The sequence below is a fragment of the Cherax quadricarinatus genome, chromosome 75 (assembly GCF_038502225.1).
Source record: "Cherax quadricarinatus isolate ZL_2023a chromosome 75, ASM3850222v1, whole genome shotgun sequence".
NCBI classification, from domain to species: domain Eukaryota; kingdom Metazoa; phylum Arthropoda; class Malacostraca; order Decapoda; family Parastacidae; genus Cherax; species Cherax quadricarinatus.
Window position 1 is genome coordinate 17,505,842 of NC_091366.1, and position 63,393 is coordinate 17,569,234.

At 41.3% G+C, this 63,393-nt stretch overlaps 1 protein-coding gene across 1 annotated transcript; it reads right to left on the minus strand.

Moving 5' to 3' along the window:
* Positions 1-32,225: 32,225 nt before the first annotated feature.
* LOC128691800 (coiled-coil domain-containing protein 174) lies at positions 32,226-56,256 on the minus strand (the record flags this gene model as incomplete). Its single annotated transcript, XM_070101073.1, is given in 4 exon segments — positions 32,226-33,161; positions 40,354-40,566; positions 42,100-42,232; positions 56,154-56,256. Coding segments are annotated over 4 exon segments (1,030 nt in total), but the record flags the coding sequence as incomplete, so codon positions are not given.
* Positions 56,257-63,393: the final 7,137 nt, after the last annotated feature.

Below are 63,393 nucleotides of genomic sequence, written 5' to 3' on the forward strand. Positions count from 1 at the left end.
AAATAGCAGGAGGCCAAGACAAGAGTATGATGAGAATAACAGAGCAATAGATGATACACTAGCTGAGGTTCCCAGAGAGGCCAACAAGGGCAGGGCAAAGTGACTAGTTGTGGGTGATTTCAATCACAAGGAGACTGGGAAAACCAGGAACCACACAGGGGACCAGAAACATGGGTAGCTAAGATGCTGGAAGTGGTGCTAGTAATCCTCATACATCAGTATGTTAGGTATACTACCAGAGAGAGAGAGGAGAGGATGAATCACTAAACTGAATCTTATATTCACCTTGAGTAGTTCAGGCATTAGGGACATAACATATGAAAGGCCCCTCGGAGCTAGTGATCACGTGGTCCTGAACTCCAAATACATTGTAGAACAAAAAGTGGAGAGAAAAGCAGCACGAATAGGATAGGAGAAGCTAAACTATAAAAGAGGGAATTACACAGGTATGAGGAATTTCCTACATGAGGTACAGTGAAAGAGATCTGGTGGGAAAAAGAGTAAATGAAATGATGGAATATGTGACCAAAAAATGCATGGAGTAGTTCACTTAGCAGCCTTCTCTGTTGTGTGTAGTGTATCCAGGACTTGTTGCTGTACCCTCAAAATTCTGGTTTGCTGGATTCTTTTCTGTCTTCATTGAAAATACTTCCTTAAATCTCGTGTTAAGCTCTTTCCATACTTCTTAGTCATTTCTTGTGCTCTCCCCTCCCTCCTTCCTTCCTCAGCCTGACTGTAAGATAAGATAAGATAAGATAAGATTTTGTTCGGATTTTTAAACCCGGAGGGTTAGCCACCCAGGATAACCCAAGAAAGTCAGTGCGTCATCGAGGACTGTCTAACTTATTTCCATTGGGGTCCTTAATCTTGTCCCCCAGGATGCGACCCACACCAGTCGACTAACACCCAGGTACCTATTTGCTGCTAGGTGAACAGGACAACAGGTGTAAGGAAACGTGTCGAAATGTTTCCACCCGCCGGGAATCGAACCCAGGCCCTCCGTGTGTGAAGCGGGAACTTTAGCCACCAGGCCACCGGGCTAGAGACTGCAAACCTCACTCAAGAAAAAGGATCTTGGGGTGGATACAGTGCACAGCACATCTGAGGCGCACATCAACCAAATAAATAACGCAGCATAATGGCGCCTGGTAAACCTAAGAAAAGCATTTCGACACCTGAGTAAGGAATCATTAAAGGCTGTGTACATCATGTGCGTCAGACCCATATTGGAGTATGCAGCACCAGTGTGGAATGCACTGCGTGGGGTTAAACCCCAGGAGTCAGTTGTTGGACCAGGCTTCCAGCCTGTCGTGAGTGTGTGAGGGTGTTTGGAGGAGTGTGAAAGTGTACTCACCTATTTGTACTCACCTATTTGTGGTTGCAGGGGTCGAGTCTTAGCTCCTGGCCCAGCCTCTTCACCGGTTGCTACTGAGTGTGTGTGTGTGTGTGTGCGTGCGTGTGTGTGTGTGTGTGTGTGTGTGTGTGTGTGTGTGTGTGTGTGTGTGTGTGTGTGTGTGTGTGTGTGTGTGTGTGTGTGTGTGTGTGTGTGTGACTGTGTAAGAGTGTACTCACCTAATTGTAGTTGCAGGGGTCGAGACTCAGCTCCTGGCCCCGCCTCTTCACTGAACGGTGTGGTAGAGAATGTGAATGTGTGAGGGTGAGTGCGTGGTAAAGTGTGAGGGAGGGTTCGAGGGTGTGAGGGAGAGTGTGAGAAAGAGGGAGACGGTGAGAGTGAGGGAGAGTATGAGGGATAGTGTGAGGGGGAGTGTGAGGGAGAAAGTGAGGGAGAGTGTGAGAGAAAATGTGAAGAAGAAAGTGAGGGAGAGTGTGAGAGAGACAGTGAGGGAGTGTTAGGGAGGGTATGAGGGAGAGTATGAGGGAGACAGCGAACGAGAGTGTGAGGGAGACAGTGAGGGGGGAGTGTGAGAGTGTGAGGGAGAGTGTGAGGGAGGGTGTGAGAGAGTGTGAGGGAGAGTGTGAGGGAGAATGTGAGAGAGTGTGAGAGAGTGTGAGGAGTGTGAGGGAGAGAGTGAGGGAGAGAGTGTGAGGGAGAGTGTGAGAGTGTGAGGGAGAGAGTGTGAGGGAGAGAGTGTAGGGAGAGTGTGAGAGTGTGAGGGAGAGAGTGTAGGGAGAGTGTGAGGGAGAAAGAGTGTGAGAGAGAGTGTTAGGGAGCGAGTGTGAGGGAGAGAGCGTGAGGGAGAGTGTGAGGGAGAGAGCGTGAGGGAGAGAGCGTGAGAGAGTGTGAGGGAGAGAGCGTGAGGGAGAGTGTGAGGGAAAGAGTGTGAGGGAGAGAGTGTGAGGGAGAGAGTGTGAGGGAGAGAGCGTGAGGGAGAGTGTGAGGGAGAGTGTGAGGGAGTGTGAGGGAGAGAGTGTGAGGGAGAGAGTGTGAGGGAGAGAGTGTGAGGGAGAAAGAGTGAGGGACACAGTGTGAGACAGTGTGAGGGAGACAGTGTGAGGGAGAGCGTGAAGGAGAGAGAGGGAGAGAGTGTGAGGGAGAGAGTGTGAGGGAGAGAGTGTGAAGGAGAGAGTGTGAGGGAGAGTGTGAGGGAGTGTGAGGGAGAGAGTGTGAGGGGGAGTGTGAGGGAGAGAGTGTGAGGGAGAGAGTGTGAGGGAGAGAGTGTGAAGGAGAGAGTGTGAAGGAGAGAGTGTGAGGGAGAGTGTGAGGGAGTGTGAGGGAGAGAGTGTGAGGGGGAGTGTGAGGGAGAGAGTGTGAGGGAGAGAGTGTGAGGGAGAGTGTGAGGGAGAGAGTGTGAGGGAGAGAGTGTGAGGGAGAGTGTGAGGGAGTGTGAGGGAGAGAGTGTGAGGGAGAGAGTGTGAGGGAGAGTGTGAGGGAGTGTGAGGGAGAGAGGTCGTGGTGGTCAGTGTTTACAGTGACGGTGTCCAAGTCAACGGTTCCTGTGTGTGTGTACTCAGCTATTTTTACTAACGTAATTGTACTCACTTATTTGTGGTTGCAGGGGTTGAATCTGAGCTCCTGGACCCGCCTCTTCACTGATCGCTACTTGGTCCTCTCTCTCCCTGCTCAATGAGCTTTACCATACCTTGTCTTAAAACTATGTATGGTTCCTGCCTCCACTACCCAAATCTACAAAGGTTCTTATTTTAAGGAAGGAGATTGGTATTTCTGTTATCAGTGATAGGATTGTTGAGATTAACACTGTACTCGAGTGCAACTAATGTGACATTTTATTGTGGCAATGTTTCGCTCTCCAGGAGCTTTGTCAAGCTGTTACTAACAGTACATGGGCACAGAGGGTATATATAGGCTCAGAGTGAAGTGCAGTACTAGTGGTGGTAGTAGTAGTAGTAGTAGTGACAAAAGTAGTAGTAGTTATGGAAAATTTCTTAGGGGTGATTACTTGTACATACCTCAACATTACATACATACGAGTAATCTCCTTGGGAGACAACAACTATATTGTTTACCGTAGTCACCCCGTGTAGACATGTGAGAAAACTTAACCACCTCTGGTCACTGCAGGTGGCCCCTCAACCCTCACAATCTTATCCATATCTATCCAAGACCAGTATAAATTGGGTAGCACCCTCAAGTACGGCGCTACTAATTAATTGTGGACTGTATAGATTATATTAGTTTAAAGGAATGAAGGGGAGGGGGGTAGGTTACACATGGATATATCCATCAAGGAAAAACACTTGTACATAACTCATTACAATTGTGACCAGGTGTGGACGTATCAGTGGTTCATTACTTTGTAATTTGTTCATGACTGTAACCATGTATAGGAGTGAAGCTGATTCATTACCTCTGTAACTTGCCATGATTAGTGACCAGATCTACCTGGAGTTCATTACCTTTGTAACTAGTTCAGCTATCATAACTTTGGGGTCCAGTCACTGGACCCATTATGTACCTTTGTAATCTTTTGACTACCGCCCACAGGATGGGTATGGGGTGCATAAAGATATTAAACTAAAGTGTGTGTGTGTGTGTGTGTGTGTGTGTGTGTGTGTGTGTGTGTGTGTGTGTGTGTGTGTGTGTGTGTGTGTGTGTGTGGTGTGTGTGACTCAACAATCAATATTTGCACCAATAACTCATTACAGTTGTGACCGGGTGTGGAAGTGTGAATTGCTCATTACTCTATAATTTGTTCATGATTGTAGCCAAAGTATAAACGTAAGTAACCATTCTACAGAATTCATTACCTTTGTAACTTGTGAGCTCATTACCTTTGTACCTAGTTCAGCTATCAAAACTTTGGGGGCCCAGTCCCTGGACCCATTACATACCTCTGTAATCTGTAAATACCTTTGTAACTTGTCATGATTGTGACCAGACTTACCTGGAGTTCATTACCTTTGTAAATTGTGAGTTCATTACCTTTGTAAATTGTGAGTTCATTACCTTTGTAAATTGTGAGTTCATTACCTCTGTAACTTGCTCAGCTATCAAAACTTTGGAGTCCAGTCCCTGGACCAATTATGTACCTCTGTAATCTTTTGACTACCGCCCACAGGATGGGTATGGGGTGCATAATAAACATATTAAACTAACTAACATAATCCCACCACTTACCAGATATTCTCTGGTGGTCAATTGATGTGGATGGATCACCCATAACCTATCCAATTAAAACACACCTAACTGGCCAGTATCAGTCTGTTATAATTAGAAAGGTTACTTAACTGTGGGTGATTGATGCTCCTTATTTCCTCCATTCACCATCTCATTTCGATGTCCTGCTACACCGACACGGTTCTTATTCCAGCAGGACGAGGTATCCGTTGGTTTGTCCGGTTTAGAAGTCGTGACTCAATAAACTTCACTTTCCTTGGGACGGGAACAACGTGGTCTAGCGTGTTCACTCGGAGCAAGGCGACTTATTTCACTTCATGCATTCTCTTAATTAGCGTTAGCATCATTAATTACATTACAATTCACAAGACGATTTAATGTCTCATAATTATTATACACATTAGAGATCACTCCATTAAGATCTGAGACCAATGAGTGATGATTAAACCAAGGGTAATTTTCCCCGGGACACAGTCCATGGCGACGAGCCAGTCACCACCGGTCCTACCCTTATTCACTCATTTTACCACTCTATTACGGTGGTCCCGTAAATCACGTTCCCTCACTCTCCACCAGGGACAGTTACGACACTTCTTATTATGAAATGAGGCCTATATTAATCCTTAGGCCGCCGTGAACGCCAATTTCCTGGTTCCATGCTTTCCCAGCCTCCTCACTACATTCAAAACACTGCCGCCTCCTTGTGCCCCAGCTCGACCTATACCCGCGCACATATGCACAGGCGCAGCGGGAACCCAGTTGGTTCCATTCAAAATACAAATACATTTTGACCCAAATCAACACATTAAACACTTATTAGGCACTACAGCTTCGGAAATTAAATAATTTCCACACTGCGGCTGGGCGGAAGTCGTTGTTAGACGACTAAAATTGCGTCTTCCTCCAGGAGATGATTCCAGCCCTCTCTAGATTGTGCAGCTGTTTTCTTAGTGGGTCTTACTACAATTTCTTCTCGCATTACTCGGTCAGTGTCTTCAATATCACTCGTGTCACTTTCCCTTAGATTTCCATCTGCACTGGATTGAACACCATTTAATTCTAAGGGAATTAATTTATTGATGGTACACAAACTTTCCTGACCACGACACAACACTTTGACGTTTCTGACAACACCTTGTACATCTGGGTATAATGTAACTACCTTGCCCAGAGGCCACAATGTTCGATGTTGTTCAGTATCAATTAACACAATGTCACCTGGTTGAATGTTCTGTCGGTTTACTGCCTCTGGCGCACCATAAAAGTGTTCACGTAGTGTAAGAAGATATTCTTTACGCCACACATCGGACCAATGAGTAATTACCTTATTTAACATCTTGAACTTATCACTCAACGCGGTCACGTTATTGTAAGCCTCATCACTTCCCTCGGGATTATCTCTATAGATAGGTGCAGCTTCTAACCTTCGTCCACATATTAGGTGAGAGGGAGTCGGGATCTCCGCATCAGGAGTGTCGCTCATGTATGACAGAGGGCGATTGTTTACTCGATTCCCTGCCTCCACCAACACTGCACGGAATTCCTCCAAATTAATTCTCTTCCTGTGTAGCACCTTACGAAGACATCTTTTCACTGTACTTATCATTCTTTCGTACAGTCCTCCCTGCCAAGGGGCTCTGGGAGTAATAAATTTCCAGACACACCCTCGCTGGGTCAGCAAAGACTGTACATCATCACTCTTATTTAATTCCATCAAGTGTTGAGCACCCGCTACAAAATTGGTGGCATTATATGAGATCATCAATCTTGGACAGGATCTCCTAGCTGCAAATTTCCGGAACAGCTGTATGAACTGTTCTGCAGACAAGTCCTGAGCCACTTCTAGATGAACAGCCCTAGTAGCTGTACAAGTAAATAGACATACATACACCTTCAAGGGAACACCATCTGAAGTACCTGTTAAAATGATTGGCCCTCTATAGTCCACTCCGGTCACATCAAATGGTTTTACCAACTGCACGCGTTCCTTGGGCAATGGTGGAGGACCTGGGTACATGTAGGTTCTGGCATCCACCCGGCGACATATTACACACGACTTGATAACCCTTTTTACACTTTGCCGTCCTTGTGGAATCCAGAAGGTTTCCCGAATACAGTTTAAGGTATCCTGTACCCCACCATGCATCACGTTATTATGGGCATTAAAGACAATCAAGGTTGTCAGGTGATGAGTTTTGGGCAGCAAGATAGGGTGCTTAGCATATTCCCCCAATTCAGCATTTTGTAACCTGCCTCTGCACCAAATTACATCATCCTCTAAATACAGCCCCAGCTTTTCTATTATTGAGCCTTTCACAATTTTTCCGTCCATCATTAATTTAATCTCATCCCTGTAGGTTTCTTCTTGTACCTCTGTAGCCAGTATTTCAGGGGATGGGGAAAATTATATGAGATATTCATCTTACTTATAAATTTAAACACTAACCTTGTCACGCTAATCAGCTTGGGTAAGGAAGAATACCTATTCATGTCAATGGCTAAGGAGGGACTACTGACTGGAGCGGTGCTCACCGTAATTTCGACAGGAGCAATATGTGCCTTTTGCACCGGCCAGTTAATTTTGTCCACCAGCCGACTTGGCCCTTTAAACCACGATAAAGCACTCACATATTTTTCATAAGTCAAGCCTCATCACCAGGAATGTGATTAAAGGTTAACATATGCTGACCCAAATTGTTATATTTCTCCTGCATTTGATTGATTTCAGCGACTCTGTTTTGTACATACACAATCTTACTGTTACTATTACGAATCCATTGTAAGGATACCTCGTTATCAGACCAAATTACGGTGTCGCTGATATTTATCTCTCGCAATTTATTTCTTATATAATTGGCTAATTTGACACCTACTTAAATGGCCGTTAATTCCAACTGAGGTAAGGTACGTGATTTGATTGGAGCCACCTTAGCCTTAGACATAACAAGAGAAATGGCACTATTACATTGAAGGTAAGTGACTGCTCCATATGCTAATTTCAAAGCATCGCAAAAAATGTGGAGTACATTTTCTCCATCTTGGCTGGCCACATTACGTGGGAACTCCAACATTGGTAATTTTACATATTCACCTATTAGTTCTTCCCACCTTTCAACAAATTCCTCAGGTAGGGTTTCATCCCAAGCACACTTAAGCTTCTATGCTTCTTGCATCAACAATTTTCCTTTTATGGTAAGTGGGGACACTAAGCCTAGTGGATCGAAGCATTTTGAAACTTCCGCAAGTAAGACTCTCTTGGTTAATTTATTGGGCATGCTGTAGTTATTAGACTTTAACGATAACAAGTCTCTCTCTGTGTCCCAAGTCAGTCCCAGCACATTACTATATTTAGACACTTCAACTCCAGGGTTGTCTTTATTTATTTGAGCCCTTAAACTGGACGAATTACTGTTCCATTCCCTCAGGGGCATATATGCACCTTGCATTATTTCATTAGCCCCTTCATATATGCTCATTAGTTCCTCTTCAGTAGACATCACCCCCAGGAAATTGTTCACATAAAATTATTTACCCATTACTCCACTCAGTGGACCACCCGTATGCTTAAGGTGTGCATTTATCGTTGCCTGGAGTAGGAACAGACTGGAGGTAGCACAAACAAAACACTCCTGAAGCGAAAAGTCTTCAGGGGACTAAGTGGGTCACTAGGATTCTCGGGCCATAAGAACCTAGTGCAATCCCGGTCAGCCTCCTGCAGACCCACTCTCAGGAAAGCTTTACTATGTCTGCCGTAAAGGCATAATTCTTAACCCTGAAGTTTAATAATATGTCTCCCAGTTTTTCCGTCAACGACGGACCTGTCATCAAACAATCATTCAAACTAGGTACATTTTTGTTACTCCTGGCACTACAATTAAACACAATCCTCAGAGGAGTGGTCTTAGAATCCTTCTTCACTCTGTGATGTGCCAAATAGTGACCATAAATCTGGGCTTGCTCGGGAGGTACCTCCTCTATGAATTTATTATTTAACTGCTCATTAATTATTATATTATATCATTGTAAGCCTTTAATTGTCCATACGTCATCCGGTAATTAGTTGGTAGGTCTGGATGGTTCAGCTTCCACGGAAGTCTCACCCAGTATTGTCCAGATTCAAATTTAACATCCTTCTGGTATTGTTCTTGAGTAAAGGAATCATCTGGACTTTCTTCATTTACATTGATCCCTATAGTGTCCGATTCCCATAATTTATACACAGGTTCAACTTCATCCTCTATTGAAGTATATTTATACTGGGGTGATATTTCATGAGTAAGACACACCATAACTGTATTTATGGCTTCCTCCAGTCATTCATTATCAGTACGAGGAAGCCTGCCATACATCACGTGACCTCCTGCGGTCCTTAGAAGGGTGACTCCGCATTTCTTTGTCATACCCTTTACAAAGGTGGCATAATGGTCACTACCTATCAAATATCTATTGGCCCCACAGAATCATTATTTACACCAGAAGGTGCCAAATTTACCTTACTTGAAAGCCTTTCAGTAGCGTTACCAAGCCCTATTGTAGATATTTTCTCTGGGAGCCTATCCACAATTACGGCATTAATACGTTTTCTCTCATTGCGCATCCTGACAGTGGAGTCTTTGTACACAGAGGGCACAGCGCTCTTTGTCTGTGAATGTATGGATCGTGACACTATCCCTAGCACTCACCTCTCCGCTTTTATTACACTCATCACTATCATCACATGTATCACTTCCCTCATCATTATGACCAGTGATACATACACCATTATCAAAAACCGGGTCATCTCCACACTCAGTATCTATCAATACATTACACTCATCAATTTGACTATCATGATGGTCTTCACTGTTAGTTAGTTTAATATGTTTATTATGCACCCCATACCCATCCTGTGGGCGGTAGTCAAAAGATTACAGAGGTACATAATTGGTCCAGGGACTGGACTCCAAAGTTTTGATAGCTGAGCAAGTTACAGAGGTAATGAACTCACAATTTACAAAGGTAACGAACTCACAATTTACAAAGGTAATGAACTCACAATTTACAAAGGTAATGAACTCACAATTTACAAAGGTAATGAACTCCAGGTAAGTCTGGTCACAATCATGACAAGTTACAAAGGTATTTACAGATTACAGAGGTACGTAATGGGTCCAGGGACTGGGCCCCCAAAGTTTTGATAGCAGAACTAGGTACAAAGGTAATGAGCTCACAAGTTACAAAGGTAATGAATTCTGTAGAATGGTTACTTACGTTTATACATGGCTACAATCATGAACAAATTATAGAGTAATGAGCAATTCACACTTCCACACCCGGTCACAACTGTAGTGAGTTATTGGTGCAAATATTGATTGTTGAGTCACACACACACACACACACACACACACACACACACGCACACACACACACACACACACACACACACACACACACTATAGTTTAATATCTTTATTATGCACCCCATACCCATCCTGTGGTCTTCACTGCCCTTATCATCTTCACTGTGATTGTAAACACCACTATCAGATTCATCATTTTTGTAATTATTAACATCACTATAATCATCAGTTTGTTCATCATCACCACACTCATTTTCATAATGGCTGACTATCTGTGGGTTGATGTACTCATTTGCAACCTCTGTAAGTTTTTCCTTGTGGTGCTCAAGTTGTTGTTTCAAACACCATTGTTGCTTCTCCAGTACTGTTATGCGCAGTTGCATGTTGTGTACCACCCCAGCAAGACTAGCGTCATCAGGAGGTATGAAGTCCCGGTCAGCTGAGCCAGGTGGCTGACTGACAGCTGACTCAGCCAGACAGGTGGTGTCAACACCATCAGTAGTACTAGTGTTGATAGCAGACGTGATCGTGCTCTGTTGATGTACTCCCAGAGTGACTCGCTCAACCATATTGTCTGAAATCAGGCATGGGTCAGTATTCAGACATGAAGTATCTGGTAGGCCTACTGCCTCATCATGGGGGTGATGGGTGAGGCGGGAGCCCTGCGGCTGGCGATGTGAGCAGCTTTCGCTCTGCAGTCAGCATGAGCAGCTGTGACTCCTGGAGTATCACAATTGATACATTGTAATGCAACGGGCTGGTGTTTCTTGATCATATCATAGCACTGGTGAGAAGGATGGGCCTTGGCACACACTGCACACCAGTGTGACTTACTAAAGCATTTCCAAGCAATGTGACCCCAGCGCTGACACTTGTAGCATCTACGGTGAGGTGGTTTGTACAAAGCTATTTTGTAACTCCTATTAAGCGCTGCACGAGAGTAGATATATGATGGTGGAGTCCCTTGGCCAATCCACTCAGCCAATATCAGATCATTTGGAAGTCGACGAGGGTTTGCAACTTGATCTGACAACAGGAATTTAGGATCCAAGTACTTATTGACATTGTGGATAACAATAAGCACTGCAAGAAGCCCCTATCACGAGCCTTTTCCATCCTATGGAGAGGGAGCATGGACACGGGGGTCGTCCCTCAGTTACTGAAAACAACAGACATAGCCCCACTACACAAAGGGGGCAGTAAAGCAACAGCAAAGAACTACAGACCAATAGCACTAACATCCCATATCATAAAAATCTTTGAAAGGGTCCTAAGAAGCAAGATCACCACCCATCTAGAAACCCATCAGTTACACAACCCAGGGCAACATGGGTTTAGAACAGGTCGCTCCTGTCTGTCTCAACTACTGGATCACTACGACAAGGTCCTAAATGCACTAGAAGACAAAAAGAATGCAGATGTAATATATACAGACTTTGCAAAAGCCTTCGACAAGTGTGACCATGGCGTAATAGCGCACAAAATGCGCGCTAAAGGAATAACAGGAAAAGTCGGTCGATGGATCTATAATTTCCTCACTAACAGAACACAGAGAGTAGTCGTCAACAGAGTAAAGTCCGAGGCAGCTACGGTGAAAAGCTCTGTTCCACAAGGCACAGTACTAGCTCCCATCTTGTTCCTCATCCTCATATCCGACATAGACAAGGATGTCAGCCACAGCACCGTGTCTTCCTTTGCAGATGACACCCGAATCTGCATGACAGTGTCTTCCATTGCAGACACTGCAAGGCTCCAGGCGGACATCAACCAAATCTTTCAGTGGGCTGCAGAAAACAATATGAAGTTCAACGATGAGAAATTTCAATTACTCAGATATGGTAAACATGAGGAAATTAAATCTTCATCAGAGTACAAAACAAATTCTGGCCACAAAATAGAGCGAAACACCAACGTCAAAGACCTGGGAGTGATTATGTCGGAGGATCTCACCTTCAAGGACCATAACATTGTATCAATCGCATCTGCTAGAAAAATGACAGGATGGATAATGAGAACCTTCAAAACTAGGGAGGCCAAGCCCATGATGACACTCTTCAGGTCACTTGTTCTATCTAGGCTGGAATATTGCTGCACTCTAACAGCACCTTTCAAGGCAGGTGAAATTGCCGACCTAGAAAATGTACAGAGAACTTTCACGGCGCGCATAACGGAGATAAAACACCTCAATTACTGGGAGCGCTTGAGGTTTCTAAACCTGTATTCCCTGGAACGCAGGAGGGAGAGATACATGATTATATACACCTGGAAAATCCTAGAGGGACTAGTACCGAACTTGCACACGAAAATCACTCACTACGAAAGCAAAAGACTTGGCAGACGATGCACCATCCCCCCAATGAAAAGCAGGGGTGTCACTAGCACGTTAAGAGACCATACAATAAGTGTCAGGGGCCCGAGACTGTTCAACTGCCTCCCAGCACACATAAGGGGGATTACCAACAGACCCCTGGCAGTCTTCAAGCTGGCACTGGACAAGCACCTAAAGTCAGTTCCTGATCAGCCGGGCTGTGGCTTGTACGTTGGTTTGTGTGCAGCCAGCAGCAACAGCCTGGTTGATCAGGCGCTGATCCACCAGGAGGCCTGGTCACAGACCGGGCCGCGGGGGCGTTGACCCCCGAAACTCTCTCCAGGTAAACTCCAGGTCCAGGTTAGGTGATCTTGGTGGGGCAGCTTGGAGTTGGATGTTAGCATATTTATGAGTAAGAAGTTTTTCTATGAATGTTGGGTCGTTAGTAACAAAAACGTAATTATCCTCGTCATGACGAAAGCGAATCCGAAGGTTTTCCTCTGGGTTGTCTAATGAAGCTTCGTAAAACCATCTAAACTTGACCTCAATCTCACTGTTAGCAGGGAAATCAAGCCTAACCGTTCTGCGATGGTTGTTGTTGCTCTCGTTGTTTCTTGCAGCAAGCCTCCTTTGAAATCCTCTTTCTTTTTTCAAAGCTCCCTTACTTCTAAAACGTACGAGTTCGCCTTCACCATCATTTACTTCGTTCACATCCATAGATCACTTATAGTTCAGCTGCTTGAGGTGTAAGAGTTAGTCTGTTACTTTTGGGTCAGTGAAACCGCTTTTATTCCATAAGAGAGAAGGGACAAGGAAGGGATATTCACCTCGCTAGACACAGGCAATATGGGTGTAGTGGCCTGCGGGTCGCAGTGCGATTTTCAAGGTCATTCACTGGGCCCACAGTCGTCTCGAGAGTTACCAACACTGTACTACTTGTTAATTACTCCAAACCTGCAGCACTTAACACATCTAGCACACGTGTCTTGGAATGACAGACAAATTTTCACTACCTAAGAACTAATTCTCACAACACCGAAGGTACGGCCGGAACACTGTAGAATGTTCACAAAGGCATTCTGGGACTCAGAACAGATGTAGCTGCAGTGTAACTTGGCCTTCACTGGCTGGCTTTGAGTGCTGTTTAGCCTGGATCAGCTAAACTCGCCCTTATCCCATATGTAGATAATGGCGACTAGTTAAGGGATACCGGTGAATAGGAAAGTTGAGGAAGGGACATTCACCTCACTAGACACATGCAGTATGGGTGTAAGTGGCATGCGGGTCTTATAGTGCCATTTTCAAGGTCACCCAGCAGGCCAGACATTCCTCACTCATTTTAAGCCTACGTAGGTACTGATGGTAGCACAATGTCCTAAGTCAGTGTAATCCACTCGTGCAAATAGTTACAACAAATCTGCAGCACTTGCGGAACTCACATATTCGAGTACCAGCGGAGCAGCAAAATACACCTCTACACTGCACGTTGATAGAGGCGAACGGCTGAGTTTAAAGGCAGAGAGTTGGGGATACAGGAGAACAGCAGGGGTAACTGAGCACGCACATTCGCCTTTCTTCACATAGTCAATATGGGCGAAAGTCTCAGGCAGGTGATGCAGTGCCTCGCTCAAGGTCACTGACTGAGGCAGACTTCTCAAGAGTTACCAAACACTGCAATACTCGTACAAATAGTTACTCACTCCAAACTTGCAGAACTTCTAGCACACGTGTCTTGGAATGAAAGACGAATTTTCAGTGTGTGGACACCTGGGTTACCAACTCACGTAGGACTGTACACTCGTCGTTATTCCTCAGGTTGGTAAAGGGATGAGTTGTGAGCATTTTCAGAGGCACGAGTAGCAGTGGACTAGCAAAATTTGCCTCTACACTGTATGTTGATAGAGGCGAAAGGCTGAGGTCAAATGAAAGGCAGAGGGGAAGCAGAGGCCTGTGAGGGCCTTTTCAAAAGGAAAACTATTTCCAGTGTTTCACTAGGTATATCCCTAGTCACAATTCGCACATAAGAGTTCTCACAACACTGAAGCTGTCTTCCAACAGTAGGAGTTTTAATGATAACTTATCAGTCGGGAGAAATGGGTAGGCCTGCAAATTAGTAGGTCCAGATCCCCCCCAGCACACGTCTACTCCCCTCAACCACTCATCCGAGACTGTCCACCACACGACCAATTAAATTTGTGTACCCTATACCCACTTTCTTCAATCAGTCACTTAATTATTAAGTAATTAATTCAATTAATTTTTCACTGATTGCATCTGGTTCAGGAAGGACCAGCGGGCAGATATGGAAAATTTCTTAGGGGTGATTACTTGTACATACCTCAACATTGCATGCATACGAGTAATCTCCTTGGGAGACAACAACTATATTGTTTACCGTAGTCACCCGTGTAGACATGTGAGAAAACTTAACCACCTCTGGTCACTGAAGGTGGCCCCTCGACCCTCACCATCTTATCCATATCTATCCGAGACCAGTATAAATTGGGTAGCACCCTCAAGTACGGCGCTACTAATTAATTGTGGACTGTATTGATTACCTGGACCTGGAGAGAGTTTCGGGGGTCAACGCCCCCGCGGCCCGGTCTGTGACCAGGCCAGGGGGGGGGGTAGGTTACACATGGATATATCCATCAAGGAAAAACACTTGTACATAATCCCACCACTTACCAGATATTCTCAGGTGGTCACTTGATGTGGCTGGATCACCCATAACCTATCCAATTAAAACATACCTAACTGGCCAGTATCAGTCTGTTATAACTAGAAAGGTTACTTAACTGTGGGTGATTGATGCTCCTTATTTCCTCCATTCACCATCTCATTTCGATGTCCTGCTACACCGACACGGTTCTTATTCCAGCAGGACGAGGTATCCGTTGGTTTGTCCCGGTTTAGAAGTCGTGACTCAATAAACTTCACTTTCCTCGGGACGGGAACAACGTGGTCTAGCGTGTTCACTCGGAGCAAGGCGACTTATTTCACTTCACGCATTCTCTTAACTTAGCGTTAGTATCATTAATTACATTACAATTCACAAGACGATTTAATGTCTCATAATTATTATACACATTAGAGATCACTCCATTAAGATCTGAGACCGATGAGTGATGATTAAACCAAGGGTAATTTTCCCCGGGACACAGTCCATGGCGATGCACCAGTCACCACCGGTCCTACCCTTATTCACTCATTTTACCACTCTATTACAGTGGTCCCATAAATCACGTTCCCTCACTCTCCACCAGGGACAGTTACGACACTTCTTATTATGAAATGAGGCCTATATTAATCCTTAGGCCGCCGTGAACGCCAATTTCCTGGTTCAATGCTTTCCCAGCCTCCTCACTACATTCAAAACACTGCCGCCTCCTCGTGCCCCAGCTCGATCTATACCCCCGCACATCTGCGCAGGCGCAGCGGGAACCCAGTTGGTTCCATTCAAAAGTTAGTTTAGTTAGTTTAATATGTTTATTATGCACCCCATACCCATCCTGTGGGCGGTAGTCAAAAGATTACAGAGGTACATAATTGGTCCAGGGACTGGACTCCAAAGTTTTGATAGCTGAGCAAGTTACAGAGGTAATGAACTCACAATTTACAAAGGTAATGAACTCACAATTTACAAAGGTAATGAACTCACAATTTACAAAGGTAATGAACTCCAGGTAAGTCTGGTCACAATCATGACAAGTTACAAAGGTATTTACAGATTACAGAGGTACGTAATGGGTCCAGGGACTGGACCCAAAATACATTTTGACCCAAATCAACACATTAAACACTTATTAGGCACTACAGCTTCGGAAATTAAATAATTTCCAAAGTAGTAATAATAATACAATATGGTAGAACAATTAACTCGTACATGAGTAAAAGGATATAAATGCTATTACTTGGGTAACATAAAAATAGGTTGGACAAATATAGACTGGATAGAGGCAGGTTGTTTCAGTGTTCACTCTCTGTAATGTGTTTTGTGTAGTATAACAGGAGAGACTATGTGATGGCAGGGTTTACTGTTTTCAGGAGGATTCTTGCTAAGACTTCGGAGATGGTGAAGCTGCCGTTGTTTTGTTTAATTGTATTCGAAACAGCGATCAGTGCTGATTCGAGGCACTTGTGTCTGCGGTAATTAGTTTCTTTGATCACTAATTGGGAGTCCCTGAATTTCATGAGATGATTGGTGGAATTTCTGTGTTGTACACAGGCGTTGTTCAAGTTATCATTCCTACATGCGTAAATGTGTTCATTGAGGTGGGTGTCGAGGTTTCTTACTGTTTCACCTACATAAATCTTGTCGCAGCCTCAACAGGGTACAGTGTGAACTCCTGCGTTGACTGGTTCGTGGTGCTTGGATTTTATGTCCTTTTACTCATGTACGAATTAATTGCTCTACCATATTGTATTACTACTACTACTACCACTAGCATTACACCTCACTCTGAGCCTATATATACCCTCTGTATCCATGTACTGTTTGTAACGGCTTGACAAAGCTCCTGGAGAGCGAAACGTTGCCACAATAAAATGTCACATTAGTTGCACTTGTGTCCTTTTACTTTACAAATTGTCGGTAATTCTACCAACATTATTACAACACTGTATTCGGTATTAGAATGTTGAGAAATGAACCAGACACTGTCACAGTGAACCTTACTAAGTGGCCTGGTGGCCTGGAGGCTAAAGCTCCCGCTTCACACACGGAGGGCCCGGGTTCGATTCCCGGCGGGTGGAAACATTTCGACATGTTTCCTTACATCTGTTGTCCTGTTCACCCAGCAGCAAATAGTACCTGGGTGTTAGTCGACTGGTGTGGGTCGCATCCTGGGGGACCCCAATGGAAATAAGTTAGACAGTCCTCGATGACGCATTGACTTTCTTGGGTTATCCTGGGTGGCTAACCCTCCGGGGTTAAAAATCCGAACGAAATCTTATCTTATACACACAGATCTAAATGGATTGTGAAAACGTGCAATTGCATTAAGTTTTATAACCAGCATGAACTGTATCACTGTAGGCAACAAGAGCATTTCACCCCTCCATGGAAGATGTGTTCATTTAATATCACATACCTGCAAGTCCCTCCCAAGAAGCTCATTACTAGTAATCTCTTCCTTAAATCACTTGTTAAAGCAACTGCTCAAGGAGAAATTTCTCACCTAGCTGGTAGTAATAAGCTATCACAAGTTATATACACTGATGGATCTAAACAGGAGTCTTCTGACAGGGCTGCATCTGCTCTTGTTGCCACCTCCCTTGTTAAGAACCAAAGTAAACTTGTTGAACTAGGCATAAGAATTAACAACTGGGCGTCTACACTGCAAACTGAACTGTTTGCAATCCTAATGGCGCTAAAGCTAACTTATGACACTGAGCTTGACTCTATCATCATTACTGATTCTATGTCATCATTGAATGCTCTTGACTCATATAATGACTCCAATAACATGCTCATTGGAGAAGCCAGGTATAGATACTCAAAAATCAGGGACAAAGGAATTAATGTACAGTTGCTATGGATCCCATCACACATTGGATTACTCCTTCATAATAAAGTTGATATGTTAGCCAAGAAGAGCACCCAGAAGGAGAATGTAGAATATAGCTTTGGTATATCTGTGTCTAGCATTAGGAATAATATTAGGAGAGAAATAAATAATGAAAATGATTGTTATAGGAATGCAGTTAGAAGCCTGAATAGATCTATAACCCACTATGCTAACATGAACATAGATAAGTATGTTTATGGAGCAACTTGCAATGTGAACAGACTGACTGATGTTGTAGTGGCCAGGCTTAGGCTTGGTTACAAGTACTTCTGGCAGTTTGGCAGACACACAGATGATGATCAAACTAAATGTAAATTATGTGATCAGGCATATGGTCACTCTCTTGAACACTATGTGCTTAATTGTCCACTTATTGAGGAATACAGAGACAGACAGTATAATAACCTATGTGACATGTCAAGATATCTTATTAATGAAAATAAGATACCAGATATACTAAGCAAATTTCCTAAATTTGTTTGTAACAGATAAGTGAACTATAGATATGTAGATATAAATCCACATGTATTCCTGTTAACCCTTTGGGGCCTAGTTCCTGGGCCTTTTGTGTATCCATATGTTCTTGCGCTACCGTCCACAGGATGGATATGGGGTGCACAATAAACTTGCCACTTCGGTGGCAAAATCTAAAAATCTAATCCACTACATCACTCTCCAGACTGTTCCACTTCCTGACAACTCTATGACTAAAGAAATACTTCCTAACATCTTTTTGATTCATCTGAGTCTTCAACTTCCAATTGTGACCCTTGTTTCTGTGTCCCATCTCTGGAACACCCTTCTCTGTCCACCTTTTCAATTCCTCGTAGTATTTTATATGCCGTTATCATGTCCTCCCTAACCCTCCTGACCTCCAGTGTCGTCAGCCTGATTTCCCTTAAATTTCTTCGTATGACATTCCTTTTAGTTCTGGAACCAGCCTTGTTTGCAAACTTTCTCTAATTTCTTGACGTGCTTGACCAGGTGTGGGTTCCAAACTGGTGCTGCATACTCCAGTATGAGCCTGACGTACGTGGTGTACAGAATCTTGAACGCTTCCTTACAAACGCATCGGAACGCTGTTCTTAAGTTTGCCAGACGCCCATATGCTGCAGCAGTTACCTGGTTGATGGGCGCTTCAGATGTATTATACTTACCCCAAGATCTTTTTCCTTGAGTGAGGTTTGCAGTCTTTGGCCACCTAGACTATACTCTGTCTGCGGTCTTCTTTGCCCTTTCCCGATCTTCATGACTTTGTATTTCGCAAGGTTAAATTCGAGGAGCCAGTTGCTGGACCAGGGGTCCAGTCTGTCCAGGCCTGTAGCCTGTCCAGATCCCTTTGTAGTCCACCTGATACTCATTTGATTTAATTCTCCTCATTAACTTCACAGCATCTGCAAACACAGACACTTCTGAGTCTATCCCTTCCATCAGGTCATTCACATATACCAAAAATAGCACTGGTCCTAGGACTGACCCCTGTGGAACCCCACTCGTCACAAGCGCCCACTGTGATACCTCATCACGTACCATGACTCGTTGTTGCCTCCCTGTCAGGCATTCTCCGATCCACTGCAATGCCCTTCAAGTTATATGTGCCTGATCCTCTAGCTTTTGCACTAATCTCTTGTGAGGAACTGTGTCGAATGCCTTCTTGCAGTCCAAGAAAATACAATCTACCCACCCCTCTCTCGTGTCTTACTTCCGTTACCTTGTCATAAAACTCAAGTAGGTTTGTTCTCAGTAGTATCAGTTCCCAGTAGTACCAGTTACCAGTAACCAGTTACCAGTAGTATGACTCACTACCAACCGTCTGCGTGAATCACTGACTGTTATTCATGTTGCTGCTGACCATAGCATGTTTTTGAATGCCGCTCACCCCTAGGACCCAATTCGTGAGTCAGTCTTAGAGAGTGTTAGCAGAGAGGCAGGCCAGGCGTGGTGCTCCCCATATTTACCCTCCAATGTAAGTACTAGAACATCCAACGTGAGTGTTATTACCCAATCCACGTAATCAACCCCCCACCCCACACATGACATTGTGACCCAGGATTTGCCTTCCATGAATCCATGCTGGTTGTCGTTTATAACCTTGTTCCATTCTAGGTGCTCCGCCACTCATCCTGATAATCTCCATGACTTTGCATACTATACATGTCAGTGACACTGGTCTATAGTTTAGTTTCTGTCTCCTTTCTTAAAAATGGGGACTACATTTGCCATCTTCCATATCTCAAATAGTTGTCCAGTCTCAATGGATGTGTTGAAAATTGTGGTTAGTGGCACACACAGCATCTCTGCTCCCTCTCTAAGGACCCATGGAGAGATGTCCGGTCCCACTGGCTTTGAGGTATCAAGGTCACTTAGCAGCTTCTTCACCTTCTCCTCAGTTGTGTATTTCATCCATCACTTGTTGGCATTTGCCTTGTTGATGTACCCCTTTGTTCTGTCGTCCCAGAGTCCCTTCTGTCTCCACTGTAAATACCTTCTTGAATCTCATGTTGAACTACTCACATACTTCTTGGTCATTTTTGTGAGTTCCCCACCTTCTTTTCTCAGCCTGATTACCTAGTTCTTGACTGTTGTCTGCCTCCTGATGTGGCTATACAACAGCCTCGGGTCAAACTTGACTTTCGATGCTATGTTGTTTTTGTACTGTCGTCTGGCCTCCCTCCTTGTCTGTGCATTCTCATTTCTGGCTCTTCGACTAATCTCTTTATTTTCCTGGGCCTTTTGTCTTCTGTAATTTTTCCATTTTCTAGTGCCTGGAGTTTACCTGGAGAGAGTTCCGGGGGTCAACGCCCCCGCAGCCCGGTCTGTGACCAGGCCTCCTGGTGGATCAGAGCCTGATCAACCAGGCTGTTACTGCTGGCTGCACGCAAACCAACGTACGAGCCACAGCCCGGCTGGTCAGGTACCGACTTTAGGTGCTTGTCCAGTGCCAGCTTGAAGACTGCCAGGGGCCTATTGGTAATCCCCCTTATGTATGCTGGGAGGCAGTTGAACAGTCTCAGGCCCCTGACACTTATTGTATGGTCTCTTAACGTGCTAGTGACACCCCTGCTTTTCATTGGGGGGATGTTGCATCGTCTGCCAAGTCTTTTGCTTTCGTTGTGAGTGATTTTCGTGTGCAAGTTCGGTACTAGTCCCTCTAGGATTTTCCAGGTGTATATAATCATGTATCTCTCCCGCCTGCGTTCCAGGGAATACAGGTTCAGGAACTTCAAGCGCTCCCAGTAATTGAGGTGTTTTATCTGTTACGCGCACCGTGAAGGTTCTCTGTACATTTTCTAGGTCAGCAATTTCACCTGCCTTGAAAGGTGCTGTTAGTGTGCAGCAATATTCCAGCCTAGATAGAACATTGACCTGAAGAGTGTCATCATGGGCTTTGCCTCCCTAGTTTTGAAGGTTCTCATTATCCATCCTGTCATTTTTCTAGCAGCTGCGATTGATACAATGTTATGGTCTTTGAAGGTGAGATCCTCCGACATGATCACTCCCAGGTCTTTGACGTTGGTGTTTCGCTCTATTTTGTGGCCAGAATTAGTTTTGTACTCTGAAGTTTTAATTTACTCGTGTTTACCATATCTGAGTAATTGAAATTTCTCATCGTTGAACTTCATATTGTTTTCTGCAGCCCACTGAAAGATTTGGTTGATGTCTGCCTGGAGCCTTGCAGTGTCTGCAATGGAAGACACTGCCATGCAGATTCGGGTGTCATCTGCAAAGAAAGACACGGTGCTGTGGCTGACATCCTTGTCTATGTCAAATATGTGGATGAGAAACAAGATGGGAGCGAGTACTGTGCCCTGTGGAACAGAGCTTTTCACCGTAGCCGCCTCGGACTTTACTCTGTTGACTACTACTCTTTGTGTTCTGTTTGTGAGGAAATTATAGATCCATCTACCAACTTTTCCTGTTATTCCTTTAACACGCATTTTGTGCGCTATTACACCATGGTCACACTTGTCGAAGGCTTTTGCAAAGTCTGTATATATTAAATCTGCATTCTTTTTGTCTTCTAGTGCATCTAGGACCTTGTCGTAGTGATCCAATAGTTGAGACAGACAGGAGCGACCTGTTCTAAACCCATGTTGCCCTGGGTTGTGTAATTGATAGGTTTCTAGATGGGTGGCGATCTTGCTTCTTAGGACCCTTTCAAAGATTTTTATGATATGGGATGTTAGTGCTATCGGTCTGTAGTTCTTTGCTATGGCTTTACTGCCCTCTTTGTGGAGTGGGGCTATGTGTGTTGTTTTTAGTAACTGTGCGACGACCCCCGTGTCCATGCTCCCTCTCCATAGGGTGGTAAAAGCTCATGATAGGGGCTTCTTGCAGTTCTTGATGAGCACGGAGTTCCTTGAGTCTGGGCCTGGGGCAGAGTGCAAGGGCATGTCATTTATCGCCTGTTCGAAGTCATTTGGCGTCAGGATAACATCGGATAGGCTTGTGTTAACCAAATTCTGTGGCTCTCTCATAAAAAATTCATTTTGATCTTCGACTCTAAGTCTGGTTAGCGGCTTGCTAAAAACTGAGTCATATTGGGACTTGAGTAGCTCACTCATTTCCTTGCTGTCGTTTTTTTTTCACTTTCCTTTATGGCTTTTAGTTCTTCCTGTGATTCTTGTCTACTGTAAGATTCCTTCAGCTTAAGTTCGATATTTGTAATTTCATTGACTGTGCCTCCCTTCGTATTTCAGATATACTGGCCCCACTCAGCAGCTATGTGACTCTTTACCTTTGTCTGTATAGGGAGCATCGCTCTCTTTCTATTTTACATCTTCTCTTTTTCTTAATGAAATGTGTCTTGAGCAGATCTCAAGAACCACAGAGTTCATTTTTTCTAGGCAAATGTTCCGATCCACATATCTGTACTTCTATTATGTTGTGATCTGAGTGTAATGTCTTAGAGATGGTCATATTATGTATCAGATCGTCGTTGTTAGTGAAGATGAGCTCCATCATATTTTTTTAGTCTTGTAGGCTCTACTATTTGCTGGTTTAAGGTGAATTTGGTGCAGAGATTTAATAGTTCGGGTGTGTGTGAATTTTCACCTGAGCTGCCTCTTGGGGTAATCTCTGCTAAAATATTATTTGCTATACTCCTCCATTTTAGGTATCTCAAGTTGAAATCTCCCAGTAGCAAGATGTTTGGGGCAGGAGTTGGGAGATTTTCCCGACAGTGGTCAATTTTCAAAAGCTGCTCCTGGAATTGCTGGGAAGTTGCATCTAGAGGCTTGTATACCACCACAATGACAAGGCTTTGATTTTCAGTCTTTACTGCCAAAACTTCAACTACATCATTTGAGGTGTTTAGTGGTTCTGAGCAAATGAATGACTCTGTGACATACAGGCCAACCCCTTCCCCACCTTGTTGCCTGTTTAGTCTGCCACATCTGAATAGGTTATAACCTAGGATCCATATATTGTTGTCATAATGATCCTTTATGTGGGTCTCTGTGAATGCTGCAAGTACTGTCAGTTCCAAAAGCCGCCTTCTCCTGCTCCTACCCTTATTTAGAAATAAAGGAAAGCTAACCTATGACACTGAGCTTGACTCTATCATCATTACTGATTCTATGTCATCATTGAAGGCTCTTGGCTCATATAATGACTCCAACAACATGCTCATTGGGGAAGCCAGGTATAGATACTCAAAAATTAGGGACAAAGGAATTAATGTACAATTGCTATGGATCCCATCACACATTGGATTACTCCTTCATGATAAAGTTGATATGTTAGCCAAGAAGAGTATCGAGAAGGAGAATGTAGAATATAACTTTGGTATAACTGTGTCTAGCATTAGGAATAATATTAGGAGAGAAGTAAATAATGAAAATGATTGTTATAGGAATGCAGTTAGAAGCCTGAGTAGATCTATAACCCACTATGATAACATGAACGTAGATAAGTATGTTTATGGAGCAACTTGCAATGTGAACAGACTGACTGATGTTGTAGTGGCCAGGCTTAGGCTTGGTTACAAGTACTTCTGGCAGTTTGGGAGACACACAGATGATGATCAAACTAAATGTAAATTATGTGATCAGGCATATGGTCACTCTCTTGAACACTTTGTGCTTAATTGTCCACTTATTGAGGAATACAGAGACAGACAGTATAATAACCTATGTGACATGTCAAGATATCTTATTAATGAAAATAAGATACCAGATATACTAAGCAAATTTCCTAAATTTGCTTGTAACAGATAAGTGAACTATAGATATGTAGATATAAATCCATATGTATTCCTGTTAACCCTTTGGGGCCTAGTTCCTAGGCCTTTTGTGTATCCACATGCTCTCGCGCTACCGTCCACAGGATGGATATGGGGTGCACAATAAACTAGCCACTTCGGTGGCAAAATCTAAATCTATCTCTGTCTGACTTTTTTGGGTTATCCTAGGTTCTCTATATGTATGCTGCTATGTATGATAACCTATGTAACTATTTATGTATACCTGAATAAACTTACTATGTTAGTGTATGTCTGACTTTAGCGCCTGCATGCGCTCACTAATGTGCGTGTCAACCATATGTGTGGTGCCCCCATTTAAGTCCCTTCCCAGTTTCTCTCCCTTACTAAGTGTTAAGTGCCCTATGTATGATATTCAGCTCTCCAGAGCATGCTTTGTTCTCCCCAGCTGTCAATGATGCAGGACCAGATGCCAAATCTCACATGTAGCCACAAAAGGCATTTGTACATTACAGCTGACAGAGCTGTCGCCTGGATCCCACTCAGTTGTGGCGGCACTCCTGGCTCCTTGCTTTCCCTTCTATTTCGTCTTCCAATTCTTCTTCTTATTCATTGTATTCAGTATTATACACACTCCAAGACCCTGTTCCTTGAGTGATGTTTATAGCCTTTGGCCCCCTAAACTGATCTCTGTCTGCGGTCTTCTTTGCCCTTCCCCAATCTTCATGACTTTGCACTTGGTGAGGTTGAACTTCAAGAGACAGTTGCTGGACCAGGCTTGCAGCCTGTCCAGATCCCTTTGTAATCCTGCCTGGTCCTTCTCCGACTGAATTCTTCTCATTAACTTCATGTCGTATGCAAACTGAGTTTATTCCTTCTGCCATGTCATTCACAAATACCAGGAACAGCACCGGACCTAAGACTAACCCCTGTGGAACCCTGCTCATCATTTTCACCCACTCTGACACCTCATCACATACCATGACTCACTGCTGCCTTTCTGTTAGGTATTCTCTGATCCATTGCAGTGCCTTCCCAGTTATACCTGCCTGGTCATCCAGCTTTTGCACTAGTCTTCTGTGTGGAACTGTGTCAAAACCCTTCTTACAGTCCAAGAAAATGCAATCTACCCACCCCTCTCTTTCTCTCGTCTTACTGCTGTCACCTTGTAATAGAACTCTGGTAGGTTTGTGACACAGGATTTTCCATCTCTGAATCTGTGATGGTTGTCATTTATAAGCTCATTCCTTTCTAGGTGGTCCACCACTCTTTTCCTGATAATCTTCTCCATGACTGCATACAATGCATGTCAGTGACACTAGTCTGTAGTTTAGTGCTGCATGCCTGTCCCCATTTTTAAAAACTGGGTCTACATTTGCTGTTTTTCATACCTCAGGCAGTTGCCCTGTTTAGATAGCTGTGTTGAAGATTGTTGTTAGTGGTACACAGAGCACCTTTGCTCCCTCTCTCAGGACCCACGGAGAGATGTTATCTGGCCCCATTACCTTTGAGATATCTAGTTTGCTTAGCAGCCTCTTCACTTCCTCCTCGGTTGTATGTATCATGTCCAGCACTTGTGTGTGCCCTAACCAGTGCCCAGTTTCTCAATCTCAGAAAATGATGTGTTCATTATTTTATTTACTAGGGAGCCCTATTTCCTACTAGAACCGTGTTACCTTCTGTGTATTTATTCTGCTTCCTGATAAATGAGACACTTTTTGCAATACTTGGGTAGTATCTTTATTCTGGAAACATTTTGGCACACACTGACTTCTTCAGTCCACTGCAGAAAAAGGTGGAAAAAGAGTGTTAGTTTGGGGTAATCAGTCCCTCAGCCACAAATTGATGTGCTCAGTCCATCAGTCTTGAGTTCTGTCAAGATTGAGGGACTGAACACATCAACTCAAGGCTGAGGGACTGATTACCTCAAACTCCTACTCTTTTTTTCACCTTTTTTTGCACTGAACTGAAGAAGCCAGTGTGTGTGGCAAAATGTTTCCAGAATAAAGATACCCAAGTGTTAAAAGTGTCTCGTTTATCAACGTGACAGTTCTGTAAAGCATATATTCACATTCTACTTCCTGATGGGCACGAGTCTGATAGTAAACACCTGTCTGCCCTCCCTGATTTCTGTGTTTTAAGTATCAGTTAATACTTATAGACTACTAAGTCTAAACAGGTGAAGAGTGGTAGAATACAGATATTCAATATTTCACTCTATTATTAATATAAGGTATTACAATTTATGATACAAACATAATTTTTTAAGTTTGTAATAATGGCTTAATAGTTAAATTCAAATTGAATTTGGTTTAGCATAGTGTGGGTATGGTTGTTATTGAGAGATGAGATGATTTTTGAGTATAGTCCTAAATTGATTTATGGGCAGGGGTCCTTTTGCTCTTTCAGGCAGAGAGTTCCAGATCTTCCTGGAGTTTACCTGGAGAGAGTTCCGGGGGTCAACGCCCCCGTGGCCCGGTCTGTGACCAGGCCTCCTGGTGGATCAAAGCCTGATCAACCAGGCTGTTACTGCTGGCTACACGCAAACCAACGTACGAGCCACAGCCCGGCTGGTCAGGAACCGACTTTAGGTGTTTGTCCAGTGCCAGCTTGAAGACTGCCAGGGGTCTGTTGGTAATCCCCCTTATGTGTGCTGGGAGGCAGTTGAACAGTCTCGGGCCCCTGACACTTATTGTATGGTCTCTTAACGTGCTAGTGACACCCCTGCTTTTCATTGGGGGGATGTTGCATCGTCTGCCAAGTCTTTTGCTTTCGTAGTGAGTGACTTTCGTGTGCAAGTTCGGTACTAGTCCCTCTAGGATTTTCCAGGTGTATATAATCATGTATCTCTCCCGCCTGTGTTCCAGGGAATACAGGTTCAGGAACCTCAAGCGCTCCCAGTAATTTAGGTGTTTTATCTCCGTTATGCGCGCCGTGAATTATTATTATTATAATCAAGGGGGAAGCGCTAAACCCGGAGGATTATACAGCGTCTGGGGGGGGGGGATGTGGAAGGCATTCAGGCTTAATTCGGGGAACTGGAGCACAGATCCAATTCCCTAAATCAAGAGCCCCTTACCAACATGAGGGGTGCGCGCCGTGAAGGTTCTCTGTACATTTTCTAGGTCAGCAATTTCACCTGCCTTGAAAGGTGCTGTTAGTGTGCAGCAATATTCCAGCCTAGATAGAACAAGTGACCTGAAGAGTGTCATCATGGGCTTGGCCTCTCTAGTTTTGAAGGTTCTCATTATCCATCCTGTCATTTTTCTAGCAGATGCGATCGATACAATGTTATGGTCCTTGAAGGTGAAATCCTCCGACATGATCACTCCCAGGTCTTTGACGTTGGTGTTTCACTCTATTTTGTGGCCAGAATTTGTTTTGTACTCTGATGAAGATTTAATTTCCTCGTGTTTACCATATCTGAGTAATTGAAATTTCTCATCGTTGAACTTCATATTGTTTTCTGCAGCCCACTGAAAGATTTGGTTGATGTCCGCCTGGAGCCTTGCAGTGTCTGCAATGGAAGACACTGTCATGCAGATTCGGGTGTCATCTGCAAAGGAAGACACGATGCTGTGGCTGACATCCTTGTCTATGTCGGATATGAGGATGAGGAACAAGATGGGAGCGAGTACTGTGCCTTGTGGAACAGAGCTTTTCACCGTAGCTGCCTCGGACTTTATTCGGGCCCTTTATGTGCATTGCATTTTTGCAGTGTGAGGCGGACACAAGGAATGTCAAAAAGTGTTCTGTGCCTCGTGTTATGCCTGTGTGTTCTGTTGAAGCTGTCTAGAAGTTTGAGTGGAGAGTTGATATTGGAATTTAACCCGTAAACGGTCCAAACGTATATATACGTTTTTTCAACATTTGAATGTATGTAAAAAAAGGTAGATCTTTTTTTTTTTTACATTTGAAAATGTGTAAAAAAACTTTGATCTACTTTTTTTTTTTTTATATTTGAAAATATGTAAAAAAAACGTAGATCTACTTTTGGAGCACTACACATGTGAACGTAGATCTGCTTGGACCGTTTACGGGTTAATGTTCTGTATATAAAGTAGGCACAATAATAAGTGTGTATATTATGTATATTAAGTATATGTATTATGTATATTATGTATGTATTATGTATGTATTATGTATTATGTATGTATTATGTATTATGTATTATGTATATTAAGTAAGTTCATGTGAACGTAGATCTGATTGGACCGTTTACGGGTTAATGTTCTGTATATAAAGTAGGCACAATAATAAGTGTGTATATTACGTATATTAAGTAAGTTCATGCTTTTAAAGAGTGGTGGGGTGTGTTGTCTGGCTAATAATAATAATAATATCTTTTTTCTGCCACCACTCCACATTAGATCGATTGCTAGCGCACTCAGCTCGCACACTGAAGTCCGGATTTCGAATCTCCAATACGGCTAGAAAACACTAGGGACGTGTTTCCGTAAGACATCTGCTGTCCCTGTTCACCCAACAGTGTAAAATGGATACCTGGGTGTTAGTGGGCTGGTGTCGGTCGCATCCTGGGACAAAGCTGACCAAATTTGCCCAAAATGCTGTGCGTAACAAGCGGCTTTCTATATAATAATAATAATAAATTTATTTTGACACAATACATGGTTGTACAAAGGAATATAATAGTTGTGTACATGTTAAAAGCCCTTTGTATGCAGAACATTTCAGGCAAACTTAAAATTAACTTAAGATTAATAAGGTAATAACAGATTAAATGGTCATTAGATGAGTTGCAGTGAGTACAAGATAATTGAGTATTAAGAGGTAATGCTATAGGGCTTTAATAAGTCTAGTAGGGAAGTTTAGTATAGAATAATTACAGTTTTGAATTATTTTATAAAATTACAATATTATAATGGAACAATTTAAACAATTTACAATATGTATAAAGTATTACAATTGAGTATTTAAAACGATGAAATTTGAACATTCTAATTTTGAAGTAATTACAGTATTACAACAGAGCAATTTTAAAAATTTACAATATTAAGTATTACAATTTAGTATTCAAAACAATGAAATTTGAACATCCTAATTTTGAAGTAATGAGTACATGGTTGAGCAATCCTCAGCACAATATAATGAAATTGAGACATTATTAGTAATTTTTTGTGTGGGTTTTGAGTAACTGGTAGGTATTAAGTACAATTTAAATGTCTGGTTAATTTTGGGCGATGAGGAGATTTCTAAGTAGTGTCTTAAACTGATCTGATGGCAGCAGGGGTCCTTTAGTGTGTTCTGGTAATTAATTCCAGATCTTCGGGCGCTTTACGTGCATGAATATGAATGTCATTGATGTCAAGTAAGCCTGTATACTTTGTACATGTACAGTGGACCCCCGGTTAACGATATTTTTTCACTCCAGAAGTATGTTCAGGTGCCAGTACTGACCGAATTTGTTCCCATAAGGAATATTGTGAAGTAGATTAGTCCATTCCATTCCCCCAAACACACACGTACAAACGCACTTACATAAATACACTTACATAATTGGTCGCATTCGGAGGTGATCGTTATGCGGGGGTCCACTGTACTTTTAGAAATAAAGATATTATTATTATTATTATTATTATTATTATTATTATTATTAGCTGATGAAGCAATTCATTAAGACCTTGGCCCAAGATGGCAATTGCTTCAAATACATTTGTAAAGTATTTCCTAGACTATGTATGGAAAAACTGAAAGTTGGACTCTTCAATGGTCCTCAAATTTGAAAGCTTATCAAGGATTCTAATTTCACACAATGTATGAATTGTGTTGAAGCTTCTGCATGGTGCAGCTATGTGTCAGTTGTCAAGAACTTCTCGGGTAATCATAAAGCAGAGAATTATGAAGAACTGCTGCAAAACATGCTGACAAGCTTTAAGAATTTAGGTACTAATATGAGCACAAAAGTACACTTTCTCCATAGCCACCTTGATAGATTTACACATAATCTTGGTGAGGTCAGTGAGGAACAAGTTGAGAGGTTCCAGCAAGATATAAAGGTGATGGAGGAAAGGTATCAAGGCAGACGAGACACACATGATGGCAGACTATTGCTGGAGCCTCCAACGGGATTGTGCTGATGACCAACACAGAAGAAAATCATATAAATAAAGTTTCCATATACAGAATTAGTGGTATCTGAATTATCTTACTATGTTAACCTGTTATTAAATAGAATGAAGTGCTAGTATGTATTACAGGATTTGACTTTTGCATGATCTATAAAATAATTTCAACGCAATTTTGTCAGTTAGACCTGCCTAATCAATGTATTTTTCTCATCTTTTATGTTTTTCAATGTGATACCAAATTTATTAAAAACTAGAGCCAATCAAACAAAACCAATGATATATTTGGGATCAGCACCACAAACTTACCCTAAAATCGGTGTAATATCATTGGCCAGAAAATGAGTGTTGACCAATGAATGTATTAAGTCTAGGATTATATAATCTACTAAGTGCTGGGACTGTTAATGTCACAGATCATTTGGGGAATGGATAGTAATGGGATTGATTGGAATAGGGAAAGGTGACTCCAATTTACCAGATCCAGAGCCCTTTACCAGCATGTTGTTGCTGTGAATGTGATATGAAGGAAACATGAAGGAAGAAATGCAATTCTGCTGTACACAGCAGATGAATATCCCTGCTGGAAGTTAGGGATGTCAGTCTGAACCTTCTTTAATTTACATAATTTCACTAGATCCTTCATCAGTAAGCCACGAGTGTTGTAAGAGGTGACCTAAATCCTGGGAGCACAGGGATAGTGACCCCTTCTCCTGTATAAATTACTACACAGTGCTTCGTGAACTAGCTAGGTGAGTGAGGACTCTCATCTAGGTAGTCCATGCGTCGCAGCTGTCCAGGTGAATGCTATTACTGGGCACAGATTTGTGTGTGTCCTCCTCAGTAATAACTTCTACCTGGTCTTGTTGTGTGTATATTTCTTGTACATATTTTTTGTCTAAGGGCAAAGTGTGATGTAAATATTCTGCAGAGAATTTGGAGTGTGGAAATTAGGTGTGGAGTTACTAAAATTATTAGTCAGAGGGCTGAAAAGAGGTTGTTGGGGTGGTTTGGTCATTTCGAGAGAATGGATCAAAGTAGAATGAATTGGAGAGCGTATAAATCTGTAGGGGAAGGAAGGCAGGGTAGGGGTCGTCCTCAGAAAGGTTGGAGGGAGCGGTTAAGGAGGTTTTGTGGGTGAGAGGCTTGGACTTCCAGCATGTGTGAGTGTGTTAGATAGGAGTGAATGGAGATGAATGGTTTTTGGGACCTGACGAGCTGTTGGAGTGTGAGCAGGGTAATATTTAGTGAAGGGATTCAGAGAAACCGGTTATTTTTATATAGCCGGACTTGAGTACTGGAAATGGGAAGTACAACGCCTGCACTTTAAAGAAAGGGTTTGGGATATTGGCAGTTTGTAGGGGTATGCTATATATCTTTATACACCTACCATCCGACACGACCTGCTTGACATACGACCATTCGACTTACGACCTTGTTTTCTATGCCAAATTTCTGGGAAATAAACAACTGTTTGTGTTGTACACAGTGTTTATCATAAACCTTACAGTATAAAATACAGTACTAACAACATAAAAAGTAAAGTAAAAAATGAAATACCAAAATAAAACAATAAAATAAAGTCATTACAAAAATGTGATGTTGATATTCAGTGGTAAGGTTCGACTTACGTCCATTTCGACTTACGATTGGTTTGTCAGAACCGAACTCGGTCGTAAGTCGGATGGTACCTGTATATGCTTCTAAACTGTTGTATCTGGGTATCTCTGCAAAGACAGTGATTGTGTGTGAGTGAGGTGAAAGTGTTGAATGATGAAAGAATTTTCTTTTTGGGGAATTTCTTTCTTTTTGGGTCACCCTGCCTCGGTGGGAGACAGCTGGTGAGCTGAAAAAATTCATTAGCACAATTAAAAAAATATTTCAAGTTTACCATACCCCCGGCTGGGATTGAACCCGCGGTCATAGAGTCTCAAAACTCCAGCCCATCTCGTTAGCCACTAGACCAGCTAGCCACAATAAGATTCATCCAACTAGGTATATTTCTACACCATAGGAAGGTTAGCACAGGCACCTCTGTGGTCACAGAGGTGCCTGTGCTAACCTTCCTATGGTGTAGAAATATACCTAGTTGGATGAATCTTATCGTGGCTAGTTGGTCTAGTGGCTAACACGACGGTCTGGAGTTTTGAGACTCTCTGACCGCGGGTTCAATCCCGGCCGGGGGTATGGTTTGTTTGCAATCGTGTCATTACGATTTCTTGAGTCATTTCAAGTTTACTATATAACAGTAATATAAAAGTAAACAGTTAATACTAAAGGCCATTTCATAGTAAAAGTTCTATGTCCTCCTTCAATTTATTTTATGTGAATTTGGTATTACATGAGGCCCCATTTCTATCAGTAATTTCTTATGTGCAATATATATCTTTGTAGTACACAGTGTTGAGTAAAAATTTTATTAAAGATTCTTTTTATGATGAATTAAGTGTTGATGAATGAAGTAGAGCAATTATCATGGGCCTGGAGCACACCTGCTGTACAAAGCCAGGGACACCTGTACTCTACAAGTATGTAATGTTATTTATCGCTCATTTTCCGTAAGAAAGCAATTCCCTTACTAACTGCCTCCTCCACGGCTGAGAAGTTGGGTTTAGCATTATAATGTCTGCCCCTGTGACTTGTAGGTCCGTAGTACTCATATGTAGATGGAGGTGCAAATTCACTCTGTCTCTCTTCACTGTGATAGTCTGTCTTGTTGTCATCTTGGGTAGTGTTTGCAGGATTTGAATCTTGTGGTTGATCATAGTTTAACCAGTTTTCTGGTTGTGAATCAAGAGATTTGGAGGAATATTCATGGGATGTACTGAATGAGGGGCGAAATCCATGTGACTTTTGCTGTCTGCCTTTAAATTTTTTATTGGAGCTATAGGAAGACGGTGGAGCAAATTCATTATTTCTCTGATTTCTTTGACGATTGACCCATTCTTCTTGTGTCAGAGTTGTTGATACCCCTTCCTTTCCTACATCCCATTCTCTAACAGGTTTCTTGTCTTCAGATTTTTCTTCTGGTATTGCTAATGGTGGTGGTGGTGGTGGTGGAGGGCCAATCAAATTATTGTCTTCGTCATCTGAGACAGGTGGCGTCTTCAGTGTATCATCTGTAAATTGTGGAAAAATACATGAAAATGACTGCATTTTTAAAAAAACATAAATGTATATAAAATACACTGATAACCAGCACATAGCACAAAGAAGCTTATGACAATATTTCAATCTGACTTGGACCATTAACAGGTCGTGTGTGCAGGTTATGTGTGTACTGTTCCAGTCACGGTATTGTGCCATTCTATTCTTTAATGTGTGTAAATCCCTTCCCATGTATAAATTAATAAATGTGAAAAAAAGAAACACTTGTTTCTTCTTTTTTGGGTCACCATGCCTCAGTGGGACATGGCTCGGTTAAAAAAAATGTGGGTAAACGAATAAAAGAACTCAAATATTTATGTCTTGCCTGATTGTTTTTATTTATAGTTACTTATGTCCTAGGTAGTTACTTATGTCCTAGGTAGTTACTTATGTCCTAGGTAGTTACTTATGTCCTAGGTAGTTACTTATGTCCTAGGTAGCAGGTTGGTAGACAGCAACTACCCAGGGAGGTACTACTGTCCTGCCAAGTGAGTGTAAAATGAAAGCCTGTAATTGTTTTACATGATGGTAGGATTGCTGGTGTCCTTTTTTCTGTCTCATGAACATGCAAGATTTCAGGTACCTGCCTGGAGTCCACCTGGAGGGTATTCCAGGGATCAATGCCCCCGCGGCCCAGTCCAAGACCAGGCCTCCTAGTGGATCAGGGCCTGATCAACCAGGCTGTTACTGCTGGCCGCACGTAGTCCAATGTACGAACCACAGCCCGGCTGATCTGGCACCGACTTCAAGTATCTGTCCAGCTCCCTCTTCAAGGCAGCCAGGGCCCTATTGGTATTTCCCCTTATGCATGGTGGGAGGCTGTTGAACAGTCTTGGGTCCCAGACACTTATGGTGTTTTCTCTTAGTGTACCAATGGTGCCCCTGCTTTTCACTGCTGGGTATTTTGCACCACCTGCCCAGTCTTTTACTTTTGTAGGGAGTGATTTCTGTGTGCAGATTTGGGACCATTCCTTCTAGGATTTTCCAAGTGTAGATTATGATATATCTCTCTCACCTGCGTTCCAATGAGTACAAGTCAAGTGCTTCCAAGCATTCCCAGTAGTTGAGGTATTTGATAGAACATATGCAGTAAATGCTCTCTGAACACACTCTAGATCTGCAATTTCACCTACATTGAACAGAGATGTTAATGAACAGCAATATTCCAGCTTAGAGAGAACAAGTGATTTGAAAAGGATCATCACTGGCTTGGCATCTCTTGTTTTGAACATATTTACTACCCATCCTATCATTTTCTTTGCAGTTGTGATCACGGCATTGTTATGATCCATGAAAGTGAGATCCTCAGATATTACCACTCCCAGGTCCCTCACATTACTTTTCCACTCATCAGAGTTTGTAGTATACTGTGGACCCCCGCCTTACGATGGCATCGCGTTACATTAAATCCGCCATGCAATACATTACATTCTAATGCAAAAATTTTGCCTCGCCTCACGCAATTCGTCTGGGACGCATCCCACACGTGGCCTCAGCTGGCCCGTGGGTGCCAGTGTTTACAAGCCAGCCAGTGCGGTCGCATCTAAGCATACATTCGGTACATTTCACCTTATCCCAGTGTTTTTTGTGCTTGTAACTACAAAATAAGTCACCATGGGCCCCAAGAAAGCTTCTAGTGCCAACCCTGTGGTAAAAAAGGTGAAAATTACTATGGAAATGAAGATAGAGATAATTGTTAAGTATGAAAGTGGAGTGCGTGTCTCGGAGCTGGCCAGGTTGTATACCAAACCCCAATCAACCATCGCTACTATCGTGGCTGTTCTTGCAAAAGGTGAAAGTTTGTTTTTGAAACAGAGATCGCAAGTACTCAAAGATGTTGAGAGGCTGTTATTGGTGTGGATAAACGAAAACAGATAGCAGGAGATACCATCTCTCAAGCGTTCATATGTGAAAAGGCTAGGAAGTTGCATGAGGATTTAATTAGAAAAATGCCTGCAATTAGTGGTGATGTGAGTGAATTTAAGGCCAGCAAAGGTTGGTTTGAGAGATTTAAGAATCGTAGTGGCATACATAGTGTGATAAGACACGGTGAGGCTGCCAGTTCAGACCACAAAGCGGCTGAAAAATATGTGCAGCAATTCAAGGAGTACAAAGAGGCTAAAGGATTGAAACCTGAACAAGTGTTTAATTGTGACTAAACAGGCCTGTTTTGGAACTAAATGCCAAACAGGACCTACATTACTCAGGAGGAAAAGGCACTCCCAGGACATACACCTATGAAAGACAGGCTTACTCTCATGATGTGTGCTAATGCTAGTGGTGATTGCAAAGTGAGGCCTTTATTGGTGTATCACTCTGAAACTCCCAGAGCGTTCAGGCAAAACAATGTCGTCAAGGCTAATTCGTGTGTGCTGTGGAGGGCAAACAGTAAGACATGGGTCACTAGGGACTTTTTCTATGACTGGTTACACCATGCATTTGCCCCCACTGTGAAAAATTACCTAATGGAAAATAAATTGGACCTTAAGTGCCTCCTAGTCATCATTCAGAGTCGGCAGAACAACTTTCTGGGGACATGAGCTTCATTAACCCTTTCAGGGTCCAAGGCCCAAATCTGGAGTCACGCACCAGTGTCCAAGAATTTTCAAAAAAAAAATTTGTTATTTTTTCTTATGAAATCGTAGAGAATCTTTTTGTGAAGGTAATAAAACAAAAAGTACGAAATTTGGTGGAAAATTGACGAAATTATGCTCTCGCGAATTTTGATGTGTCAGCGACATTTACGAATCGGCGATTTTGCCGACTTTGACTCCCATTTTAGGCCAATTACATTATTCCAATCAACCAAATTCTTAGCTATTTCACTAGTATTACTTCTATTCTATCGATTGAGCACAAGAAATCGCCAAGTCAACTGTTTCAACTACAAAATAAAGTGATCGGAAATTGTTAATTTGGCCAATTTAACACAAAGTTCAAAATATTCCAATTTCAAAATAGGGTCCAGAATGAACAATGTAGGCATTCCTGGCACTAAACTAACATTTCCTCTGTTCATTAGTTATGTTTTGAGGCTTTACAAATAAATTCCATTTTGATTTTTTATTCACATAATGAATTTTTATTCACACCAAAAAATAGAAGATTTACTGTTATGCAATACTGTAATAATTGTATAAATATCATCACCATATTTGTGAATGTATATTAGACCCACCAGCTGACGTGTATTAGATGTGTGAGGTCGTTTGTTTACTCTTGAATATCGGCAAAAATTTAACATTTCCGCTACTTTGAGCTCAGTTTCAAGCCATTTCCAGTGCTAAAACCAATCAAAATCATCTCTATTTCTGTAATATGTCTTCCATTCTATCAAATGAGACCAAGAAATCGCAAATACAACTATAAAAAACATACGAAAAAACACTGCAAAGTTGCTGTTTTAATCGAAAAATCATGATTTCATTTTTTTTCTCTCATTATACACAGTGTGTTGCAGGATCTGTTTTATGTGGTGCACACATACCACATAGATGTATTCTCTCATATCTAGGCCCAAATGTACCACTCACAGTTTATCAGAGTGAGCTGAGCTCATGGCGTAGATCTACGGTTTGGACCCTGAACGTAAAGCCGTAGATCTACGGGACGGACCCTGAAAGGGTTAAGATCAAGTTTTTACCTCCTAATACCACTCCTCTCCTGCAGCCCATGGACCAGCAGGTCATTTCAAACTTCAAAAAACTCTACACAAAAGCTGTTTCAAAAGTTCTCTGAAGTGACCTCAGACACTCGACTGACTCTAAGAGAGTTTTGGAAAGATCACTTTAGTATCCTCAGTTGTGTAAACTTTATAGTTAAGGTTTGGGAGGGAGTGACTAAGAGGACCTTGAGCTCTGCTTGGGAGAAACTGTGGCCAGAATGTGTAGACCAAAGGGATTTTGAAGGGTTTGAGGCTAACCCTGAAAAGCATATGCCAGTTGTGGAATCAACTGTGGCATTGGGGAAGTCCTTGGGGTTGGAGGTTAGTGGGGAGGATGTGGAAGAGTTGGTGGAGGAGGACAATGAAGAACTAACCACTGATGATCTGCAAGATCATCTTCAACAGCAAGAGGCCAGACCTGAGGAAACTGCTTCAGAGGAGGGGAGAGAGAAATTGAAGAAGTTGTCTACTTCAAAGATTAAGGAAATTTGTGCAAAGTGGCTTGAAGTGCAAACCTTTATGGATGAAAATCACCCTCAGACAGCTACTGCAAGCCATACTGGTGACTATTACAATGACAATGTTGTGAACCACTTTAGACAAATCATGAAGGAACGAGAGGTACAGAGCTCTGTGGACTGATTTGTTGTGCGACAGAGGTCCAGTGACTCAAGCTGGTCCTAGTGGCATTAAAAGAAGAAGGGATGTAACCCTGGAAAAGGACTTGCTACCTCAAGTCCTAATGGAAGGGGATTCCCCTTCTAAACAATAACAACTTCCACACTCTCCCCTCCTCCCATCCCATCAATCATCACCAGATCTTCAATAAAGGTAAGTGTCATGTATTCTATTCTTAGTAGAGTATTAACTGTGCATGTCTTCTTCAGTTTGTGTGTATTAAAATTAATATTTCATGTGGTAAAAAATTTTTTTTTCATACTTTTGGGTGTCTTGCATGGATTAATTTGATTTCCATTATTTCTTATGGGGAAAATTAATTCGCCATATGATAATTTCGGCATACGATGAGCTCTCAGGAACGGATTAATATCGTAAGGCGGGGGTCCACTGTACTCAATTCTAGTTATTATCTCCAGTTTTCCATAACGGAGTAGTTGGAATTTGTCTCCAATGAGCATCACATGGTTTTCCGCTGCCCATTGGAAAACTTGGTTTATTTCTTCTTGGAGGTTAACCGTGTCCTCAATAGGTGACAGTCTCATGCTGATCCAAGTATCATCTGCAAAGGATGACACAGTGCTGTGGATTACATCTCTGTCTATGTCTGATATGAGGATGAGGAACAAGATGAATGCGAGTACTGTACCTTGTGGAACAGCTTTTCACTGTGGCAGCCTCCAATTTAACTCTGTTGACCACTACTCTTTGTGTTCGAATGGTTAGAAAGTCAAAGATCCATCTCTCCACTTTGCCAGTTATTCCTTTAGCATGTATTTTATGCGCTATCACGCTGTGATCGCACTTGTCAAATGCTTTTGCAAAGTCTATGTATATTACATCTGCATTCTGTGTTTCTTCCAGTGCATCCAAGACTATATCATAGTGATCCAGTAGTTGTGAGAGGCAGGAGCGACCTGCTCTGAACTCATGTTGCCCTGGATTGTGCGGTTTTTGGGAATCCAAGTGGTTTGCTATCCTGCTTCTTAGCACTCTTTCAAAGATTTTTATGATTTGGGACGTTAGAGTTAGAGCTATTGGTCTAGTTCTTAGCTAATGCTTTGCTGCCAGCATAAACAAAGCCACATTGATGATGTGTCAACCACTCCTTCGTATTTTTGTACAATTTCCTTCTTCAATTCTATCGTATTTATTATTATAATTACTACTATTGTTATTATTAGCAGTAGCAGAAATGTTGATTCTTTGCTGTGTTCAAGAGTCAACACATGATGTCACCGTCCAATACCTGTCTGAATAGCCATTCCAATATGCAGTCATGAATGGGTTTACATTATTTATACTGTAGTTTAATAGCAAATAATGAACAAACAAAACATTCACCACACTGGTGGGAGGGCTGGCTGCCAGTTGGGGGGGGTCGGAGGGAGGGTAGTAGGGACTCGCAGTGGTTGAGGAAGTTGAGGCAGCGGTGAAGGCAGTGGTATTTAATAACATACATGTTATTAAACCATAACATGTATGTATTTAGTACAATTTACGACATTTTCATGTATTTTATGATTGTTCATGGTTCAACAAGTTAAGGAAGAAGTATTGTATTATATTTCCCTACAATATATTGGGACACCAAACATTCGTGATTTTTCAACATTCGCGAGGCTCTTGATCCCCTAACCCTCGCGAATGTTGAGGGAGACCTGTACATCATAATTTGTGAGTTTAGCAATGTGAATGCTTTTGTTTTGATGCTTGGAAAAGCACAGGCTGCATGTGATCCTGGATTTCCTTCCAAGGGTTTTTTTACATTTCCCACAGGTATGCTGTACTGACATCCTGCCCGTATCCTACTTCACTCTGTATGCCATGAAAAGAACTGATTTCCACTTTACCTTTCTCTGCACTGGTGACGGTCACACTAGGTCACACTACACATGCATGAACAAGCATATACATATATACACACCCCTCTGGATTTTCTTCTATTTTTCTTACTAGTTCTTGTTCTTGTTTAATTCCTCTTATCTCCATGGGGAAGTGGGACAGAATTCTTTCTCCATAAGTCATGCATGTCGTAAGAGGGGACTAATATGCCAGGAGCAAGGGGCTAGTAACCCCTTCTCCTGTATATACAGTGGACGCCCGGTTTACGATATTATTTCATTCCAGAAGTATGTTCAGGTGCCAGTACTGACCGAATTTGTTCCCATAAGGAATATTGTGAATTAGATTAGTCCATTTCAGACCCCCAAACATACACATACAAATGCACTTACATAATTGGTCGCATTAGGAGCTGATCGTAAACCGGGGGTCCACTGTATTACTAAATTTTAAAAGAGAAACTTTTGTTTGTTTTTTTGGGGCTACCCTGCTTCAGTGGGATATGGCCACCATGTGTTAATGCAACTGCTTCAGTGGGATATGGCCACCATGTGTTAATGCAACTGCTTCAGTGGGATATGGCCACCATGTGTTAATGCAACTGCTTCAGTGGGATATGGCCACCATGTGTTAATGCAACTGCTTCAGTGGGATATGGCCACCATGTGTTAATGCAACTGCTTCAGTGGGATATGGCCACCATGTGTTAATGCAACTGCTTCAGTGGGATATGGCCACCATGTGTTAATGCAACTGCTTCAGTGGGATATGGCCACCATGTGTTAATGCAACTGCCTCCCTTGCAGTTTTTATATGCATTTTATAATGTTCTTAAAATTTTTGATAAAATAAATACTAGAGGTGCTTTTTTAGGCATTCTATATCATGAATATATTGTAAAATAAACAGTGAGGTATATTCACAGCAATATCTGTAAAAATTTAATGGATCAATTTATGACAATTATTTAAAAATACCTTTAATGGGCAACCCCATCTTGAGTCTCTTCCTCTGGCGAACTTTTTCAAGCCTCGACTGTAACATCTTTTGCTGTTTAGCTGCACCAGCAGCTTTTGCAGCCTCCTTTTGCTGTGTCTCCCTTCGCAGCTCTTTTAGTAAATCCATTTGCTCCTGTCTCTCTTTCTCATCACTGGAGAATTTCATGAAGCCGGCGCCGTGTGTTCGTGCCTCTGTTGGACAAATATTTTTATAGTTATTTTTTCATTATTCAATAATCTTACACAGCATTTACTTCAGTAATATAATGATTAAACAGCTAAGGTATTCAATAAATTCATACAGCTAGGGCTAGATTAGTGTAAATAATGAATCCCGTCGAGCAGTCTCATTATTCAAATTTGTACTATTCGAATTATATGTAATTTTTGCACATAATACAGGGAATCTTTAACTTAAGAACATGTTGGGGACCTTCTGTATTGTGTATAATAATGATATTACACAATAATGATATAATAATGATATTATACACAATAATGATATAATAATGATATTACACATGATAATGATATAATAATAATATTACACATGATAATGATATAATAATGATATTACACACGATAATGATATAATGATATTACACATGATAATGATATAATAATGATATTACACATGATAATGATATAATAATAATATTACACATGATAATGATATAATGATATTACACATGATAATGATATAATAATGATATTACACATGATAATGATATAATAATGATATTACACATGATAATGATATAATGATATTACACATGATAATGATATAATAATGATATTACACATGATAATGATATAATAATGATATTACACATGATAATGATATAATAATGATATTACACATGATAATGATATAATGATATTACACATGATAATGATATAATGATATTACACATGATAATGATATAATAATGATATTACACATGATAATGATATAATAATGATATTACACATGATAATGATATAATAATGATATTACACATGATAATGATATAATAATGATATTACACATGATAATGATATAATGATATTACACATGATAATGATATAATGATATTACACATGATAATGATATAATAATGATATTACACATGATAATGATATAATAATGATATTACACATGATAATGATATAATAATGATATTACACACAATAATGATATAATAATAATATTACACACAATAATGATATAATAATGATATTACACACAATAATGATATAATAATAATATTACACACAATAATGATATAATAATGATATTACACATGATAATGATATAATAATGATATTACACACAATAATGATATAATAATAATATTACACACAATAATGATATAATAATGATATTACACACAATAATGATATAATAATAATATTACACACAATAATGATATAATAATGATATTACACACAATAATGATATAATAATAATATTACACATGACACGGAAGATTCTCAATATGTTTGTAAGTTGAGGACTCACTGTAATTTATTCTGGAGTAAATCACAATTTGCAGTATTCTACCTCACACTACTGGAGTTTACCTGGAGAGAGTTTCGGGGGTCAACGCCCCCGCGGCCCGGTCTGTGACCAGGCCTCCTGGTGGATCAGTGCCTGATCAACCAGGCTGTTGCTGCTGGCTGCACGCAAACCAACGTACGAGCCACAGCCCGGCTGATCAAGACACGACTGTGTTATTTACCTACCATCAAACAACAGATCTTGATAATGCAGGTTCTTCTTAAGGGCATTAACTTCTTCCACTGATTCCCACTTCTGTCGTTGAATCTGCCGACGAACGTCTTCAGAGAGGAGATCCGGTTGTTCCAAAGTGTCCTCCTATTGGATGACATTAAATGACATCATTATCGAGTTTTTATGTCCGTAATGCATAGATGTACGTACTAAACCTGAATAGGAAGTGCATCTGTCTCATGCTCAGTAAACGGAGGATCAAGCCTTCACCATGTCTTGCACTGAATGACCCCTATGGGTTTAGCACTTTAAATGAATTATTAAAAAAAATGATGCAGCATCTTGATGAGATGGAAAAATAAAACACAAATACAGTGGACCCCCGGTTAACGATATTTTTTCACTCCATAAGTATGTTCAGGTGCCAGTACTGACCGAATTTGTTCCCATAAGGAATATTGTGAAGTAGATTAGTCCATTTCAGACCCCCAAACATACACGTACAAACGCACTTACATAAATACACTTACATAATTGGTCGCATTCGGAGGTGATCGTTATGCGGGGGTCCACTGTACAGTATAATGCGATTCTTTAATGAGTACGTTTCTCCCATACAGCGGACTTTATCAAGTAACAAAATATCTATTTTTGCATCGTGTTGATATTTTATACCATTTATCTTCTTGATGAGTTATTAAGCTCAGGCTTCAGAAAGTACTATTATCACAGGTATCATAAAGCTCTAAGGTAATGGCAAGTAATCTTTTTAATTCAAGGAAGTGGATGCTAGTTCCAGTTCCTTAAATCAGAAATCCTTCATAGGAACCAAACAGTACCTGATCAGCCAGGTTGTGGTTCGTACATTGGTTTACATGTAGCTAGCAGTAACAGCCAGGTTCATCAGACCCTGATCCAAGACTGGGCCTGGTCTCAGACTGGGTCACGGGGGTGTTGACCCCCAAAACCCTCTCCAGCTATACTCAAGGTAGATATAAGTAATTGACGTTTTTGCGTTATCCTAGGTAATTTACACATATGTTACTAGGTATGACATTTGTTTTTTATGTGTACTAAACTGTAAGTAAATAAACTTAACATATTTTCTGGCATATAAGGCATACAAGATGTGAAGAAGGAAATAATACAGAAGTATGAGAGTGGTGTGAGACTTGTTGAGCTTGCCAGGATGTATGGGAAAAACAAGTCGACCATCGGTTCTATCCTGGCAAAGAAAGAACAAATCAAGGAAGCTGATATTGCAAAATGTGTTAATATGTTAACCAAAAAAAGACCACAAACAATCGATCAGGTTCAGAAGTTGTTGCTGGTGTGGATCAAGGATAAAGAGATGGCAAGTGATAGTGTTTCAGAGACCATTATTTGCGAAAAGGCAAGGAAGTTGCATGTCGATCTGGTACAGAAAACTCCTGGAACCAGTGCTGATAGTGAATTTAACCCTTTCAGGGTTTTGGCCGTACTAGTACGGCTTAGGCGCAGGGGTTTTTGACGTACTAGTATGCATAAATTCTAGCGCCTTCAAATCTTGTGGGAAAAGGCTGGTAGGCCTAGATGTGAGAGAATGGGTCTGTGTGGTGGGTGTGCACAGCAGAAAAAAAATCTGAGACCCAGTGGTGCATTGTGGGAACGCTATTAGTACACCATTTCCACCATTCCTGGCGGTAAGAAGCTCCTCACTCCTCGGCGAATTGGGACACTTTTGTTCCCCAGTGACAGTTCGAATACAGATGGAAGTGCCAGTGAAGATGAGTTTCAAGGTTTTGGTGAGGTTTTGACTGAAACTAATTACCATAATATCGGTAATAGTGAGGAAAACCCAGATGACCCTCAGCCTTCCACCTCTGCTGCTGGGCTGTCTTGTTCACACTCAGTTGTACCAGAATCAAGGAGGAAACTCCTATTTTCCCAAATCCCAGACTCAGATGTGAGCATTTGTGATGACAGTGATAGTGATTATGAACTACAAGCTCTTCAAACTAGTTCCAGTAGTGATAGTGAAGTGCAATATTCCCCAGTGAAGTGTCAGTATATACGACGATATATGCACTCTGGTAGTGTGCCATATGCTATTCCAAGGGGAAGAAGTACATCTCGGAGTACATCCCGTGGCTGTACAACAGGAACAGACAGTGAAAATGAAGATGATAGTATTGCAATTGGGATGGAAAATGTGCAGGGTAGTGGTAGTGGTGGTGCTGGCCATGAGGCACCAGCTGCCACCCACGCCGCTGCCTCAGCTGATCTACAACAAAGGCCACCATCCCCCACCCACCCCCCACACCCACAACCACCTGTCAGTATCCAGTACCCACCAGCAAACCGCACCTGGGATTGGCAGGAAGCTGTCAATTTTGTTCCAAATCCCCACCAGTTTGATGACAGCCAAAGTGGAATACAGCCATGTTGTACACTGGGAAACAATGCCACTGAACTGGAATGTTTCCAGTTATTCTTTGACGAACCCCTGATGGAAAGTATTGTCATGGAAAGCAACACATACTACGAGTACACCATGGCAAACACAATATTTTCACCAAAATCACATCTACACCAGTGGAAGGAGACAACTGTGGCTGAGATGTATCTTTTCTTTGCCACAATAATGTTTATGCCACATGTGTATAAGCACAGTGTGAAATCATACTGGTCAACAGACCGCCTGATTGCAACCCCAGGTTTCAGTAATATAATGCCAGTGAATCGATTTGTGCTACTATTACATATGCTTCACTTCTCAGACAAAACCAGACCTGACAGAAACGACAGGTTATATAACATTAGGCATGTGTTTGTGTATCTGCAAGAGAAATTCAGTATGTATTTTTATCCCTTCAGGAAGCTTGTAACTGATGAGTCTTTCATTCTGTTCAAAGGAAGACTCTCTTTCAAGCAGTACATACCAAGCAAGAGGAAACGCTTTCGTATAAAGTTGTTTGTGATTTGTGATTGTTACAGTGGTCTGGTATTGGATATTATTGTGTACACTGGAAGTTATACATTGCAAAATACCAGGAAGTTATTGGGCATCTCTGGTGATGTGGTTAGAAGAATGATAGAACCATATCTTGGTAAGGGGCATATACAGTGGACCCCCGGTTAACGATATTTTTTCATTCCAGAAGTATGTTCAGGTGCCAGTACTGACCGAATTTGTTCCCATAAGGAATATTGTGAAGTAGATTAGTCCATTTCAGACCCCCAAACATATACATACAAACGCACTTACATAAATACACTTACATAATTGGTCACATTGGGAGGTGATCGTTAAGCTTGGGTCCACTGTATTGTATACAGATAACTGGTACACAAGCCCCTTACTCAGTGATTTTTTGCTAGTGAACATGACAGATGTGGCAAAGGTTGGTTTGAGAGATTTAAGAATCGTAGTGCCATACATAGTGTGATAAGGCATGGTGAGGCTGCCAGTTTGGACCACAAAGCGGCTGAAAAATTTTATTTTATTTTTATTATCACACTGGCCGATTCCCACCAAGGCAGGGTGGCCCGAAAAAGAAAAACTTTCACCATCATTCACTCCATCACTGTCTTGCCAGAAGGGTGCTTTACACTACAGTTTTTAAACTGCAACATTAACACCCCTCCTTCAGAGTGCAGGCACTGTACTTCCCATCTCCAGGACTCAAGTCAGGCCTGCCGGTTTCCCTGAACCCCTTCATAAATGTTACTTTGCTCACACTCCAACAGCACGTCAAGTATTAAAAACCATTCGTCTCCATTCACTCCTATCAAACACGCTCACGCACGCCTGCTGGAAGTCCAAGCCCCTCGCACACAAAACCTCCTTTACCCCCTCCCTCCAACCTTTCCTAGGCCGACCCCTACCCCGCCTTCCTTCCACTACAGACTGATACACTCTTGAAGTCATTCTGTTTCGCTCCATTCTCTCTACATGTCCGAACCACCTCAACAACCCTTCCTCAGCCCTCTGGACAACAGTTTTGGTAATCCCGCACCTCCTCCTAACTTCCAAACTACGAATTCTCTGCATTATATTCACACCACACATTGCCCTCAGACATGACATCTCCACTGCCTCCAGCCTTCTCCTCGCTGCAACATTCATCACCCATGCTTCACACCCATATAAGAGTGTTGGTAAAACTATACTCTCATACATTCCCCTCTTTGCCTCCAAGGACAAAGTTCTTTGTCTCCACAGACTCCTAAGTGCACCACTCACCCTTTTCCCCTCATCAATTCTATGATTCACCTCATCCTTCATAGACCCATCCGCTGACACGTCCACTCCCAAATATCTGAATACATTCACCTCCTCCATACTCTCTCCCTCCAATCTGATATCCAATCTTTCATCACCTAATATTTTTGTTATCCTCACAACCTTACTCTTTCCTGTATTCACTTTCAATTTTCTTCTTTTGCACACCCTACCAAATTCATCCACCAATCTCTGCAACTTCTCTTCAGAATCTCCCAAGAGCACAGTGTCATCAGCAAAGAGCAACTGTGACAACTCCCACTTTATGTGTGATTCCTTATCTTTTAACTCCACGCCTCTTGTCAAGACCCTCGCATTTACTTCTCTTACAACCCCATCTATAAATATATTAAACAACCACGGTGACATCACACATCCCTGTCTAACGCCTACTTTTACTGGGAAATAATTTCCCTCTTTCCTATGTACTCTAACTTGAGCCTCACTATCCTCGTAAAAACTCTTCACTGCTTTCAGTAACCTACCTCCTACACCATACACCTGCAACATCTGCCACATTGCCCCCCTATCCACCCTGTCATACGCCTTTTCCAAATCCATAAATGCCACAAAGACCTCTTTAGCCTTATCTAAATACTGTTCACTTATATGTTTCATTGTAAACACCTGGTCCACACACCCCCTACCTTTCCTAAAGCCTCCTTGTTCATCTGCTATCCTATTCTCAGTCTTACTTTTAATTCTTTCAATAATAACTCTACCATACACTTTACCAGGTATACTCAACAGACTTATCCCCCTATAATTTTTGCACTCTCTTTTGTCCCCTTTGCCTTTATACAAAGGAACTATGCATGCTCTCTGCCAATCCCTAGGTACCTTACCCTCTTCCATACATTTATTAAATAATTGCACCAACCACTCCAAAACTATATCCCCACCTGCTTTTAACATTTCTATCTTTATCCCATCAATCCCGGCTGCCTTACCCCCTTTCATTTTACCTACTGCCTCACGAACTTCCCCCACACTCACAACTGGCTCTTCCTCACTCCTACAAGATGTTATTCCTCCCTGCCCTATACACGAAATCACAGCTTCCCTATCTTCATCAACATTTAACAATTCCTCAAAATATTCCCTCCATCTTCCCAATACCCCTAACTCTCCATTTAATAACTCTCCTCTCCTATTTTTAACTGACAAATCCATTTGTTCTCTAGGCTTCCTTAACTTGCTAATCTCACTCCAAAACTTTTTCTTATTTTCAACAAAATTTGTTGATAACATCTCACCCACTCTCTCATTTGCTCTCTTTTTACATTGCTTCACCACTCTCTTAACCTCTCTCTTTTTCTCCATATACTCTTCCCTCCTTGCATCACTTCTACTTTGTAAAAACTTCTCATATGCTAACTTTTTCTCCCTTACTACTCTCTTTACATCATCATTCCACCAATCGCTCCTCTTCCCTCCTGCACCCACTTTCCTGTAACCACAAACTTCTGCTGAACACTCTAACACTACATTTTTAAACCTACCCCATACCTCTTCGACCCCATTGCCTATGCTCACATTAGCCCATGTATCCTCCAATAGCTGTTTATATCTTTCCCTAACTGCCTCCTCTTTTAGTTTATAAACCTTCACCTCTCTCTTCCCTGATGCTTCTATTCTCCTTGTATCCCATCTACCTTTTACTCTCAGTGTAGCTACAACTAGAAAGTGATCTGATATATCTGTGGCCCCTCTATAAACATGTACATCCTGAAGTCTACTCAACAGTCTTTTATCTACCAATACATAATCCAACAAACTCCTGTCATTTCGCCCTACATCATATCTTGTATACTTATTTATCCTCTTTTTCTTAAAATATGTATTACCTATAACTAAACCCCTTTCTATACAAAGTTCAATCAAAGGGCTCCCATTATCATTTACACCTGGCACCCCAAACTTACCTACCACACCCTCTCTAAAAGTTTCTCCTACTTTAGCATTCAGGTCCCCTACCACAATTACTCTCTCACTTGGTTCAAAGGCTCCTATACATTCACTTAACATCTCCCAAAATCTCTCTCTCTCCTCTGCATTCCTCTCTTCTCCAGGTGCATACACGCTTATTATGACCCACTTCTCGCATCCAACCTTTACTGTAATCCACATAATTCTTGCATTTACACATTCATATTCTCTTTTCTCCTTCCATAACTGATCATTCAACATTACTGCTACCCCTTCCTTTGCTCTAACTCTCTCAGATACTCCAGATTTAATCCCATTTATTTCCCCCCACCGAAACTCCCCTACCCCCTTCAGCTTTGTTTCGCTTAGGGCCAGGACATCCAACTTCTTTTCATTCATAACATCAGCAATCATCTGTTTCTTGTCATCTGCACTACATCCACGCACATTCAAGCATCCCAGTTTTATAAAGTTTTTCTTCTTCTCTTTTTTAGTAAATGTCTACAGGAGAAGGGGTTACTAGCCCATTGCTCCCGGCATTTTAGTCGCCTCATACAACACGCATGGCTTACGGAGGAAAGATTCTTTTCCACTTCCCCAAGGTTCTATCAAAGCTAAAACATTGGGTAGTTTCAAATTTAGGTTGGATAAATACATGAGTGAGAGGGGTTGGGTTTGAGTGGGACTTGCACATGAGTAAATGGAATTATTGAAGCTTATTGCTCGGGTAGCGTTTATTCTGTTAGTGGGTTGGATTTGTGAAGGACCTGCCAAGTATGGACCAACAGGCCTGTTGCAGTGTTCCTTCGTTCTTATGTTGAGTGGAACAATCTGCCTAGTATGGTTACTTGGATAGTTTCAAATTTGTGTTGGATAAATACATGAGTGAGAGGGGTTGGATGTGAGTGGGATCTGCACATGAATAAGTAGAATTATCAAAGCTTATTGCTTGGGTAGCATTGAAAATTGAGTTGGACAAATACTCTGTTAGTGGGATGAATTGTGAAGGACCTGCTTAGTATGGGCCAACAGGCCTGCTGCAGTGTATTATTATTAGTACATATGTATAATAATAATAATAATAATAATAATTATTATTATTATTATTTTTTTTTTTTTTCAACAAGTCGGCCGTCTCCCACCGAGGCAGGGTGACCCAAAAAAGAAAGAAAATACCCAAAAAGAAAATGCTTTCATCATCATTCAACACTTTCACCACACTCACACATAATCACTGTTTTTGCAGAGGTGCTCAGAATACAACAGTTTAGAAGCATACACGTATAAAGATACACAACATATCCCTCCAAACTGCCAATATCCCAAACTCCTCCTTTAAAGTGCAGGCATTGTACTTCCCATTTCCAGGACTCAAGTCCGACTATATGAAAATAACCGGTTTCCCTGAATCCCTTCACTAAATATTACCCTGCTCACACTCCAACAGATCGTCAGGTCCCAAGTACCATTCGTCTCCATTCACTCCTATCTAACACGCTCACGCACGCTTGCTGGAAGTCCAAGCCCCCTTGCCCACAAAACCTCCTTTACCCCCTCTCTCCAACCCTTTTGAGGACGACCCCTACCTCGCCTTCCTTCCCCTATAGATTTATATGCTTTCCATGTCATTCTACTTTGATCCATTCTCTCTAAATGACCAAACCACCTCAACAACCCCTCTTCTGCCCTCTGACTAATACTTTTATTAACTCCACACCTTTTTCTAATTTCCACACTCTGAATTTTCTGCATAATATTTACAACACACACTGCCCTTAGACAGGACATCTCCACTGCCTCCAACCATCTCCTCGCTGCTGCATTTACCACCCAAGCTTCACACCCATATAAGAGTGTTGGTACTACTATACTTTCATACATTCCCTTCTTTGCCTCCATAGATAACGTTTCTTGACTCCACATATACCTCAATGCACCACTCACCTTTTTTCCCTCATCAATTCTATGATTAACCTCATCCTTCATAAATCCATCCGCCAACACGTCAACTCCCAAGTATCTGAAAACATTCACTTCTTCCATACTCCTCCTCCCCAATTTGATATCCAATTTTTCTTTATCTAAATCATTTGATACCCTCATCGCCTTACTCTCTTCTATGTTCACTTTCAACTTTCTACCTTTACACACATTCCCAAACTCATCCACTAACCTTTGCAATTTTTCTTTAGAATCTCCCATAAGCACAGTATCATCAGCAAAAAGTAACTGTGTTAATTCCCATTTTGAATTTGATTCCCCATAATTTAATCCCACCCCTCTCCTGAACACCCTAGCATTTACTTCTTTTACAACCCCATCTATAAATATATTAAACAACCATGGTGACATTACACATCCCTGTCTAAGACCTACTTTTACCGGGAAGTAGTCTCCCTCTCTTCTACACACCCTAACCTGAGCCTCACTATCCTCATAAAAACTCTTTACAGCATTTAGTAACTTACCACCTATTCCATATACAGTGGACCCCCGCATACCGTTGGCATCACATACCGTTTATTCCGCATACCGCTCACTTTAATCGCAAAAATTTTGCCTCACATACCGCTCAAAAACCCGCTCACCGCTCTTCGTCCGAGACGCGTCCAATGTGCGCCTTAGCCAGCCTCACATGTTCCGCCGGTGGCATTGTTTACCAGCCAGCCTCCGCGGTAGCATCCAAGCATACAATCGTAACATTTCGTATTATTACTGTGTTTTTGGTGATTTTATCTGGAAAATAAGTGACCATGGGCCCCAAGAAAGCTTCTAGTGCCAACCCTACAGCAATAAGGGTGAGAATTACTATAGAGATGAAGAAAAAGATCATTGATAAGTATGAAAGTGGAGTGCGTGTCTCCGAGCTGGCCAGGTTGTATAATAAACCCCAATCAACCATCGCTACTATTGGTGGTACAGCTGCTGCTGCTGCACTGTCAGCTGCTGTTGCTGCTGTAGCATCATCTGCTGCTGCTGTAGCATCGTCTGCTGCTGCTGTAGCATCGTCTGCTGCTGCTGTAGCACTGTCAGCTGCTGCTGCTGCTGTAGCATCGTCTGCTGCTGCTGTAGCATCGTCTGCTGCTGCTGTAGCATCGTCTGCTGCTGCTGTAGCATCGTCTGCTGCTGCTGTAGCATTGTCTGCTGCTGCTGCTGCTGTAGCATCGTCTGCTGCTGCTGTAGCATCGTCTGCTGCTGCTGTAGCACTGTTGTTGGTGTGGCTTATTGAGAATATACCAAGAAACAATTAATCCCAGAGGATTTGCCACCCAGGATAACCCAAAAAAGTCAGTGTCATCGAAGACTGTCTAACTTATTTCCATTGGGGTCCTTAATCTTGTCTCCCAGGATGCAACCCACACCAGTCGACTAACACCCAGGTGAACAGGGAAAAATGCCTGGAACTAGTGCTCATATTGGTGAATTTAAAGCCAGCAAAGGTTGGTTTGAGAGATTTAAGAATCGTAGTGACATACACAGTGTGATAAGGCATGTTCTGGAAGAAAATACCAAACAGGACCTACAGTACTCAGGAGGAAAAGGCACTCCCAGGACACAGTGTCTCATCAGTCATTGCTGCATCTTCAATAAAGGTAAGTGTCATTTATTCTTCATTTAGTAGACTAGTACATGCACAATATATACTGTGCATGTACTACTCTACTATTGTGCATGTATCCTTCTCTTTGTGTGTAGGAAAATGTATATTTCACGTGGTAAAAAATTTTTTTTCATACTTTTGGGTGTCTTGCACGGATTAATTTGATTTCCATTATTTCTTATGGGGAAAATTCATTCGCATACCGATTATTTCGCATACCAATGAGCCCTCTTGCACGGATTAAAATCGGTATGCGGGGGTCCACTGTACTTGCAACATCTGCCACATTGCTCCCCTATCCACTCTATCATATGCCTTTTCTAAATCCATAAATGCAATAAAAACTTCCCTACCTTTATCTAAATACTGTTCACATATATGCTTCAATGTAAACACTTGATCTACACATCCCCTACCCACTCTGAAACCTCCTTGCTCATCCGCAATCCTACATTCTGTCTTACCTCTAATTCTTTCAATTATAACCCTACCGTACACTTTTCCTGGTATACTCAATAAACTTATTCCTCTATAATTTTTACAATCTCTTTTGTCCCCTTTCCCTTTATATAAAGGGACCATACATGCTCTCCGCCAATCCCTAGGTACCTTCCCCTCTTTCATACATTTATTAAATAAAAGTACCAACCAATCCAACACTATATCCCCCCCTGCTTTTAACATTTCTGTCATGATCCCATCAGTTCCAGCTGCTTTACCCCATTTCATTCTACGTAATGCCTCGTGTACCTCCCCCACACTTACATTCTGCTCTTCTTCACTCCTAAAAGATGGTATACCTCCCTGACCAGTGCATGAAATTACCGCCTCTCTTTCTTCCTCAACATTTAAAAGTTCCTCAAAATATTCTCGCCATCTACCTAATACCTCCCTCTCCCCATCTACTAACTCCCCTACTCTGTTTTTAACTGACAAATCCATACTTTCCCTAGGCTTTCTTAACTTGTTTAACTCACTCCAAAATTTTTTCTTATTTTCATTAAAATTTCTTGACAGTGCCTCTCCCACTCTATCATCTGCTCTCCTTTTGCACTCTCTCACCACTCTCTTCACCTTTCTTTTACTCTCCATATACTCTGCTTTTCTTATAACACTTCTGCTTTGTAAAAACCTCTCATAAGCTAACTTTTTCTCTTTTATCACACCCTTTACTTCATCATTCCACCAATCACTCCTCTTTCCACCTGCCCCACCCTCCTATAACCACAAACTTCTGCCCCACATTCTAATACTGCATTTTTAACACTATTCCAACCCTCTTCAACCCCCCCACTACTCAACTTTGCACTAGCCCACCTTTCTGCCAATAGTCGCTTATATCTCCCCCGAACTTCCTCCTCCCTTAGTTTATACACTTTCACCTCCCTCTTACTTGTTGTTGCCACCTTCCTCTTTTCCCATCTACCTCTTACTCTAACTGTAGCTACAACTAAATAATGATCCGATATATCAGTTGCCCCTCTATAAACATGTACATCCTGGAGCCTACCCATCAACCTTTTATCCACCAATACATAATCTAACAAACTACTTTCATTACGTGCTACATCATACCTTGTATATTTATTTATCCTCTTTTTCATAAAATATATATTACTTATTACCAAATCTCTTTCTATACATAGCTCAATTAAAGGCTCCCCATTTACATTTACATTTATTATTATTATTATTATTATTAATTTAGTTAAGTGGAGCACAGATCCAATTCCCTTGATCAAGAGCCCCTTACAAAGGAACCTCCCTTGAGGGGGAAGTTTGCATCCTGAAATAATGTTCGTATCCAGAAGCAAAAAATCGATCAAGTGACTGTTTGTATCCTGAAAAATTCACATGGTGGGGCATTCTTAAGCCGAGGTTCCACTGTATATGCTTAAGGCCTTATATAGACCCGGAAGCATAGCATTCAGCATCTCAATCACCTCCAGTTTTTTGTAATAAGCACAGTTTCCTTGCTTCACCAGCATCACCTGCACTACATTTGGAAGCCATGATAAAGATTCAGAAATGAGATGGGAGGATGAAACGAAAAAACTGAGAAATGTGCACTGAGCTAATATTGTATGGTGTGTGTCCAGGTGCACTGACATGTGTCTGTCTGTTTACATCTCATCTCATCACCCTCCCTCACACCTTCCTCCACAGTGATAAGACACCATTGTTGTCTAATGTTTAGTGGTAGGTCTGAGGCCTACCTGTTCTGGTGTTCCTTAACCCTTTCAGGGTTGAGAGGCCCTCTCTTAAACTTACTCTCAGGGTAGAAAATTTTTCAGAAAAAAAAAAAAATCTTATGAAATGATAGAGAATCTTTTCCCGATCATAATGACACCAAAAGTATGAAATTTCATGGAAAATTTACGAAATTATGCTCTTGTGAAGTTAGCGGTCTCGACAATGCTAATGCATCGGTGATTTTGCCAACTTTGAGCCTTATTTTCGGCCAATTCCAGTGTACCAGTCAACAAAAATCATAACTATTTCACTAGAACTCCATTTTTTTCTATCGAATGAGTACAAGAAACCACCCATTTACCGATTTCAACTATCCAATAAAGTGGTCAGAAACTGGCAATTTTGCCAATTTCTGACCACACAAATTTCAAAAAATGCAAATTTCCAAATAGGGTCCAGAATAAACAAGACAGACATTCTTGGCACTAAAGTAACATTTCTTCTGTTCATCAGTCAAGTCCCCAGGCCCCTCTTACATTTCTTGTGCTTTCCACTTTGAATTTTTATTCTCACAAAAAATAGAAGATTTACTGTTATGCAGACTACTGCATTAGTATAGAAATGGTATAAATAATATCAGTGCACTTGTGAAAGAATATCAGACTCTCCAGTTGACGTGTATTGGACGTGTGGCATGATTTGTTTATTTTTGAACTTTGGTAAAAATCGAACATTTCTGCTACTTTGAGCTCAATTTCAAGGTACTTTTCATTGTGAAACCACTCAAAATCATCTCAATTTCTGTAATATGTCTTCCATTCTATAAAATGAGACCAGGAAAACTAGAATACAACCATAAATACCATACGAAAATACACTGCAAAGTCACTGTTTTAAACCAAAATCACGGTCAAAGTTTTTTTTCTTATTACACACTGTGTGCTGCAGAATTTTTTTTATACTGTGCACACTCACCACATAGACCCATTCTTTCATATGTAGGCCTACCAGCTTTCTCTCGCTAGATATGAAGGCGCTAGAGTTTACGCGTACTAGTACGTCAATAACCCTGGTGCGTAAGATGTACTAGTACATCGGAAACCCCTTAAAGGGTTAACAGAAATATGAGCAACCAATGTAAATGAATTCCATTCCAACTTGTCTTAACAGAAATGGACATGCTTCTATTAGAAATAAAAACCTCAACATTGTACTGGTGCTCCTCGACTTATGATGGTTCGACTTACGATATTTTAACTTTACAGCGATGCAAAACAATTACTCTGGAAATGAAACCTAAGATAATTAACCAATATGAAGGTGGCAAGTCCATAACTTGCATTCATCATTTATTTACTTTTCAATACTTGTATTTAGTTAGTTACAGTAATTATTTGATTAATTACTTACTCAGTAACAGTAGTTATTTATTTACTCATCTATTTAGCATTTATTCATATTTCTTTCTTCTTTCAACACACCGGCCGTATCCCACCGAGGCGGGGTGGCCCAAAAGGAAAAACTAAAGTTTCTCCTTTTACATTTAGTAATATATACAGGAGAAGAGGTTACTAGCCCCTTGCTCCCGGCATTTTAGTCGCCTCTTACAACACGCATGGCTTACGGAGGAAGAATTCTGTTCCACTTCCCCATGGAGATAAGAGGAAATAAACAAGAATAAGAACTAGAAAGAAAATAGAAGAAAACCCAGAGGGGTGTGTATATATGTGCTTGTACATGTATGTGTAGTGTGACCTAAGTGTAAGTAGAAGTAGCAAGACGTACCTGAAATCTTGCATGTTCATGAGACAGAAAAAAGGACACCAGCAATCCTACCATCATGTAAAACAATTACAGGCTTTCGTTTTACACTCACTTGGCAGGACGGTAGTACCTCCCTGGGCGGTTGTTGTCTACCAACCTACTACCTATATTATTCATATTTGACTTTCAATATTTTTGACTTACAATCAGTTTATCAGAATGTAACCCCATCATAAGTCGAGGAGCACCCATATATTGAAAACACAGGTTATGATCATGCGACTTAAGGTTGTTTCTACTGTATTACACCTTACCTCATTTATATCCTTGGTAAGCTCCTTGTTTTTTTCCAACATTGCAGGTAAATCTTTCTTCATGCACTCACGGGTCCTGCCAAATACATCTGTGTATTCCACCCTTTCAAAAAATAAGATTTTGGAATTAGGGAACAATATACAGACCAAAAAAACAGTTTACTAAATGATATGTATCTTGTATCGTACATGTGAACTGCATCTCCTTAACTTACATACAGGCAAGTAATGCTTATTTTCACAGCCCTATACAGTAGTTGACAGACCACTAGTAAAACTATTACCAGTGTACACTATACAATAAATTCCAGCCAATCAAAAGTTTTTTGTTCCTAAAGAATAAAAGGGCACAATACCTTGACTAGTTAGTAGTCCAACTCGGACTAAAACATCATAATTAGTTAGTCCAAGTCGGACTAAAACATCATAATTAGTTAGTAGTCCAAGTTGGAGTAAAACATCATAATTAGTAGTTCAAGTTGGACTGAATTGTCTTAACTTCACAATGAGGCAGCCATTAATAACTTCACAACAGCAGTAACAAACATTGACTGGCACACTGAGCTAGAAATCTATACAGATATTGACGAATGTATTAATAATTTTCTAAAAAAGACCCAATACCCCTATAACAAGAACTGCCCTAAAAAAACTAAACAGATGACAGCTAAGAGACTGAACAGTCCCTGGCTAACACCCAGCATTCTCAAATCCATAAATACAAAACACCTATATGAAAAACAGTACAGAATGGGTCACATAACCAGAGACCAAACAAAATGTTACTCGTCAATCCTAACCAGCCTGATAAGAAGGGCAAAAAAATTGTATTATGAGAACAGATTATCCAACTTACGAGGTGATATAAAAAAGACCTGGAAAACCCTATCAGAAATTCTAGGAACAAAAAAGATATCACGAAATAGTGAAATAAAATCAGCAAAATCAGATGAACCCCAACTCCCACCAACAGAAACAGCAAACAGACTCAATGATTTCTTTTCCACTATAGCACAAAACCTTGCCAATAAAATCCCAAGCTCAGATACCCCACCAAATGACTACCTCACTGGCAACTACCCGAACACACTGTTCCTAGCTCCGACTAACCCATACGAAGTCTCCCTTATTATCAACACACTAAAAAACAAGGCAGGAGATTTAAATACATTACCACCCTTTATATACAAAAAAGTGTCACAAGTGCTATTACCAATCATTGCAACACTCTTTAACAAATCCATTGAATCCTCTACCTTCCCTACAGTTCTCAAAATAGCAAGGGTCACCCAATCCATAAAGGAGGAGACCAAACAGAGTTGAGTAACTATAGGCCAATATCCAACTTACACCCTCTCTCAAAAATCTTCGAAAAATTAATTCATAAATGAATCTACTCCTACCTCATCTCCCAAAACATACTCAACCCCTGCCAATTTGGATTCAGGCCTAATAAAAATACCAATGATGCTATTATACACATGCTAGAACATATTTACACTGCAATAGAGAAAAAAGAAGTCCCACTGGGGATCTTCATTGACTTACGTAAAGCTTTTGATACAGTTGACCACGACTTGTTCCACAGAAAATTGTCACACTATGGTATAAGAGGGCACTCCCTCAACTACCTAAAGTCATACCTCAGCAACAGAAGCCAATATGTGTATACAAATGGGGCAAACTTTTCCGCACAACCAATTACAGTTGGTGTCCCACAGCTAAGTGTCCTAGGCCCTCTTCTTTCTTATATACATAAATGACCTACCAAATGCATCGCAACTACTCAAATCCACACTATTTGCAGATGACACTACATACGTCTTCTCTCACCTGAGCCCAGTCATGCTAGCCAATATTGTAAATGCGGAATTACAGAAAATATCTACCTGGATGAGGACTAACAAACTTACACTAAACATTAACAAAACCTACTTCATTCAGTTTGGTAACAGAGCTACAGATGTCCCTCTTAACATAATGATAAATGGATCACCTATCACAAAGCTAACAGAGGGAAAATTCTTAGGAATCTACCTTGATAATAGACTCAAATTTCATAGACATATACAACAAATTTCTAAGAAAATTTCCAAGACCGTAGGCATACTATCGAAGATACGGTACTATGTTCCACAGTCAGCCCTCCTGGCCCTATCTCACCTATGGAATTTGTGCATGGGGCTCAACAACAATTAACCATCTCAAACCACTCATTACCCAACAAAAGGCTGCAGTCAGAATGATAACAAATTCCCACTACAGGCAGCACACTCCACCAATATTCAAAACACTAAACCTACTCACCATACAAAACATCCATACTTATTACTGCACCTATTACATACATAGAACACTTAACTCTGATATTAACCCTCCCCTCAAACATCTCCTTGCCAACCTCAACAGAACACATGACCATAACACAAGGCACATATCACTCTTTGATGTTCCTCGTGTCCATCTCACGCTATGCAAAAACTCAATGCACATAAAAGGCCCTAAAATCTGGAATTCATTACCTGTAAATATAAAAGAAACACTACCTGTTTATAAATTCAAGTCTCTTCTCAAAGATCACTTACTCACCCAAAACCAAATAAATACTGAATAACTGAACCTTATAAATTGTATATTTTCAATGTTTCTCACAATTATATCACATAAATGTTAAACCTAAGACCCAATCTAACTTTGTTATTTTTTAAATACACTACCTAACATTCTACTGAATGTACAGCAATGCATGCAACCATATGATCTGTCTTTGTAATACTCATTTGTGCTTTATTGTTATCTGCTTGCAATAATGTTTTATCACTGATTACATCATTGCTTAGTTAATCTTAAGTTAATTTTAAGCCTGCCCGTAATGCTATGCATACAAGTGGCTTTGGCATGCTGCTCTTACCTGTATTTTTTTGTACCTCTGTATGTATATTCAAATTATTAAATAAATAAATAAATAAATTAGTTCCATTTTCCTATTCTTAATACAAGTTATGTATCATTGGATCATAGAAAAATGTTAATGATAGTCAAGGAAAGCCATTAAATTACCCAATCCAGGCTTGGTGCTAGTTATTGTGTGTGATCAACCTAAATGAAAGACATCTAGTGGCTCTGGCAAGTTATTATGATGACAAGTTGAAGAACTGGACACACTTGCAACATTTGAGAATCTTTATTGTTGAAATGTTTCACCAACAAGTGGCTTCCTCAGTTTGGTACAGAGATGTATGATGGAAGATGAGGAGTTTGAGGTAATCAGTCCCTCAAGGGGCCCAGGGACACTTCCCTGTGGAACATCAATGTCCAGAGAGAGGTCTTGTTGAAGAGGTCATGTCCTTAATAGAGGCGAATTGCTGTCTATTAGGAAGGTAAGACTTAACAAATGCAAGTGCATGACCTCTGATACCATAATGATTAAGTTTATGATGCAGGATGCTGTGGTCTACTGTATCTAAAGCTTTCCTTAGGTCAGTAAAGAGTCCAGCGGATATTTATTTTTTTCAAGGACAGCTTCTCCTCACTTAACAACAGAGTTCCATTCCCAAGAACACATCACTAAATGAATTCATCACTAAGTGAGGAGCATACTATAATGGTAGTGGGTTTGTGTCATCCATCTTTGATATTTTAATGTCACCTTTGCACCATTTATAATGTTTTTAGTATATTTTTAAATTTTATACAGTAGTATACTGTATATTGTAATAAACAGAACAGAGGAAATCAGCTCTAATATACATTATTTAGGAATGCATACTCGTCAGAGAGCCCATCATAAGTCCGAGTCGTTGGTAAACGAGTACGTCGCTAAGTGAGGAGAAGCTGTACTGTGTAAAGTAGGTCTAGCATTTTAAAACTGCATCATTTGTGCTTTTATTTCTCCTGTAGCCAAACTGGCAGGGGTTGAGGATGTTTTGTGATGTTATAAAGGAGTATAATCTCTCATCTATGAGCTTCTCGAAGATTTTGGATAGCAAAGGTAAGTTAGATATTGGCCTACAGTTGTTTACATCTGTTGGGTCTCCACCTTTGTGTACCGGAGTAACCCTTGCTATCTGGAAATGTGTCAGGAAAGTGCTGGTTTCTAGTGATTTGTTAAAAGTATTGTAATGGTGGGTGAGAGGACATGAGTTGCTTGTTTGAACAACAGTGGTGGGGCAGAGGGATGATGGGAAGTTTCAATCTAAGTAATCACTTGCTTGGGTATTGATGACTTGATCCTATGGTTGAGAAGAAATCACTTACAGTGGTCCCTTAATAATCGTCCGGCCTGAAAGTTGTCCATTTCGGAAATACTGTAGTCCTGTTTTTTCGTCAAAATATTGGCTCGCAAATGGTCCAGTAACTCGCTAATAGTCCTTCGTCCCGGACGCGTACTCATGCTCTGAGCCACCTCGAGCCGCCTCGGCCTTTCCTTCCCAGCCAGTGTGCCATTGTTTACCAGTGAGCGACGGTCCCCTCACGTGCTCCAGCGAAATATTTCATAATATTCCATTTATTTTAGTGCTTGCAAGTTATTTAAGTGCTAAATAAGCTACCATGGCTCCAAAGAAAGCTCCTAGTGCCAAGCCTTTGGTAAAGAAGGCGAGAAATACAATTGAATTTAAGAAAAACATCATTGAACAATATGATAGTGGCGTACATGTGGGCGAACTGGCCAGGATGTATAACAAATCCCGTACAACCATATCTTCCATCATAGCCAAGAAAAAGGAAATCAAGGATGCTGTTGTTGCAAAGGGGGTAAATATGCTGACAAAAATGAGATCACCAGTACTCGAAGATGTTGAGAAGTTATTATTGGCGTGGATAAATGAGAAACAATTAGCAGGAGATAGTCTTATGACGTTGCTTATTTGTGAAAAGGCTAGGCAGTTGCATGGCAATTTGGTAAAGAAATTGCCTGCAACTAGTGATGATGTGAGTGAATTTAAAGCCAGCAAAGGCTGGTTTGAGAGATTTAAGAAGCATACTGGCATACACAGTGTGCTAAGGCATGTTGAGGCTGCCAGTTCGGACCACAAGGCGGCTGAAAAATATGTGCATGAATTCAAGGAGTACATAAACAGTGAAGGACTGAAACCTGAACAAGTGTTCAATTGTGATGAAACAGGCCTCTTTTGGAAGAAAATGCCAAAGAGGACCTACATTACTCAGGAAGAAAAGGCGCTGCCAGGACACAAACCTATGAAAGACAGGCTGACGCTAATGTTCTGTGCTAATGCTAGTGGGGATTTGAAAGTGAAGCCGTTACTAGTGTACCATTCTGAAAATCCCAGAGTGTTCAAGAAAAACAATGTTATGAAGAGTAAATTGTGTGTGTTTTGGAAATCTAATAGTAAAGCATGGGTCACGAGGGAAATTTTTGTAGAGTGGTTCAATGAAGTGTTTGGCCCTAGTGTGAAGAATTACCTCCTGGAAAAGAAATTAGATCTTAGGTGCCTCCTAGTAATGGACAATGCACCTGCTCATCCTCCAAACTTGAATGACCTAATTCTGAAGGAGTTTGGGTTCATCACAGTAAAGTTCTTGCCCCCGAATACCACTCCTCTCCTCCAGCCCATGGACCAGCAGGTCATTGCAAACTTTAAAAAACTCTACACCAAAGCAATGTTTGAAAGGTGCTTTAATGTGACCTCAGACACTCACTTGACCCTACGAGATTTTTGGAAAAAACACTTCAGTATTCTCCATTGTGTAAGCCTTATAGGTAAGGCTTGGGAGGGAGTGACTACCAGGACTCTGCTTGGAGAAAATTGTGGCCAGATTGTGTCCACAAGAGGGATTTTGAAGGGTTTGGGGCTGACCCTGATAAGCCTATGTCAGATGTTAAATCCATTGTGGCACTGGGGAGTTCCATGGGGTTGGATGTGAGTTTGGAGGATGTGGAAGAGTTGGTGGAGGACCACAACAAAGAGCTAACCACTGAGGAGCTGCGAAAGCTTCAGCAGGAACAGCAACAGACTGCAGCTCAGAATCTTGCTGCAGAGGAGGAAGAGAGATGGAGGAAGGTGCCTTCTTCAGAAATTAAGGAGATTTTTGAAATGTGGGGTAGGATGGAAAGATTTATGGAGAAACATCACCCAGAGAAGGCTGTTGCAAGCCATATCGGCAACTTGTTCAGTGACAAAGTCTTGGCCCATTTTAGGGAAGTTTTAAAGAGACGCCAGAAACAGAGCTCTCTGGACAGTTTTTTTTGCGAGACAGGACTCCAGTGACTCTCAAGGTGGTCCTAGTGGTATTAAGAAACAGAGAAGAGAAGTAACCCCAGAAAAGCAATTGGTACCCGAGGTGTTGATGGAAGGGGATTCCCCTTCCAAACAATAAATCATCCAATCAGTCTCCTTCTCCAATCTTCCATACACAAAGAAGAATTGCCAATAAAGGTAAGTGTTATTCTGTTAATGTTTAATTCATCATGTGCCACTGTATTGTTTATGTACTACATCTATATTTCATGTAAAAAAAATTTTTGTTTTAATACTTCTGGGTGTCAGGAACGGATTAATTGAATTTACATTATTTCTTATGGGGAAAATTGATTCGTAAATCGTCCATTTCGATAATAGTCCCACTTCCAGGAACGGATTATGGACGATTATTGAGGGACCACTGTATCTTGTTAGCTGTATCAATAGGCTGGAGTTGTGGTTCATTTGGTTTAGTTAGGACAATATCTTTAATTTTGTTTACCTTTTGGGTGCCCAGTGTCTTCCAGGTCTTCTTAATATCTCCTCTCATTTCAGTGAATTTATTAGAATAGTACAGTTGCTTAGACTTTCTTATAAGTTTGCTGAGGTCTGATGTATAGTTTTTACTAAGTTCTTTAGCTAATAAGCCCTCTCTGTATTGTTTTTCATATTGGTGTTTTCATCTATGAATCCTTGAATGGTATACTTTAGTAAGCCACACGCAACTTAATCATTTTTTAGTGATCTGTTTAGTTTTTGTGGGACAATGTTTGTTATACAGTACATGTATTTTATTTAGAAATATGTCTATTCATTCACTGATACCACTGGCATTGGAAAATTCTGTAGGCCAGCCAAATGAGCTTAGAACTGCAGTGAAGTTACTTATTGCTGCCTCATCATGGAGTTGAAAAGAGATCTTGCTAGAAATGTTTGTTAGGAGGAAGGTTGGGTAGTGGTCAATAGTGTTGTGTGATTATCCCTGATTTAAGGGGAGTTAGTATATTTGTCCACATATGGTCAATTATCAATGCACT